Genomic DNA, 54,967 nt, shown 5'->3' on the forward strand with positions numbered 1-54,967 from the left:
AGCTTCTTTTAGTACCCGTCCTACGACCTAGCGCGATCCTGTCCTGACCAACATTCGCTTCCTCCCATATTATCGCGTCCAATGAGACGTTACCTACACGTAACTTCATCATGCCCAATTCCTGCGAATGTGAACAAGGAGCCAGGCTGTACGCTGTGCAACAGAAAGGATCCGCCATGAATCCATCTGCCTGGCATCTGTGGGTTGTAGCAGAGTCATTGTTGTTTCTTAGTACAATCCACGAACTTGCTTTTTTGAACTTATATCAACCCCCAGCTTCGAAAATGGCAATTACATTTTGCTCTTGAGACAAGTTGCACAGTGTCGTGGTGAAAGTTGATCTCCAGCCATGACGACTCTTTCGCTTATCCTTCTTTTCATTTCTTCTGCCAGAGTCTTGCACGCACAGACCTGTCCCCCTGGCTATGCTCTGAACACTGGGCCTCTTTCCCAAAACCAAACCGTTGACTGGGTTCCCTGCCCAACTGATCAACAGCCGACGCTCGAGTGCGGCACCTTCCAAGTCCCTCTCGACTATACCGATCTTGAGAAAGGAATTTTGACACTTTCGCTGGTCCGTCAACCGGCGACCGGCAATGCATCCGATGGCCTATCCATCATCATGAATCCGGGCGGACCGGGAGAGAGCGGGATCCAATCACTTGTTGAATCTGAAACATCTTACCTTGAGTAAGTCCATCGCTCAGCCCTCCAAGCCTCGCATTAATGGTAGTAGTGATTCTGGCGGTGGATATCATATTGTGACTTGGGATCCCCGTGGAGTAGGATTGACTATCCCTTATCAATGCCCTCAGTTGTGCACTGAGCAAAGCACGGGCACGTCGTTAAGCGATCCGGCGTTTCTGAATTCAACCTTTGTGTCCTTGAAAGATCAAGGAGAGTATTGCGCAGAACAACCGGTGCATCGGAGTTTGGGAGAGCTTGTTGGCACCGCGTTTACGGCCCGGGATGTCAACGCAGTATCTGAGGCAATCAATCCTGATGGCCTGATACGATATTGGGGGTTCTCCTATGGCACCCTCCTCGGCTCGACCATAGCTGCTATGTTCCCTGAAAAAGTCGACCGAATGATACTGGATGGCAATATCAACCCCACCGACTACTATCGCGGTCTCAACGCCGAAGCCATTACCGACGTTGATCCAGCTGTGGATCACTTTTTCCAGACATGTGCTACTGCTGGGCAGGAATATTGTTCTCTTGCTAAGGATGGGTTTTTAGGCGAAGATCTGAAGAACGAGTTCTTCACGTTGTTGAACAATCTCAAGAACGGATCTTCTACTCTATCCTCCGATTCGGATGAAAGTCAGGGATATGCGGAGGTAGCTGGGCTCTTGTTCACAAACTTGAAGAGCCCTAGTGAGTGGCCTGTTGTTGCCCAAAATATCTCTGCATTCTATGAAGCGGAAACCCCAGCAGCTCGCAGAGTCAAGCGTGAATTCGATCCACTGGCGACATTCCAGATATCTAACCCGCAGGCTTTGGTCGCTATCACTTGTGGCGACTGGGTTAACATTGCCGGAGATCTTGATGATTTCGAATCCTGGTTGAAGTTGTACGAAGGCATCAGTGAATTCGGCGCAGACCAGCTAATCAGCATCCTCTACTCGTGCGCCACATGGCCAACCAGAGCCAAAGAGATATTCGAAGGATCTTTCGAAGGTGTAAATACCAAACACCCTATCCTCTTTATCAACGGGCCGTTCGATCCTGTGACACCTCTCGTCTCAGCACAGAACTCCAGCTCCGGTTTCGTCGACAGTGTCGTGTTGGAGCATAATGGAGCCGGTCATTGTTCTACCGCAAGTCCATCGAACTGTACCTCAGGTTTCGTGCGAGCTTATTGGCAGGACGGAACGTTACCTGATGCAGGAACCGTTTGTCAACCAGATGCAGCACCATTTTCCAACGAACCCATCATTCCTTCGAAACGTTTGATGCGGAGGTTCGACCCCAACTTCAAACATCCTGCGACGGTCATCGGGCTTACACCAATTCATCTTCTCAACCAACCACGACCACGACAAGAGCCAAATATCTGTGACGCCGTTGCTGCGTTGGAGGATCCCCCAGTCCCGGCAACATGCATCGCAACCACTGCCAGCCCAAGTGCTACCGCCACCGCCACCGGCGGCAGTGGGAATGTAAGTAATGGTGATGGTGAAACCAACGGAGGTAGGCGCCTCGCCATTCTTGGATTAGGCTATGTCATTCTTGGATTGCAAAGTCTTTTCGTCCTTGCTATTCCGAACATGATTTAGAAGAGGTGCTGGTTGTCTCTCATAGTGCAAGCGCCGCATTGCAGGAGTTGATGGGCATCACGTTCTTGCAGTCAGCATAAAATAGTCAGAAAGGATAATGAGTATCCTGATAATCCGCAACTTAACCCTAAACCAAGTACCGTCCATCTTGTCTGGTTGACAAAACGGGGGTCCAGTCAGTCATCCGACGGTAAAGTGTGCGACTTTTCAAGGCGAACGCGAACCAATGAATGTCGCCATAGTCTATATTCTCGTCTCGACTAGCATACGGTGGCATGAGCAGGAGCCAGGTTCGCTAACCAGGAAACTGACTCTACCCTCATCCAGACCTTTGCAACGAGTCGAGAATCATCCCCCCCATAACGAGCTCGGGATTTGTTTGGGTCTGGGATATTTAAATCGGTCCGTGAATGTCCCTTTTCACTTGAAGAATACTTACAGACCGGATAACTTTCTTCAAAGACAGCATCAAGGACTATGTAACCTGCTGTTGTTTGTGCCCACGCCTACTCCGTAGTTGTGATGGTCTACACTCCAAGCCGCCTTCAAATGCCGATATCCGGCAAAGGGGTAAACCTCCAGGTCACGAGTTTCCCGGACTCCTCGATTTGGAAATCCCGCCACGGTCGGAGATACTTGGCGCTCCACCTTCGTATTTAGTCTTGGCATGCGCCCTAAGAAGCAACGTCAGCCCAGTTGCTTCCACCATTCATTCAAGTTTGGCGTTTCTTGGATTTCCACCCCAAAGTAACGTTAGTAAATATTTTGAGCTTGCTACGGATAGATGTTTGCGGCTAGTTACTTCTATTGCCGACAGCTTCCCTTGTCATTGACGGGTAACCCTACTGCCTTCTTGCGGGTTGCCTTAAGAGTTTCGACATTCCGTGTGCCAATCGCCCTGCAGTCTTAGGATCGTGACTCTACGGAGTAGGGGCAAAACCCCAGGCTTAACATACTTTAATGATCGACGCCATGTCGTTTTCTAGAAGCTTTCCCCAGACGAACTGAGAACTCTGATGAAGATCTGTAATGCCAACTAGTCATCCTGTAACCATGGACACTTTCATGGTTGTCGTTATTAGTCTATTCAGAGGCCACTTTATCATGCGACGTGAGTGCGGTGAGCTGGAATACGTCATTGCACGGATTACTTGACTACTCCTAAGGCTTCGCATACCGACGACTCCACGAAGCCCAGATCCACTTTTAGAATCAAGACTTTGCCAGCCCCGCGAGAAATTTCCTTCAGTGAGCCGGGTTACTGTATTGGGTATACACACCGGGAGATCCTCATCTTCTGCTCTGCGAGCCTCATATTGCAACCTCTCCATCTCTACCAACGACGTTCCCCGGGAAATATGCATTTGCGGAGTATCCGATGTAACACGTGAGGAGTTTCCCCCTTTCTCCGCCAGTCCCACAACCATAAAATTTCGTATATATATATACATCTGTTGTTGCTCATTTCCTTCCAAAGTCCCAAACTCAACTCCACCAAATCTCCACCATCTGCCCATCGACTGGGCAAATCTTCAAGATGGTTTCCTTCGAAACAAGGGGAAAGCCCCTGCTGATTATGATTCTTTTGACGTCTGGCATTGACTTCCTGTTGTTTGGCTATGATCAAGGTCTATTCGGAGGAGTTCTCGTCGGCGAGCGGTTTCAGGAGATGCTGGGCAATCCCAACCCTACTATGAGTGGTCTGGTCACCGCCATATACGATATCGGGTGTGCCCTCGGAGCCGTGGCGGCGTTTGTCTTTGGCGAAAAGATCGGTCGCAAGAAGTCCATCATCTATGCCAACATAATCGTGATTGTCGGTGCCGTCATCCAGACAGCGTGTTACGATTACTGGCAGATGTTTGTGGCGCGGATCATCGCTGGTATTGGAGTTGGTCTCAGCACCGTGGCTGTCCCCATCCTGCAATCAGAAACTCTACCGGCACACAACCGAGGCGCTCTTTTGGTGGTTCAATCTGCTCTCATCATTATCGGCGTTGCTATCGCCTCCTGGCTCTGCTTTGCAACCCTCTACGCAGACAGCTCGATGCAATGGCGATTCCCCATTGCGTGCCAAGTTCTCTTTTCCGCGATGGTCCTGGTTTGTTGTCTTTGGGTTCCCGAGACACCGAGATGGCTGGCCCAGCATGGACGCAAAGACGATGCCCGACGCGTCATTGCTCGCCTTCTGAACAAGCCAGACAACGACCCAGAAGTTGAAGGACAACTTTCTGAGATTCTCGACAACATTGCCGCCGAGGGCGTCGACGATGAACCTACCTGGGGCGAAGTATTTAGTAACTCCACCAAGTCACGAAATCTTCAACGCGTGTGTCTGGGTATGGGTCCTTACATGATGAATCAATGGAGTGGAATCAACGTCCTCTCATACTATCTTGCCTATATCCTGCGTGTGTACCTCGAGTACTCACAGTCCATGTCGCTGATTCTGGCCTCGGTCGCTTTCACCCAATATGCCATCTTCTCGTGGCCACCATACTTCTACATTGATCGAATTGGACGTCGCTGGACTATCATGCTGTCTTCCGCAGGTTGCGCAGTCTGTATGGCCATCATTGCCGGGTGCCTCCTTCGAACAAGCTATTCGGCAGCCGCAGCAGCAGTCGCATTCATGTTCCTTTACCTCGATTGCTTCACCCTCGGTATCTTGCCAGTCTCGTGGTCTTACTCGGCCGAAATCCAACCCCTACGAGTTCGCAACAAGTCTACCGCTGTTGGCGTCTTTTCTCACTGGATGAGTAACTTTGTTGTCGTCATGGTCACCCCTGTGGGCATCGACAATATCGGCGGCAACTTCTTCTGGATCTGGGCTATTGTCTGCGCATCCTTCGTTCCCCTTTCATACTTTTTTGGAGTCGAAACTTCTGGTCGCAGTCTCGAACAGGTCGATCAAATGGTAAGTTATAACTCAAATCTTTACTACAAAGCTTTCGCTGATTGAATCGTCCAGTTCTTCGACGAACCTCGCCTGCTCATGGGTCTGAACCCCAATCACCGTCGCGTACTTCGTGGCAGTGCTGCCGATGAAGAGCAAAGACACAGACAATTTAGTATCGATGCCGAAAAGCGAGCTTCCCTGGCAGAAAATGTACCATCTCAGGAGAAGGTTTAAGTTTAAAGATTGTCGATGGGCGTCTTGCAAGCTAAGAGTGGGGAGCAAATAAGAGATGAAGGACACACTTATCATCATTGTCTTGGTAACATAACAAAGATGATATATATTCTCGATGCTATGGTTTTATCCAACTGCTGAGCAAGATGTTGTATCAAATATTGATGTCTAATGGATCTTGAACCTCCACGGATCGTAATTGCAATCTCTATGAGAGTCATCAGCCAAAGAACGAACAACGTTTCGCTAGACAGTGCCATGTTTTCTAAAGTCTAATGTAGTATAATGGCTGTGCACTATTGGTAGGCCTATTGGCAAAGCATAGTTGTATCTTGTATACCTCATAAAGGGCTGGATGTTCTATTTCCTCGTTAGACCCAATCTTTGACACCTGGTACTATGTACACTCGAGGGAAGAATAGACTGGAGAACCTCTCACTGGCTCAAGGTTTTTCATGAGGAAGGGCAAAGCTACCTTGTTCTGTGGACGCTTTCTTATTCCCTTTCCCGCCCTTTGAAGGGTACCCACATCTCCTAGCATCCGGCATCTGCTCATGCTCTGGTCACCATGATATAATGGCCGGGCCCCCATAGTAAGAAGGAGCAGCCCTCTTCCCCCCTTCTCCCCCAACCCAAGTATCTCTTCCACCTAGATTGATCTCACCTGAAACTACGGTCCACTTATTTCTCCCGATACAACCAAAGAGTCTGGCCTTTGTTAGGCCGTTCCTGCCAACACAACTACATCCGCAACAAGCAAGGCAGGTGCCGGCTGGGCTGGCCCGTCCACTCTACAGGCTGAGGTCGTTTCTCTTTGCTCTCTCTTAGATAGCTAGGTAGTTAGACAACACTTCCCTACAGCCTTGCTTCCGCAGAGGGGAAGTCTTCTGGCGGATAGCCCTGGATCTCCCACAGTCAATAGTGAGCTGTACTCTCATGCCAATGTCCGTCACCTTGTGAAAGAAAGAGGGAGACACTATGAAATTATAACCAGCTTAAAGTCCTTGCGGTCCTCATCAGCTTCAATGACTGACTTCCCTAGGCCACGGGTAGAGACGACGTAGTTTCTTCAGCCCTTCTGGTGACACAAAATCGTCCTTTCGCTAAGAGACTTTCATCCATAGGACCTGGGACGGTGAACTGATGCGGCTGAACAGAAGTCCCGGTCTAGAAGCGGATTCTTGCGAGATCTCATCTCCAGAAAAGCAATTGCCAGCCTGCAGCCGACATCTGGGCCGGTCCAAAGCCTTCGGAAACTGCATTTGAACTTGCAAGTGTTTCCAGCATTGGTTTGGGCGAAGACGCCCAAAGACGAAGGCGGCAAGCCCCCAAAGACCCATACCGCTCTGATCCCTGTGGGGACTACTAGGACCTGTTGTTGCGTTTCTTCTTGGCCAAGCCATGGGCAAGTTCTGGGTCAGTCTCCTGTGGCAAAAGTGAGTACCATATCGCAAAGTTTGGCGACGAGATATTTGCTTGCCTGTCAGGAACATGCATGACGCTCTAGTTAGATCCGATCATTGAAACTTTCTAAGGAAGTTATACGACTCTTGCGCTCCAATGAGCTGGAGGTGGACAGAAGCTGATCATGCTCTGAGCTGAACTGCCAACAATGACTGAGGCAGGCGAGATCTTCAGACCTTGGACCTTAGACGAGGATAGAAGATTTGAGGCGTTTGCAGTCAGCACAATAGGATGCGGTCGATGTCCCATCGTGTAGTCCCCGGGCATGTCACCTTGCCTGTCTTGCTGCCGCCGATCGTTCAAAGGTTCAAGCGGCACACGGTACACAGATGGTACAGTAGCGGGGGGCACTCCAAAAGAAGTCCTTTGTAGCGATTGTCATCGTGGCCAATCTGAGACCCGCTTGACCCTTGCTGTAGTACTGAGGATGGCTGACAGGAAGTCTCGAAGACAGTAGCCCATCACAACAATCGCCCCCCAGCACATCAAAAGGAGCGAGCGTATGACAACAATAGCCATGTGCGGCCTGCCCAAGACGGCTGCCGCGTCTGAACGGCAGGCCAGATTTAGCAACAGGCTCTGGAGATGGATGGGGAGAAAATCTCAACCACAAGTGGTGCCGAAGGAGTCTCGTTGCAGCGAAATTCAATACAGAGACCGTCAACACAGGTGAGGCTCATGAACTCAATACAATCCCAGAAAGGTTCGTAGACAATCATGGCCTGTATCTTCGTAGGGCTGGGCAGTGTGAGTGAGACCTACTGGAAAGGGCAAGTATAGATGAGGGGATCCTTGATTCAAACAGGGTACAAAGATGTCACATCAGGCCTGCCAAGGCTTCAACACGAACGAATCCGGGGGTCTTCATCCTTACACGACGGCGAGGGAGGGTTCTTGATTCCTACTTAGTGTGTCAGACCAGGTACTGGGTACTGTACTTGATCGAAAGCGCTCAAAGAGCTACACTTTATGTCCCGCCTTTTGACCCGTCTGCCGTTCCCCGCCCGGTTCCTAGCCCAGAAAGGCCTCTTCTGAGCTCCACATCCGATCGACTTCTCACCTTTCAGCATCACAAAGTCCCCAAACGGCATTGTTGCTGAAAATCGTGGTTCCCCTTTGTTTTTCTTCCATGTATTGTTCTTGTAGCGTGCCAAGGTTGCGACCGTTGATGAAGACGACTTATTACCTTACCGCAAGTCAGATCGAGAAGGGCCACAGATGTCCCAGAGGCAGGTGCGTCTGTAAGCTATATACTGCTTGTACACACACACACTTAAGTAACGTTCATGTCTGTCCTGGGAATTCGCTTTGAAGCGAATTCTATTATAATCCCCTTGGGAACTGGATGAAAGAACCGGCACCAACTTGTCCATTTTGTGGCAACTAGGTTACGAGGTTCTACCCAACTAGCCTCCATGTCCTTCTGTAACGGGCCAAACCCTCGACCAAAACGTCACACGCCTGAAGCTTTTCGGGCATTTGGGCCGCCCCTAGGGAAACAAAGGCTCTTTTATCACCTGTCATAGTGTTGGAGTGCCGGACTGCCAAGTGGTTTTCTCATTCTGCTACGTAAACCGGCAGTTGCGGCTTGCGTCCCAGAACCTGATCACCGTCAGTTTAGAGTTGCGGCCTATGCTAAAGCGACTACAGGCTTGATTTATGATTTACAGTTCTTGTGCCACTTGACCAATCAATGTTCGAATGGGAACAGCATCTCCAACCGTTCGCCTCAGTGTCTATCTTGACCTTTCTGGTGAGTCGCCGTCGACAGGGTCGTGAGATCGACAATATTGTGTTGTCACGATCAGCTGAGTTCTCTGTGCCCCAGGTTTCGTTCAGGCACAAGCGGCGGAATTGGATTGAGGTGCATGGGATCATTGAGCTAAATTTACGCTCTTCTAGGCTCCCCATTTAATATTGGATCGAACCAAGACGGTTTGTCGCCAGTTGGTAACTGGCTGTATTGACAAGCAAGATATGTCCGGAGCAACATGTCCATAATCAGTCTACAGTACAAGGTATCACAGAAGGTGAAGTATTCAACGCTGATCTTTGGTATTTTTCAGCGTAACATCATCGAGTCCTGCCGTCCATTGTCTCAACCAAGAATGATTACACTTTCTCTGCCACCTGAAGTAGAAGTAGAAAGAGACATCTAACTCTATTAACCGACCGAAGTGGATATTACAGGAATGATAATCACTACGATACGAGGAACAAGCCTAAGGAACTTGGTGGAGCTGAGCAAAATAGCGACCACGAACAGGAGCGAAGCGGCTTGACTCAATGATCATGACCTGGTTGGAAGGACCAAACTCTGGTCAAGGATACGAAATGCATGAGACTACATGGGACATGTTCTGGCCGGCCTCCGCTATCGATTCCTTCTGCAGGTTTTGATCGCGCTGAGGTTTCAGACAGCCACAGCATGAAGGCAAAATTCAACGAGAGGGGTCTCTACGAAACAATTACATGACTCGGCATAGCAAAAACCTATAAAGAACGAGGTATGCTCGCTCTCGACAATTTACAGAGACCTGTTCATCGCACTCGCTCAAGACAAACAGAAAGACTAAAGCAGCTCTCTTTGGATCGACAACCATCGTTCACAGATATCACAGTTCAAGATGCAATTGGTCAAGCTCTTTGCTCTCGCCACTCTTCTTGCCTCTGGAGCACTTGCTGTTCCGGTTGCAGAGCCAGAGCCTGGCAAGCCAACCAAGCCTGAGAAGCCAGCACCGCCGTCAATCAACGTCCAGTCAAACCAGTGTGGCAATGGAGCTGCTCCCTACTGTTGCAACACTGACAACAAGGGAAAGTATACAACTTGTAAAGTCCTAGGTGAGCGTTGCACACTTTGATGCTCAATGCGTCGTACTGATGGCAATAGGCTCGGGCAGCCAGTGTGGCGCAACCACTGTCTGCTGCAACGCACAAAATGTAAGTTCTCCCCCATCTCGATACAAGATAGAGGCTAATGATCCTTTCGACAGTCCATCCAAGTCTGCCTTGGCAGCGTGACGCTCGAATTGTAGGGCTCCAATACCTTCCAGCCATGGCATCAGCGGTATGCACTTATTGGCTGTTCATAAGTGTGCTGCTTTATTTACTGACTTGTCCTCTTCAGACCTCCTACTCCGACATAGTGACGTTTGACCAAACAAATGTGGGCTGCGCTATGGTTGCACACCCTGCAGGAGAGCCGGCTGCCACAACTACTTCCAGCGGAGCAGTTGTGAAGAACGCGCCAGCTGAAGAGAAGAAACGCATAGGAGATCTGCTCGCAGTCTTTCTAGTTCTACTTGTTGCATGATTACTCAAAATAGTCGCTCATTTAGCAGTTCTAGTCCAAGGGGTGAAAAGAAATGAAAATTTGGCATTGAGGTCTCATTACTCATTTCTGTTGGCCAATCCTATGCCATTCGTCTAGTATACCACCACCAGCTCAGAGCTCCTATGAATGACTGCCTGCATGAAAACAAAGGGTAATATCGCCTCAGCAGGGAGTACGGCAGAGCCCTGCCCTGCATCTTATCCGGAAGATGATAGGCCAACTCCAAGCACGCACACTTTAGGCTGGGGCAATGCTTGGTTTAAGGCCGAGGGGCTGTGGACGCGTGATGGATGTATGCTAGAAGGCTTAGTGTCCTACTGGGGTTTCGGCATCTTGCCCTGGGGTTCAATTCGCTCGCTTCTCCGCCCCTCGGCCCTCCAACCGTGCATGTCGCTACCGGGCCCAAGAGCATTTTGGCACTGATCATTGTTTGCCCAAGATGGACAGGCGAAATGGAGCCTGACCTTTTCTGGAAGGCGCATTATCGTATAACTAAGCTTGCAAGAATGTACTGCCCTTAAGCGAAGTCATGAAGCGGCTGTCTACTATTTCCTCAAGTCACCAACAAACGGTCCAAATTCTATGATCTGCACGCTTTTCGTTCGATCTCCGGCGGGTTTTATTCTGTACCCAAGCCTTTGACCTTGGTCAGTTTGAGAAGATCTATAACTCGAACAAAGAATCCACACGAGATGTTTCGGAAACACATCTATCTCATGCGCCTTGTCACACCTGGCAGATGATGGCGGAGTTTATGTTTGTTCAAGACCCCTCGACTCAAAGGACCACAAGAGATAAAGAACTCCTCTTGTCTCGCATCAGATCTCACGCTGCTCACACTACTCGTGTCAAGAAAACCAGTAAGACCTTACCACTGGTGATCAGAAAACGCGCTGCACCTCAGAATGGGCACCTCTACGATGATGATCTGATCAATCCAAGGTCGGTTGCGGCATATCGCTCGAAAACACAGCAGCTCGAAGAGCAGTTTCTCATTAGAGAGAAGTCAAGGCTAGAGCGCGTCATCAATGATGTCCCCTCTCCCACATCGTATCTAGGGCAATCCAAGCGCGACCCTTTCGAAACGAATCCTACTCGTCGTCTGCCGCTCTTCATGCACGATGTTTGGGAGTATGGTATGTGCAACGTGCTCTGTCAAGATCTAGGGAAAAGAGTTGCAGCTGATACTTGGTCGCTACAGCGTTTGATGTGCTTCTCCCAAAAAACGAACCCGGGCTTCGTGGAGCTGCGTTGGTAGCCTCCATGTTGGCGAGGAGAAGAGCTGCCTCCCAGAATCTTCTGGATTATCACTGCCAGGTATCGAATATCGCTACATTGGCTTTGCCATTGTTCAAAGACCCGTCCAGCGTGCGGCAGCTGGGCATCGTACAAATGGAGCACCAGAACTTTGCCATCCAGCTCATCAACAAACAGATTCAAGCGACGGGAAAACGAGCTGCCTCTGACGCACTTATCAATGCTATTTTCATGCTTGGGATTCAAGAGGTTGGCCCAGGGAGCTGGGAGGTTGATCGATATGAGCAAGCAACACCCCTGAGCCTGGCTTTCAACTTCCATGCCTATGTAAGAGCTCCTGGGCTAAATAGGCAGTACTATGCATGGATTTCGTTTGTCAAACAAAGGTATCGATCTTGCTTGGTTCTTTGCAGGTGCCCGCAAGTGAGTTGACAAGATCTCGCTGACCATGTTCTAGAGGAGGGTTGGAGATGCTGCAGGATAAAGCGCTTGCTAGACGGCTCCAGCTGTGTTCAATCGTCGTCAGCTCATGCACTGGAGAGCCGCCACCATTCCCGCTTCTTCGCGATAGTGTGTCCCGTGCTGAGAGTCTTATGCCCGGAATAGGACATACGATCACTGAGCCCTCGTACTCGCTCGATGGCGAGGAGATCGGTCTGCCGTCGAACTCGAGTACTTACACCGCGCTTTTGGGGTCGGTGCAGCAGCTGACGGAAGCCCTCCATGCCTTTGTGGAACAAAAGAAAGATGCGATTCAATTGTCCCAGCTAAGTCTACTTGCAGGAGTTTTGCAGCATCGGCTCTGCTCCGTTCGTCCTCCGTCAAAGGACAAACCCGGACATGCGGCGGAGAATGCCATCCGACTTGCCTTGCTAGTATACTCGGACACGCTTTTCTTCCCAATACCATCAGTGCGAAGTGCGCGGGAACGTCTGGCAGCTGAGATCAAGGAGTCCCTGTCAGAATTGATCACCACCAATCCACGCCGATTTCTTTCATCTGGCATACTCGCGTGGGCCTTTGTCCTTGGCGGCATCGCTTCAGAATCGAACCAGCACCGAGATTGGTTCGTCGACTACCTACGAGCCAATTATCAACTGGATAGCTGTCGTTGGGACACTTATAAAGCAGGCATCAGGCTCTTGCCATGGAGTGAGACATTCCTGGATCCGTCAGCAACCCGTCTATGGAACGAAGCGTTTGGGATGGGCGAACCAAATTCTGAGCAGTGTGTCATCACGGAAGATGTCAGGATCTGGCCGACCAAGTTTTCCCCAGTTGAGTCCAGTGCTAGCCCGTACTCCAGCCGTGCGTCCCACTAGAAAACTCACTGGGGCGTGACAAAGCAGCCTAGAGGTGGGGTTTCGCAAGTGGTTGCTTCTTTGTTGCTCGCACTATCGACAAACCTTACCTAATCAAGTGAAGGTGGATTTTTTGGTCCTGGATGACAAAGGCCTGTTCGTATGTGTTCTGCATTGTGGCTGGTGTTTGAATGCCCAGAGGTCCAAAGACCCATTTAGGCTTGCGCAAAAAGGTGCGCGGTCCCTCCCGTCGACTTAAAATGGCTAATGCTCGGCCAGACTTCAACCAGGTCCGACACCGTACAGCGCAGGGGTGTTGCAGACAAATCTCTTAGTCATTCGTGAGATATGGGTCGGATGTATGGACGCCATGGAATTCCGTTGAAGATGCTAAACTTGATGATTGAGCAAGCGCAATGGGATGGCAATAACGAGCAGCAATATACGACACAGGTATTTCTGCAGGTCGATCGACTCTGGGAATCTGGGAATCTGGGAATCGCTAAGGATGCTGTGGATATCGAGCAATTGCTGAACTGCCCAAGGACTTGCCCCGGCCAGGTCTTGCTTAGGTCGTTATGCCATGTGGAGGAGATGATCGATGAACCCTACGCGATATCAATTTTGCTATCTCTGCTCGAACGTCCGACCGGTTCTAGATCTCACAAGCAGCATCATCGATCGTGATGGGACCAACAATCGAAACGCACGTTGGCATTTCTGCCTGTGAGGGTTTGGAGGAACAGAGCCCCCAGTCACAAGATGCTGCACGAAAAAGCCTTATACGCAAGCTCGATTATCAGCTTCTCCCAGTACTCTACATGATCCTGCTTTTCAATTTCCTCGATAAGGTCAGCATCGGCAATGCACGCATCCAGGGGCTGGAGGTCGAGCTGGGCATGGATCCGAGGTCTAACCAGTTCAACATTGTCCTTTCCTTGTACTGGATTCCATATATCCTCTTCGAAGTCCCCAGTAACATCATCATGGCCAAGATCCGTCCGTCGACGTACTTGAGTGCCATCACCATTTTGTTCGGTAGGCGGGCGCTGTGGCTGGACGATCAATGTCGCCGACTGCCATGGACTGACAACATCTTTAGGAACGGCTTGCATGTGCCAGGCGTTTGTCAATGGCTTTGCTTCTCTAGTTGCCTGTCGACTCTTTCTAGGTCTATTTGAATCTGCGGTGTCTCCTGGTCAGCCAACCTCGGAGGCCAGCATGCATGCACTGACCAGCTGGCAGGAGTACTTTATCTAATATCCATGTATTACTCTGTGTGGGAAATCCAACCTCGCTTCGCCTTCATTTGGTCACATGGATTCGTTGCGGGTGCATTCGGCGGAGTAAGTGCCACCTGCATCCGAATCTTGTCCCTCGTTTCAACTACTCACCGACGAAGTTTCTGGCATATGCGTTGGTAAAGCTTGATGGGTACGCTGGGCTGTCCGGCTGGCGCTGGTACGACGCTCGTGGTCTTTGTGCCTGTTCAACGGATGTTGATTTTATGATATAGGATCTTCCTCGTCGAAGGGTTGGCAACGATTGTCGTCGGTATTCTCTCGTGGTTCGTGCTCTGGGACTGGCCATCTGACAACGCTCGACTCACCGATGATGAGAAAATTGCGCTCAATCGAAAAATGGAGGACTTCCGAGGAACTGAAGCGCGGATGAATCGTCTAGATGTACCGGCGCTCAAGCGCATAGCAAAAGACTGCAAAGTGTACATTGGGTCAGTTCTCGTCATGATGCATTCAAAGGCTCAGCTGATGTCAAGTCTAGAGCATTACTTTTCTGTTGTATCTCGACATCCACGGCAGCCTTGAGCTTTTTCATGCCAACAATTCTTCGAGAATTTGGCTACTCGAGATCCAAGTCCCAGTTGATGACTATCCCCGTCTACACGGCATCCGCGCTGGTAACCGTGGTCGTTGCGGTACTGTGTGAGCGTTTCAAACGACGAAGTCTTTTTGTCTTTATTGGATGTCCCATAGCGGTGGTAGGGTATATCATGCTCCTCTGTCAAGCGAATTTGTCCAGCGCCACCAAGTATTTGGCGATATTCGTCACGGGCGCTGGCATGTTTACAGTACAACCCATCATCGTCACTTGGCTCTTGATGAATCTTGCTGGGCACTATAAACAAGGAATCGGTATCGCCTTCCAAACGGGCTGGGGGAGTGTCGGATCTATTGTCGCCAGCAACATATTCCTGTCGAGAGAAGCACCGCGCTTCGTGACAGGTTACTCAGTCGCCATGGCATTTGTGGTTTTGGAAGCCGCCCTGGCCGCAGCGTTGGCCGTCTGGTTGAGGCGACAAAACCGTCTTCGAGATGAATTCGGCCTCGAGCTACTTCAGAAGATCCCGGAGCGCGAGTGGGACAATCTAGGAGACGAGCATCCCAGCTTTCGATACACGTACAAATGACGAGATAAATGGGATGGAAGATGCAACTGGTTGCGCAGGTGGCGGCAAAGAATTAAGGAAGAAGACTTTGGAAGACTGAAGCCGTTTGGCGAGTCATTGGATACACCGACGTCTGCCGGTAAATCTATTATAGTCAAAACGTGGCTGCACAGCTCTCCTATTTTGATATGTTCACCTAAACACATTCCCAGTCTTGTCCTAGTTCCCACTGGTACTTGCAAAAAGCGATCAGGGCTTCTGTCCAATAAAATTGTTTGACAACGTCTTCCAGGGCATTCCACTGGAGTGCTTTAAATGGGTAGTGTGTCTTGATATGATCAAGAAGAAGCTGTCCGGGTTTCTTTATGGAGTTGGATGGTCCATGCCAGGCATAGATGGCGATCATGCATACCCAGATGATACACCGATACTCGGCTAGTGAGAAGACATTGACATCATCTATGGAGCACAGGTGTGTGCTAATTTTGATTTTACTTGACTCGTACAGTGATCGACATGGTCTGGACGGCGTGATGGTGAAACAACAGTATTGAAGTAAAGCAAGTTGAAGGACTTCGTCTAGAGTCAGTGTAGATGGGTAGTTCGGTCGGAGTTGTGGGAAAGCCTCCCAATAATGACTATACTTTCTGTTCTTGGAGCTCAGGTCAATCTTAGCCGATTTCAGTTGCTTCGCATTTGCGGTCAGTCGATGAATACGGCTTATCTTCTCGACAGTCTCTAGATTCTCCGAGCTCATTCTCCCGGCTTCAACAAGGTCAAGGAATCCTGCTGGAATATCTTCCGTGGTAGGCTGCAAGGGTGCCTGATATGGAATATGGCGTAGAGTTTCTTCATGTGTGCCAGTGGGGGGCTCATAGTCAATCACAGAGTAACCTGTCTGTAGCGCCCAGGCCATCTCGAATCTGGGAATGTTAACACAAGATAAGTTGTAGACAGGGCAAGACCAGGGGGACTACTGACTCGCAAACAGTGTGTCTTGTATTGTAATCCAGAGAGTCGAGTCCTCCAGCAGCAGTGACCATGTAGCCAAGAACTCGACGATGAACAGCGTGTGGAGCTGTATCCCCAAAGAAACTCTGTCATCCACGTCAAAACGGGCAAATGTTGAAAGCGACAAGACACACATACCTCCACAGCAGCAAGGAAAGCTACTGCCATGATTGCGAGATTGTCAACTGCATTGTCTTCTCGGGCAAGACTTTTTCGGATGAGAGACAATGCTTTGCCCTTACTCTCGAGTAATTTCGATGACTCGGACGCTGTACGGCTCGAGGCTTGGTCCATGAGTCCTTGAATGAGAGTGGTGATTGGGTGAAAGACCTGCCGATCGGCGAGCACCTGGATGAAATCGGTGCCAAAGACACTGGAGATGTTGAATGGTTCGTAGGCATATGCACCAATTGGAACGACATTGTTCAGATCTAAATCGATAATAGTTAGTCAACATCCCAGGGCCGGAGGGAGGGGTTGTTTTTACAAAAGTCGAAGTATTCATGACCGGCGTATGCCTCGTCAGCTGCATTGGGTGGGAAACAGAGAGGGGGAGTGGGTTCTACGAGGAGGAGTTTTGCCATGCGTCTCGCCTCCAACATGGACCGAATGACACCGATGTTCTGCACCTTTCGACCTGAGCGCTTTGCAAGTGATGGACTGTTTGACACAAACTTGTGAGGGCCATATTTGGATCTGATACCTCTAGCTGGGACTAGAGCTGTGTCGTTCTCTAACAAGGCGCCCTTAGCAGCCATCCGACGTTGGTGGCTGACGCGAGCAGAATGACTGAGAATATGTTGTTTCATCAGCCTATCGCCCTCGAGATCGGCCACAAACAGAATCGAAGCCATGTTGAGGAGTTTGTGAGGAGACGGTAGGGCCGTCAAGGGGATCAGGGAATGCAAGATTCAACAGCAATATGGGATAATATTAACATAATAGATAAAATGCAGATTTTGTGTTCTGCGTTCGTGATGATTTGTCAAAAGCAAATCACTCGAGGCCTTGCCACAGAGAAACGGCGACATCAGAGCGAAATGGGACGAAGTTCTAAACGCTAAGGACGGTACAACGGCATCTGTCGAGAGTCGTGTCACGTGAAAACTGCGACGGGAGAAGCCACCAATGTCTCGCCCATAATTCCTCTCGTTGACCCTCAGACAGAAGAGGAAATAAGTCGATGTGGATGGATAGAGTCTCTGCTGACTAAATTCCGAAGCTTTTTAGGGATAGAGGTGGGCTGACAGGGCCCAGGGGTCCTGCCACGCACCGAGTACTTCGTATTGTTGAAGCTTCTGATGTCTTGGCCATGTTAGATGCATCTTTGGCGCTCGTGGCGCTCCAGTCAAGCGAAGGAGCCTATTGATGAACAGTGACACGCCACACCGCAATTGAGAGGTCAGTAAACGCGGAGTGAGGCGTAAAACCAACAGCCTACAAGGATCTGGGCGGGCTGTTGATGCAGAGACAATTGCAGTGTCTCGAATGCTAAAGAAAGTCCGTCCAGTTTTTAGTGGAACTTGAGGCTGACCTGGTCCAGCACGAGAGCACGGAGTATGTGTGATGACGGGTGGGCAGTTGAATTGATGCAGGTGAAGTGAGGCGTGAAACAAACCGTTGAGCATGTAGACACGCCTGGCAGTCATACAATCATCCAGCTGTGCAAATCATCGCGTATAGAGGTAGAGAAAGGGAACTAAAGAGCATGCCGTCAATTGCTGGAGTACGAGTTGTGGGTGTTGGTGTGGTTGACTCTTGAGTATTGTGGGGTCTTGGCAGAAGCATCACGTGGAATTGCGAGACAGGAAGAATTTGGAAGATTAGAAAGATGGAAGGAGCAATATGGTCACATGAGTCAAGTGTTCAGGTGCCCAGGTGTCAGCGAAGGAGCGACTGCAATGTTGAAAAGATGTTACAATAATAGGACCTGCCTCGTACTGGCAGGCGTCGTAGGAAACCTTCTCGCCCTCCAAATTCCAGGGTTGTCCAATAAGTGAGGGCAAGGTGGTTAGGGTGGTTGTTATCTGCTCGGTTCCAGATCCCGTAGTTCAGCGTCAATTTGAATTCAGACTCACTTAGGGCTGACAGCGTCCACACTCGGATGGAGAGCCGTGTCAGTTGACTCGTATAAGTCGGATACATTGCCCGGAAGGCACAGGTGCCGATGACGATGACAATGACGCTGACGCCTCCAGACTACAAGTCACCAGTAGGCCCTTACAGGTTGGCCGTTCCGAGGACGCTACGGACGCACCTGCTAGCCGGACGCCCTCATAATCCCAATGATGACTGGGTGATAACCAGCGATTGCTTATCGCCCAACCAAGAAATGGACGAGCTCTGACAGGTCGGACATGTCCTGTGGAGTTTGAGGGTCATACTGACGACTCGCTCTCGGTGAGGGATGATCGACCAAGAACCCTTAGAGCCCTTAGAACCCTCGTGCCCCTCCAAAGATCTACGCGGCCTTGGTCAGGGTGACTAACAGATTCGGAGACTCCCCGCCTATGCACGGTGGCTCTTGGGCTCTAAAGGGTGGTCTTGCTACCCCAGTTAGGCAATCCTAAGGACAAATTCCTAAGGAACGAGTGCCCTAAAAGTTTAGTTGTTGTGGAAAGAGATATGGACTGTCACGACTGACTGCCACCTGCACACGTCGGCGGTACTTGCACAGGAGATACCACCCACCCTGCCTCCTTCCTTACCCGTCCATGTTTAGAAGTCAGGAACAAACTCTCCCACGAGGAAGGCTCACACTGGCCCAACGCACCTGCGCTATCGCCGCACTATCTGGCTGCATCTCTGCGTCGCTTAGCACCGAATTCTCCCTCGCCCTCTCCCACCCTCTGGTTATCGTCGACGTTCATGGCTTCCTCCCTCGACCTCTCACATTGAGCGTATCGTTCTCACCATGCTACTCGCATGGCGCCCTTGGGTCCTCTGGGTTTCTCAAATTCTCCCCTCGACAACGACACCCAGCCTACCTCTTCTATGCCACCTCCTCCCCAGCCAGATCCGTCGCGAGAGCCCTCTCTTCCGCTTCTCGCCCCCAGAAACCCTCCTAAGCACGACGAGGATGTCTCAGCCCGTAAACAGTCCAAGAGCCGGAACGGTATAGCCACCCACGCCACCCTGAACCTCCATCATACCTCTTTAAACCCACCCTCTTCTCCTCCAAATTCGCTGACCAGGTCTTCTTCAGGCTGTATCACCTGCAAAAGCAGACGCATGAAATGCGACGAGACCAAGCCATTCTGCCAGCAATGTGCTCGTCGAAAAGTCACCTGTGGGGGCTACCCCAAACTCTTCAGATGGAAGCCCATGGGCCAGGGTAAAAATGGCCCAACAGAAACCCCAGGTAAAGGCCATCAGTATTGACCTTTCGTCTTACCACCCTAACTCACACCCAAACTCAGTAGGATCTCAGCCCACCGACACGCCCATGACCAGTGATTCTCAACCTGGCCAGACCTCAGATTCTCACATCCCCCGGTCCCAGTTTCATACCAGTGACAATGATTTAAATAAGCTGCCTCTCATTACCGAATCCCCCGAGATCCAGGAGCCTCATCATGATAGCATGCCCCCGCCACTCCATCATCCTCCCTTGATGATACCACCCTTTCGTGCAATGAATCCCTCCCACTTACCCCCGGACAGCATTGAGTCTGGCAGTACTGATCTCAGTCCTGGCTCCATCTTTGGTAGCTTTACCAGCACTATATTCGATCTCCAACAGCAAGACCTGCCCGATCTTGACGATCTTTCGTCCGAAAATAATCTCCAACTCGCTCAGCTAGGTCACATTCTGTCCGATGTGATCCCCTATCCGGAGGGTCGGTCGACAGCCGATCTTGCCTATTCTCTCGAGCAATCCCGATTCAATGCCGTCAATGAAACCTTTCGCCAACGCTGGTCCATCGATGCCTCCTCTGAACCCTTCTTCAGACCTCCAGAGGCTTCCCAGCAAAGGCCTGGATCACAATGGTCTGGAGCTGCTCTGAGCCCCAGCATTGAAGCTGTCATTGATGCCCTAGCTCGATCCCCGGCACCAGCCACTCCTTCTGACCAGCAAGGTGTCCGCACTATGGTTGATGTCTCCCTCAGTCAAAACGAGGAGTTCGACACCATGAGGTATCTCTTCGAACATCAAACCTGCACCATTCTCTCCATCAAAGACGACCACACTAAGAGCCCATGGGTAACCTTGATCTGGCCAATGGCAGCAGGCTACCCGGCCCTCTATCATGCACTCGCCGCCATGACGTGCTTCCAGTTATGCAAGACCCAACCCCAATTTCGCGGCTCTGGTTTGCACCATTTTCGATCCAGCATGCAGAACCTCGCACATGGTTTCAAAGACGATGTTGCTGGTCTCGAAGCCATGATCGCCACCCGACTAGCACTGGCTTTTGCCCAAGCTTGGGACCCTCAGAAGACTGCAAACGGGATCGATCATATCAACGATGCCAAATCCCTCATTCAAGAAGCAGCTTCTCAACATCGTCATCGCCGAACCACCCCTGCCAACCTGAGTCGTCTTAGCTTTCTGGCAAATACCTGCATGTACATGGACGTTATCGCTCGCCTGAACTGTTCAGAGCAGAACACAGCCAACAATCTAGCCTTTGTCAATGCCTGCAGCGCCTTGAGCAGCCACGTTCCAGGAGATCAACAGCTCGACCCGCTTATGGGCTGTGCAATCACATTATTCCCATTGATGGGCCGCCTTGCAGAACTCGTTGGCCGCGTGCTGATGAGAGCTGGAAAACAAAATTCACCTCCCATCATCTCCACCGCTGCAGAATTGAGGACGGCTATTGACCTATGGACTCCGTCCATCGAAGCCGAAAGTGCCGTCGACTATCAGGCCAATGTTACAGACGCAATTCAAACTGCCGAGGCCTATCGATGGGCAACCCTGCTCCTGCTTCGCCAAGCAGTGCCTGAACTCCCCTGGTCGCATTCCATCTTGGAATTGGCCCAGAAAGCCTTGATCTTTCTCGCCACCGTTCCGCTTACCTCGCGAACGAGCATCACACACATTTTCCCCCTTCTACAGGCTGGATGTGAGATCACTGACGAGGATGATCGAGATTGGGTGCGCGAACGATGGGATCTCATGTCGGCACGTATGTACACTGGAATCGTCGATCGCTGCCGAGAGGTCACAATGGAAGTGTGGCGTAGGCGAGACGATTACCTGGCTCGTCATCCTGGCATTCTACAAACTACGGCCGCTGCTAAAGTTGGAGTGTTGAGGCGCCATGATATCCCACGCTCTCAAAATGATGACGGCCAGTCGTCGAATATTGATCCAAGAGCTACATCTCCTCCGAATGATTTTCCCGATTCTGCAGCTTTCAAAAAGGGAGTTGACCCTCTGACAAGGGCCGGCTTCATCAATTACACGGTCAAGGGTGATTTGCACTGGCTGACTGTCATGAAGGAATGGCAATGGGAAGGTATGTTCAGCTCCCTGACCCGCACATCCCAATCAATCCCTTGCCTATGCCATTATTAACCACCAGCCCCAGTCATGCTTGCATAAGAGCGTATCAATAGACCAACAACTATGGGTTTCAGTCACATACTCTTTAGACGATATTGAAGACCTTGCTGGCGTTGGAGAACGAGCTTCGGAGCCACGCGTGGAGTTGTGGACAGGCCATCATTCCTTTTTCCTGCTCTAAACGATCAATGACCAAGCATCACTCATACCTCGAAAGTTCAAGTTCACGGAATGCGTGCCAGAGCCCAAAGCTGTTCAATACTGCCAAGAATCCAGTTCGCGACGCTGGCCAAATCCCATCGCTATATGTGTCCACCTTAGACTCCACTCAGTTCTGCCAGCAACCACTACCGCAAAGCGGCGCAAAAGCTGCCGCGTCTCCAGCATGAGATGTCCATTGCGACGACCCCGTACCATGACCATCATCGCGAGTCCAACCACGGTGCCCAACGCGACATCTACCACAGGAACACTTGCATGGGTGAGGCCAATCAATTAACTTAGGACCATGGAATGTACAGAATCGATGTGCAACATATGGTTATCGCCACCATCAAGCATGTACGACTCCCCGCTGCAACAACGCCCTTCGACGCCTGTAACGCCACCGCTGTCTAGCTCTACGCCCTTGCAACAACCCTCGTTTGCTAGGTCGGACACAGAATTCTTTGTCGAGGATGATGCCCAAGCTTTCGACCAACCCTCAAAGTTCCAACAGTAACAATATCACGCGTGTCGGTTGGTGCTTCGAATGTCCGTCCGGCCAATTCCTACATTGCCAGGAGGAAGATCAACCCGTGAAAACAACACATCTCATCTGGATCGGGGTTATACCCTCCTCCACAAATATGGGATTGACAATAACAGTGTTTAGAGCCGTCCATCCTGGAATCAGTGATTAGCCCATGTCCACCGTGTTGGATGTGTTTTAACTTGGTAAGAAATCCCGGAGCCAATACCAGGGTGCTAGTACAAAGCCAAGCAACTACCTACAGCGGAAATCCTATGATCGAGAACACCTTCTCCCTTACTACTTGTGTCATGATCTCTCCTGCTTCGTCTGCACTGCTCTCTTGGGATGTGTCAAGGGCGCAAAGAAGCAACGAGATGTATCTGTTCCGAATGCACTTACAGCAAGCATCATCATACTCAATCCGCTCATTCATCAGTCATCTTGCGACGAGCGGATGGCTGAAGATGCCCTGCATGAATGACATTTAGAGGACATCCAGAATGATCATGTGTTGCTAACTAAATCCTGGACGTTCCCAGATGATGACTGTGGCTGCCGCACTTCCTCCGTCACCCGTCCTCCAATGGTCAATGTTTCTACGGGACAGGAGATTATTTTACTTCTCTGGACCAGTCGATTTGCTTGCCCAGTCCTTGCAAGTCTTCGGCTAATGACTGAGATTTGAGTCGCCAAAAAGGTTCGAAAAGGCTTAGGAGCCATGTCCACATTCTCAATGCTTCTCATCTTAAGATTTAGAGGTAGGGATGTCCTTTCTCTGGCCCTGTGCAGTTTCCGAGCACAGTGCTGCTTTCTAACAAGATGTTGTTAACCTCAAAGCTCTTGACTGCAGTAATGTCAATATTGCTGACTTGTTTTCTGTCACATTGACTTCTGTTTCATGCATTACGAATACCATGTCTACGTTAGGCCTAGGTACGAGTGACGATTGCAGAGATATATCTGTGACCAGAATTCAAGAGTCCCGACACCATCCTCAGAGTGGGGAATCAGGTGAATCCTTACCCAATTCAGGGCAAGACTTGGCCAGGAACTTCTTACCTGTTCTGTTAGAGTTCTTCAAAAGAAAATTCTGACCAGAGACTATTGTATCATGTCTGTGAAAACGGAAATAGCCAGCCGGCATAGTGTCAACCATTCCATGCAAGGTGTGTGCCTAGTGATGGTGGTGGAAGCTACAGCAACGGCATCATTCTGCAGTCTTAGTAAGAGATTCCCGCCTACAACACTGTTCTTTTCGCCAGAGCCACCAGAACAACCGTCGACCAAGTGAGCAGTTTATTTAGCTTTAGACACTGAGACCTAATGTTCTGGGCCTATTCTAGCTCATTTCTGAGTTCACAGATGTTGGTTGTCTGAGCTCCAGCCCTTTAGCTTAATGTGAATTCCCTCGGGTCAAACTGGTTTACTCGAGCTTGCCCTAGACAATTGAGTTTATATTAGCTGCGCGAAGAATAGCCCTATTTTCTTGTAATGGTTCGTGTTTGGATGTCTAGAGATATGGGGATACCGTATGCTTAGATGTCTTATGACGGATGGTATTAAGTGTCTAGATGGTCATTGCTAGGTCGATCCCATCGGTCTATGTCACTGGAACAAGCTGCGAACTCAGTATCTAGGCATGAGGATGCCTATAAATGGCTCAATAAAGTACCTACTTGTACACATGACGCTTTCTATAATCCTAATGTCGACAAGGTGAGGAAAATGGATCAATCAGGCTTTGACGATCCATTTGCCCTTTGTCTTAACTAGACGAGAGGTCCACAACAATGCAGCAGCGACTATCATGACTGTGCCTGAGAAGATTCGGGCGCCGTCATATGTGGTCTTTGCATGTTGAATAATGGCGCCATTAATGGGAGGGCCTGCCAATGAAGTCCCGCTTATTGCAAGGAACATGCATCCCATCCGTCCGCCAAAGGAGCGCAGGTCTTCTGTCATACTCGCAATCGCCACGGGAGGCAAGCATATGACTGCACCGGATGCAAAACCATAGATCACGATCAGGGCTATCAAAGGCCCAGGGCTATCGACCGCCAACCATGACAGGGCCGAAATACCGCAAATGAGGAGTGCTGGCGCCTGAGTGTTCAATGGGCCAAGGTAATCCGAGATAAACGAGGGGATAAGACGTCCCATGATACTGGCCGCATTAAGTATAGGCAGTAGATACACCAAGGGAAGACCAGAGATCTCTAGGCCGATAGAGACGGCCCATTCTTCGACAAAGGTGAAAAAAGTATAAAGGCCGAGCATGGATACCGACAGCCCTGCTAGGTAAATGGCAAATTCGGGCTGGGTAAGGGCCGAGTATTCGATAAAGGTGCCACGACCTCGCGGCGGCAGCCGTGGTTTAGCTAGAGCCATGCTGACGGAGAGTGTCGCAAGGCATATGAATCCCATGATTCGCGTCGCCCATCCAAACCCCACCACGCGGATCAGGTGGCGGACCACAATAGGCAGGATGATACCCGCAACAGAAGCGCCAGACGAGACGATCCCAACTGCAAGTCCTCGTTTACGCTCAAACCACGTACTAGGAAGACCAACTGAGGGGACCAGCAAGCAGCTCGTGCCGAAACCCAGGCAGATTCCTTGCGAGAGCAAGACCTGGTAATATTTAGTCGCGAGAGATGTCATCATCACGCCAAAGACGATGAGACAGGTCCCAGACACCAACAACTGCCGATAGTAGCCCATATCAAAGTATCTGCCCATGAAGGCCGCACCGAACAGGAGCAGGAACGCCTGGATCGATCCAATCCATGCCACTGCAGATGTCGACGATGTGTCTTGAAGGCCTCCCTCTGAGGTATAGTATGTCTGGAAGGTTCCAAAGGAAAAGATCATGCCCCAGGTGTTGAACATGAGGAGGAACCCGGCCACCACTTGGAGCCATGGTCGGATTCCTATGTCCGGTGGGTGTAGAACATGTGAGCTTTCATCTTCCTTTTGAGTCAAGAAATCGACGACACTTGATCGGATTCGCTTCGACTGAGATTGTTGCTGACGGCTTTCGAGATCCACTGGTCGCTTGAATCAGTATAACCTTGGAGAACCCAAAGAAGATCACAGGCGATCTCAAATACGCCGAGGAGGGTGACTCAACAGATCGTCGTACCTTGTTCTTCCTTGACAGGCACCTGCATCCTGACTCCCACGGGCAAGACGAGACGAATATATAGATAACGGGGGATCTCCGCAAAAGTCTCTCGCCGCTCGCTCCAAAGGACTAATCTAAGGGCACCCACGCATGTAGGGCAGGGCACGAAAGCGGCTGGTCGTTGCGACTAGTCACGGTCGCGAATCACGATTTGGGAGTACTCGACCGCATGAGCATTTGCGTGATAAATTGATGAACTGCGATCCTCCTACCTTGATACCAAGCGAAAACAGAAACGTCAAGTGGGAGAAGAGGCAGAAGTCTACGTCAAGTCATCTCTGGGCATTGGTGATGTCCGGAGTCATCACCGACTACTACCTCGTCAGAATTTGGAGAAGAGGTTCCGCCAATGTTCAACTCCGAGACGGATCAGACGGCAAGTTCTCATCAAGAAAGCGTCAGAGTCGTGTGCGGGGGGAGGGGGGACGTCGGGGGTTGAATGGATCGAATGCGGGACCGTCCGTGAATAAGAAGAGACCCTTGAGAGATAACCGTACGCATTTGCTTGGGACTTGAGAGAGGGTTTCGATTGTTGTGCTTGCTGATCCAAGCGTAAAGAATGGCATCTTGGAGCAAGATTCATGATGCATGAGGGAAGAGGGACTCATGCCTGTCCTGGAGGCATGGAACTTTTCCCCAATGAATGCGACGAGTTCCCCAAACCGCCCGACCGGCTACTAAGCTGTCCTTTGGGCTTACCTTTCCCTTTGGTGAGGGAAGAGAGCGGTGATCACCGCTGGGGTACGTTGGCCAAGAAGATCGACCTTGGGTGCTATTGACGAGAATTTCTTTGGTATCGAGTCGCACAGAAACATCATGTTCTGAAGGGGTGATCAGATAGCTGAACACGAGGCTGAGAATAAGATATAGAATGAGGGTTTGAATATAGATATAGTATCATGTTTATATATATGCCATGGCCCCTGGCGAGTCAGGGAATTGCGTGCTCGATGGCGTGCTCAATCATCAAGGGCAAATAACGTGTCAATCATTACACCAATCAACGCAGCCCAATTATCCATGCCCTCAAAACGATCATTACCGATACGGGTCTGCTTGGGTCACATACGCCAGTCTGCGAATACCGGTCTTCGACCTTATAGTTTTGAAAAAGATGGAAACTACCTAGTAATAGGGAGAATTGGGAGAAGAATATATATGATGATTTTATTTTTTGGATATTATTGAATGCAGTCTGACACGTTGGTCAGCCTCGAGATCTATTGACAATGCATATGCTTGCTAGATGCGACTATCTTCCTCCGACATGACACCTCAACTCGTCCCAGCGTCAGTTCGCCGCAGTCTATACGGCTAGTTCCCAAACCGCTTGGTTAGACTACAGCTCCTCATCCACGTAGCAAGTGAACTTTGTTGGTTTGCCAATGCGGCCTGTGACCGTGCTTGAGAACGACACAGGGCTAGAAGACGATGACGAGGCAGGAGGCGTGGGTGGGGTGCTGCTGGACTGAGACGGGGTAGGAGTCGGAGATGGAGTTGGTGATGGTGTTGGCGTCGAGGTTGCCTGCGAGCTGGAAGCCGGTGGAGGGTTGTCAGAGCCTCCTCCGCTCATAAGAGCAGGGCCTGGGATGATATATGACGAGAAAGTCCTGTAGAGGTTGAACAAAATGCCAGGATCCTGGGCATTGTATAGCTGAGTGCCAAGGGTGCCGGTGGCGAGGGTATTGGTGCCAGAGCCAGTGACCTCGAGATTGAAGCAAGATGGGTAGTTCTGGGCGCCGTTCAGACTGCCAGCTGAGTGCAAGGCAATGATCTCGTGACGAAGGACATATTTTCCTGGCGCGATACTCGCTGGGATAGTCACTGTCCATGAGTTGTTCCGCGTAATCAGTTCATCTGATGCCCATCGACCTGGATTACTTCCCGAAATCAATCCACCTTCATTGATCTTGTTGAACAACAGCGTTGTCTTATCGACTGTCTGGCAGTCACCTCTGCAGGAAGCAAGGTAATCCAAGACAGGGCCGTGGTGAGACTCGGGCCAAGGGGTCCATTGAAGTTCGACGGTGCTGCCAGCTGCCACCGTGACATAAGAACCGCCTGCAGTTGCAACTTTATGGCAGATCATATCTGGAGATGCATAGTTGTCGACAAAGCCGTTGTCCAAGGTATTGGCGGTCCAGGCTGGGACCACTGGGATGGGGTTTCGCCATTGGAAATTGGCATTGTAACCTGAATACCAGTTTCCTCCTGCAACAACGCCAGAGACGGTGCCGTGTGCACGAACACCAGATGCAAGTACAAGTACTGCTGCGAGGATCGCTTGGTGGGTGGTGGACGTCATTCTGCGTCTGTCCTGTCTTTGCGATAGTAAAGAATGATATAAATGAATGGATGCTAGCAAGGGCTGCTGTAAAAGAGCGTGTTTGAATGAGTGAACCGTCTAAGCAGACGTAGATGAAGAATGAGCGACTTGAAAGAGCGTTGAATAGACACCTTCCAACGGCTGGCAACCTTCGCGAACTTATACCATCTTACCAGGTCTGTGCAATATCTTGGTCGACGGTTCTGGAGCTTACTTAGGTGCCGGGCAAGAAAATCCCTCGATTTGCACAGCATACTAGTCAATGCAAGGAGGTAGGTGACAGCAAGGCGACGCATCGACTAGCTCGAAGGCTGGTAGAGAGCGCCACGATGGCTCTGAGTCGAGGCCTTGCAAAGCACAGGCGCACAGACCTTGGTGGACAACAGCAGGATGAGAATCATGTGAGCTCACCGTCGGTCGCGTGAGAACAATGGCAACACCTGGCCCAGTCACGACACGTGGGCATCGCCATGTTCTTCCTCACATGGACAAACGGCGCGTGTGAAGAATTGACACGTCGAGAAGGTTGGGAGCCAAGTAAACTGCATGGTGCACGAGCTGTCTGGTTTAGGGGTCACGAACAATCCATCTTCTTATTCATCGTCAACAAGGGGTACTTAAGGGGCCTCGGGCTGGGCAAGCCCATAGTTGGGACCCCTCGACCGCCTTTGGGCGCGGTGTTAGGTACCTGGACCCCCCCAGCCCCCCTGATCTGTGCCCCTTCGACCCACAAACTCCTTATAAGAGATTAGCGCATTAAGTATTGTCAGGAGGCCAAGCCTTGTCATATGCATCAGCTTAGCGAGACACATTCTACAGTATAGTGTTGGTGAGAGAAACATGCAAAGCTCCGAGATCGCGCCAGATAGAGAATCAATCATTGTTAATGACTAGTAAAGTATCATCGTCAATGCTCGCTCTCGCTCGGCTCACAACACCGACTTGCCTCCCAACAGTTCAACCGCGGCGTTACTGATGCACGATTTTCTGGTCTCCTTAACCAACGCCCGGTATATCACTTTTCCATTCTCCCTCCACATCTCAGTTCTGATCGTTTGACCTGGCAATACCGTGCCACTGAATCTAACCTTGATCTTCTTGAACGCACCGAATTCTTGAAAGACGTGTTTTCCGCTGATGCCGAATGTTGCCAACCCATGAAGGATCGGCACCTTAAATCCACCTGCAGCTGAGAATTCAGGGTCGATATGCAGAGGATTACGGTCACCCATGAGGCGGTATAGCGCTGCGATATCCTCTGAGGTCTTCTCCTCGACAACCTTGTCGGGGGCTCGATTTGGTGGGTTATTGGGCGCTGTTGCTGCACCTCTGTCGCTAGGTTTACTTTGCCCTCCAAACCCACCAGATCCACGAATGAAGGAGACGTTTTCGTTGTAGAAAACTGGTTTGCCTGCCGAGTCCACAGTGGTAATGCCTCGTCGGACCAACGCCGCGTTACCTTTGTCGACCACTTCGATCAAATTTGTTGTTGTCGTGAGAGTTCCAGACGTCGGAATTGGGAATTGTTTGATTTCTAGGTATTGCTCGCCGTGGAGAAGCATACGCTGGTCATAGTTCGGAACGATGTCTTTGGTCTCGTAAGGGGACTTGGCGAAGTAAGTGGGCACGATGCCAAAGGTAGGCAAAACCTCGAATCCTTTGGAGTTCTCATACACCAGATTCAACTGGGTACGGCGTGCACCTAGGGACAAATTGTACAAGATCACGTCGCGATCGTCATACTTGTACGTCGATTTAATCGGTGTGAGTGCCATTGCAGCCGATATCTTGGAAATGTACTTGCGGTTGGCGCGGTCTTCTTGTGCCAACTTGCCAGCCTGAGTAGACGTAATGGTCAGTATGATCCCGGTCATTGGGAGGAGGCATCAAACGTACGATCTTGGGGTTCTTCAACACATTTCCCATGGTATACTTGCTGCCTTCTTGTGGTGTGTCGGGGTTATCAGCCTTGCCATTATCAAAGTTGCAAATTTCAGGGAAAACCTGAGCCCATGTCAGCAAACCTCAACTGATAATCAACTCCAGGAAACTTACTTTGGACACCTGCTCGACTGTTGGTACGCCCTGGTCGTGTTCAAAGTCGAATCCTCGGGCTCGTTGCCATCTTGTGGCGGCAAACCACCCTCCAGCGGCTTCGTACAATTGACCAGATTGAGGAGGTTTCTCGCTGCACAGGGCACCCAGAAGTGGTGCCACATACTCCGGCTTCATCGCTTGCACATCACTCTCAGACCACACAGTTCTTGTCATGTTGGTGCCAGCTGAGGGTGCAACGGCATTCACAATGATATTGTACTTGGCACCTTCGCGTGCAGTTGTTTTGGTAAAGCCAATGATGCCACATTTCTGATGACAGGTCAGTCAGAGAGCCCAAAAGGTATCGTACAATCAAACTCACAGCTGCTGCATAATTAGCCTGTCCAAAGTTTCCATAGATGCCGCTGGTACTGGTTATGTTGACAATTCTTCCAAACCGCTGTTTTCTCATATAAGGCCAGGCGGCTTTCGTGACCTTGTATGTGGAGCGAAGGTGCACGCTCATCACCGAATACCATTGCTCGTCAGTCATGTTGACGAAGGCTTTGTCTCCCAGAATTCCAGCATTGTTGACAACCACATCAATCCGCCCGTACTTGTCAACAACCTTGCGGACCACGACATCCCCTTGTTCAGACGACATTGAGATTGCAAATGCTTCTCCTCCGGCCGAAACGATCTCGTTTGCCACCTTTTCTGCATTCTTGACATCATTCACGGCAACTTTAGCACCTAGGCTGGCAAAATGCAGACTATAGGACCTGCCTAGTCCAGCTCCACCTCCAGTCACGAGAACAACTTTGCCTTTGAAGTGCACCGGGCTCGGAGGGGTGACGATTTCCCTGGGGAGCTTACTAGCCTGTTGGAGCAGTCCAGTCAAATCTGCTGGTTGTGTAGGGAACTCTGAGTTGCGCCAATCTATGATCCTGTTAAAATTCTGCAGGATCAAGTCAGGACTGAGACTGTCTGGGTTGGCCAAAAAGCCGGCACTCCTTTCCCAGCGGATCTTGCTGTAGTGGCCAGCAGCGGCTTCAAAGATGCTTCCAGTTTCGTTACAGCTCTGGCTTACGAGGACGCCCACCAGAGGTACAACCCAGTCAGGTTTCATGACGTCCATCATATCCGAGGTCCATACCGTTTGGGTCAGCCTGCTCGCAGCTCCTGGAGCCAGAACATTGCAGGTGATATTGTATTTAGCTCCTTCTTTGGCCAAGGTCTCACTGAAGCCCACCAACGCCATCTTTGCTGCGGCATAGTTGCTTTGACCAAAGTTACCAAATAGGCCTGACGAGGAAGAGGTGTTGATGATTCGGCCGAATTTTTGTTTGCGCATGTGTGCCCATGCTGCGCGGGCTGTTTTCATTGCTCCATGCACATGCACGTCCATGATGACATCCCAATCCTCGTCCTTCATATTCAACAGTGAGACATCGCGAAGGATGCCGGCGTTGTTGATGAGAATGTCGACTCGCCCAAAGTGCTGGATGGCGGTTTGGACAATTCTCTCTCCATTCTGCACTGGGTCGAAATTGGGAACCGCAATGCCCCCAGCGTCGGTGATTTCTTTGACCACGGCATCGGCCACCCGTGCGTTCCCACCTCTTCCATCCTTGCCATCAAAAGAGCCTCCAAGATCGTTTACCACCACCTTTGCACCACGGGATGCTAGGAACTTGGCATATTGCTTTCCCAGCCCATTGCCTGCCCCGGTGACAATGGCAACTTGGTTATCATAACGAATCGACTCCATGGTATTCTGAAATGCTTCTGAGCACCAGACATCAAGTGGACGCAAGGATGAATTTCGAGAAATCCTCTTTGATATCCAACCTTGGCCGAGGCACACATCGGCCTATTCGGGTATTCATAGTCTTGGTTGCGGGTGACTTCCAAGCTTCCCCGCAATTTCCGGGGTTGAGGGCGGCCGAGGTTCTCCATATTCGTAGATCCCACTAGGTCTATACCGATACAAGGATAGGTTCTTAGTATACCGTAATAACGTTTCTCTCCATTTTGCTCATGGGAATGATGAATCACATCCTAACAACCTCCTCCTGAAGCCCCGCCATGTTGGTGCTCCAGACAGTGGGGTGCCATTCTCATAGAGACAATCTGGGAGAGCATCTCTGCTTTTAAACTTCGGGAGGATTTTGGCCCCAGTCACTTGGCAAGATGCTTACGATGCTTGCTGTACTACTGTGCTATATGTCATCTTCTTTGAAAATCCTTCATGCACACAACCTATTGCGGAGGATTCAATATGAAATCTCAGAATAGGCCTACCTTGTTGTCAACAGTGAAGGCCGCGCCGCAGGAGCCGGACCCGTATAGTTGAACTCAGTACACTCGGCTGACTCGCACAAGCCGAGGGATATGATATGCTTTGAAGAAGGCCTCCATATCTCAGTCCGCCGATCGGAGTGACGGAGTCTCACTGTTCAACCACTACTTCTTCACAGGGAGGCATGTAACCGTGATCGATCGTACCTCTTTCACATCAGATTTCTCTTCTACATCTATTCAATGAAATGGCATGGATCCTTGTCATCAATGAGGGTAGATACTAGTTTGGTAGATCCTAAGGCCACCCAGCGGTCTTATGGTCAGGCTACGCTTGGCTGACATAGCCTGGCCTTGATAGAGGGCCGTGATGGTATACATAGATAAGAATAGGTTGCCAACATCGACACCTCAAAGTCTTGAGGTACCCTCAGGTAATATTTCTAGAGGCCTAAACGCGTCCTACCTGTTGAAAGCTTGCAATTAATACACCACTTGGAAGAGTAAATCAATTCCTTCTCACAAGTTCAACCGACGCTGACTACCACGGACCTAAAAAAGCCCTCTACCATGGCTGACATCGCTGCGTCTCTGGCCGACTGGCCACACATCTGGGCGTTGTTCTACGCAGCTATGCTCCTCGTCGTCTCAGTGGGCATGTTTACGCCGGCAGCTTATTGCATCTGCGATCAAGCTGGCTACCCACAACGGCGCGATCAACCTCTCAATATTTACGTCTAATTATGTGCCGGCTGTCAGTTCATGCTTGGCTCGTCAGTGGCTATACTCGTGGCCGCTGGCGAATGTAAGGCTGTCAGTGTGATCATAGCAACCTCGACTCCCATGGGCATCTTGGGTACGACACTGCCGGCAACCAAAGGGCGCATGGGATTCGGGAAAGAATTTTGGTCCCATTTCCGGCTTACAACCATTGGAACATCGGCAGGTTGGAAACTTGTACAGGAAAATTGGTGAACGAAGGCGGCACATGCGCATCATATTGGTCTGAGGAGTTAGGGATCGAAGATTTCTGGCGGTCGTTGTCCTTAACAAAGGGTAATGGCATGACAAGTAAAATCATGAGATACCACTGCTATATTTCCTATAGTGGAAATGCTCCAGATAATTGTGAAAAAGTGATACAATCCAACAGGAGTAGATTTCAAGTGGAAAAGGAGATGAGTGTCTTGATAATCACGTGAACACTGAGGTTTCGCCAAGCCGCCCCATTGAAGAAAAGCACGTGCCAGGGGGGGCCACGTTTTTGGAGCGCGGAGGAGCACAGGAGACACAGAGGCCAAAGTTGACTGCGGAGATGTGTGGATTGGGACACTTTTTCTAGACATCGACACCATCCATCCCACGGCAACAATCTTTTGTAAAAGGAGAGATCCTTTCTGCGAGACAAATCACCGCATTCCGATTCCCTCTCCCCACCCTCCTCTGTTTCCCTCTCTCTCTCCGTCTCCCACCTGCAACCATGCGGTTCCTCACCGCGGCAACCATCACTGCGTTTGCGGGCTGGATAGGGGCCGGACTGGCACACAACATTCAACTCAGGGCTCACACAAGAGAATGTTTCCATGAGGAACTACACAAAGAAGACAAGATGACGGTGACATTTCAAGTGGGCGACCGCGAGTCTGGGGGTGCTGGCAACCTCGACATTGATTTCTACGTATGTTCCCGATGGTGAACCCGATGCAGGGTTTCAGTTGGATTCGCTTTTGACCCCCACTTGAGGATCATGACAAGCTAACACCTATTTCTTATGCGGACTTGCAGATCACCGACCCTACAGGCTCCTACGAGACACAGATGAGATCGGTTTCGTCGGGCGACTATTCCTTCGAAGCCCGCCACAATGGACGCTACATCTACTGCTTTAGCAACGAGCACTGGTCTGCCAATAGCAAAGAAGTTTCATTCAACGTACATGGTGTTGTCTATGTGTCTGAGTCAGAGGCTCCACAGGACCCCTTGGATACAGAGGGTATGTCGAACCTGGCACAAAATCCGACCTGACTAACCACTCGCACCTCATAGTCCGCCGTCTATCTGAATTGCTCGCCCAAGTCAAGGACGAACAAGCCTACATTGTCGTGCGAGAGCGAACACATCGAAACACCGCCGAGAGCACCAATGCAAGAGTCAAGTGGTGGTCGATATTCCAGCTGGGTGTTTTGATCGGAGAAGGTGTCTTTCAGGTCTGGTGGTTGAAGCGATTTTTTGAGGTGAACAGCCGACCCTTGCCTTGATCAAGTTGTCCTGTTTTTGGTCTCTTTCAGATGCTTCCAGTCCAAAGATTGGAAGATCATCAATCATATCCGTCATAGACGTTCTGTGGCTGACTGGATCTTTTGTTGGAAACAGGTCAAGCGAGTTGTATGATAGATGACGATGGACTGCGATCCACAGATACGATCAAAAGTTGATTGCCGATTGAGCATCCTTTAGCACGACGGATACCATCAGCGAACAGATTCCACCAGTCTGGTCACAAGTGAGGATTGTCTGGACACGACAAGAAAACATAATCAACCAAACAAGGAGCAAAAACCTCTTCAGTTTCGACTGAGAATTTCCATACTAGAGAAGAAAGGATGAAGAAGGAAGTTGCGACCTCGTCACTAGCCTAGTTGCATAAAGTCGACGAGGAAGGTGCGAAACATCTATAGTCACGTGATACCACTCCTGCCTTCCCAACAAATCATCCTTTATTTTTCCTCGAGCACTGCGACACCTTAGAACCTGTCTACACGTCTGCATTCACCACCTTAATGCCTGTACCTTCATTCTGATCCCAGTCAGTATCTGAAGGTCAAGTCATAACCAATACACAGAAGGGCCTAGATCCTCACGTTAAGCAGCTCTCGGATTCTGGTAAGGTCCGTACCTGAGGGTTATCCAGCCACCAGTCTCCCTCTACATATTTGCAACTCGGTTAACTCATTATACAGTACGAGTACTAGCAGATGAATGCTCTTTGCTGACGGAAAACCGCGTGGCATTCCGCGTTTGCGCAATGCCAGGGCTCTCGGCCCCATTTCAGTCCGCCCTCGGATTCGCCAAACGCAGGCAATCAGCTGCAGCGCCAACCCATATCAGGCACAGTTAACGACAGGATACGAGCACAATGTGACCGCTTCATTCACTCGGTTCACGACTCAATTGGCCCCCTCAAGCTTCCTATCCAAGCTCGCTTCGCTTGTTCTCAAGCTTTCTTTCCCCCAAACTCGTTATGCCCATACTTGCAAAGGCTACTGGTCGCTCCGCACCGTAGCTTCAACCCGGCCATGGTTACTAGAACTGTCGTCAGTTCCGTGCTGGATCGGTCACATTACATTCCTCGGTAGGCCAGTCATAACTAATGTCACTAGGTAGGACAGGCATCCTCGGCCTCGGGGAATTTTTCCAACCCCTCTACACAATTACCCTCCTTCTAGTGTTGACTTGCTCATGCAGTCTCATCGGATGTCGACAGCTCCGGCTTTCCATCTAATGTTGGATTGGGCTGAAAACCTTCGAGGATAAAGACTCCCAAGCGCCACTTGAGGCCGTTGACTGGTTATAGGTTGGTGTCAACCTACTGGCCAGTGGCGTGCTTGTGGTGTGCTATAGCCGCCTTTTGTTGCACATTATTTCGACTGCCAACGTATTTTATTGATTTTGTTACTTCTTGTCCTATCTCACCCACACTCTATCTAGTACGCGACGCGAAGATCTGATTAAGGTTACTCTGCGATTTGACGACGCTAGTATCACTGCTAGAAGAAGCCCCTCCTCGACCATACGGTCAATTCAAGAGAAAGGTCTCTTCACCAATTCATCAAGATGAAGTTTCCATGGTCGAAACAACCAGATCCAAGCGGAAGTGAATCTCCATCTAGTGTGAACGCCACACCTGACTCTCGGGAATCGCTTCAAGAATCCCCTGCCACTAGACAAGGCTCTGATCCAGAAAAACTGCAGACTTCAGAATCGCCATTGACAAAACCATCACATGAGCCAAATACGCCCACAAACATGACTGATCCTCCATCGACAGAAAAGGAACCAATAACTGATGGCCCGGAAAAACTAGAGCCTTTAGCCCAGACCACATCAACAACTACAGCTCCTTCCGAGGCCGATGCGGGCCCTGGCGAAGACGACGAAACGAAATATATCCGTGGATTGCCTTTACATCTACTGACTCTTGGCCTCACCATGTCAACCTTCGTCATTGCTCTCGACAATACCATCATTGCCACTGCCATCCCTCGCATCACCACTGTCTTCAACTCTCTCGATGACGTCGGCTGGTACGGGTCCTCATATCTATTGACCACTACTTCCCTACAACCTTCTTTCGGCAAAGTCTATACCTATTTCAACATCAAGTGGACCTTTATGCTGGCCCTCCTGATCTTCGAGGTGGGTTCTGTTCTGTGTGGCGCAGCCGTCAACTCAGAGATGTTGATTGTCGGACGTGCGGTTGCGGGTGTCGGTGCTGCGGCTTTATTCTCTGGCAGTATGATTATCATTGGCTATTCCGTGCCTTTGAGGAAACGGCCCATCTACGTAGGTCTCTTGAGTTCTATGTTCGGAGTGGCTTCTGTTGTCGGACCTATCCTCGGGGGCGCCTTTACTGATCGTAAGTCCCCTCAATAATGTATGTTTGCTGCGAGCCCATTGACTGACCTACGCCATTGCTTCAGGCATCTCCTGGCGCTGGTGCTTCTACATTAATCTTCCTATTGGTGCCATCGCTATCACCGTTGTCTTCTTTTTCTTCCACAATCCAAAGAGAAAGCATTCCAACCTCACGCTCAAGGAGAAAATCGCCCATCTCGACCTTCTGGGTGCCTTTTTCTTGATTACCTCCATTGTCTGCCTGCTTCTTGCCTTGCAATGGGGTGGCACTACCCACCCATGGTCCAATTCTAGGGTATGGGGCTGTATCCTCGGATTTGCCCTACTCATGGCCACATTTACCGCCATTCAATTATGGAAAGGCGATCTCGCGACGCTGCCTCCAAGGATTCTCTTACGACAACGTACGGTCTTTGTCTGCGCATTCTTTTCGGCGTTTCTGGCCATGGCTTTGTATGCACACATCTTCTACTTGCCATTTTATTTCCAGGCCGTGAAAGGAACCACTGCCGAACAATCAGGAATTCGAACAATACCGTATTTGGTCAGCATTACTCTGGCGTCCATCGTCGTCGGCGGTAGCATCACTGCTTTGGGGCCCTATGTTCCATTCACCTGGGTCGGTTCCGCTATATTCACCGTCGGCGCAGGACTGCTATACTCTCTGAAGCCAGATTCTTCCACTGCAACATGGATTGGGTATCAACTCGTCGCGGGAGTCGGTGCCGGGTCCTGCATTCAAATTCCTTTCATTGCCGTACAGGTTGTATTGAGCAAGAAGGATATGCCCGTGGGCAACGCTGTGGCCATCTTCTTCAATTCCCTCGGTGGAGCGGTGTCCATTTCCATTGCACAAAATATCTTTTCCAATACTTTGATCAAGGAAATCCCACGACACACAACCGGAGTGGATCCTTGGACTATAATCATGGCTGGGGCGACGAACATTAAGGCAGTTACGCCGCCGAGTGAGCTTGCTGGTGTCCTATTGTCATATAACATTGCTGTCACCACAGCGTTCATCTTGTCCATAGCGTGTGGTGGAATCGCCTTTGTGTTGTCACTCGGATTCGAATGGAAAACGGTCAAGGGAAAGAAATTAGAGATGGGCGGTGGTGCATAAAGGATAGGTTTGGTCTTGGTGCTCCCTCATGCATATATAGAGGATCTCGATGAGAGACATGATATGCCCTGAGTTTGCAGCATTGTTATCAGCCTGGCTTGTCTGGTGCCAAGTCTTCACCCGGCACTCTCTTGATACCACGACGACATAAATTCGAATGGTTGAACTCCCTGGAACAATTTCTCCTTCAAGACATTGTCAGCTCTGGCATCAAGTCGTCAACGCAAAAGGAGGAAACTCACAATATGATGTGAAACTACAGCATCAGTCTTCCAATGCGATGTAAGCGACTTGAAAGTAACGAACCCCCCACACGTTACATCATGAAAAGGAAATCTCTGAAACGTAAGCACATACGCACCCGACTCAGGATCAAGAATCAAATCCTCGAGAACAACACGACTCCGCTGCGGCACATCAGAACAAACCACCGGTACCAACAAACCCTTCTCTTCTAGTCGCACCACCCTCGTCGCAATAGTCGCCAACAAAACCCCATCATGACCACACTTCCTCAACCCCTCCACCGCTTGTCGTCTCACACTCACATTACGATACTTCGTCGCCACAGACCAGAACATGGGGATGAGTTTTCTAGTCGCAGAGACCATGCCATCATGCATCTCAATCATGTCGTTAATCATATTGGCTTGTAAAATCGTACAGGAGACAACAATGGTTTCAAATTCACTGCCGTACCAATCATACGCCATTTCTTGGTGGAAGGGAGAACAGCGTGAGATGATGTACAGACTTAAATGGTACATGCGAAGGATGTAGAAGTCGATCATTTTGGCGCGGCAGGGGCCTTGGGATGGAGAGATTTGGGAGTTAAAGGTGACGAAGAGTCGTAGCCAATTGTTGAGTCTGGTGGTCAGGGGGCCCGCGGTGTGGAATTTGCTGCGTGGTGGGTGATTGAGATAGTGGTGCTTGTCCTTGTCGTCCATCACCGACGTGAAACAATCTCTGGCCAATACTTGCAACTCCTCAGCCGCGTGGTCTAGACTGGTAAAGAAGAGATCCGTTTGTCCATGCAGCATATACTGTACATTAACCCATTCTTCATTTTCAATCGGTAGTGGAAACCGGAAATGTAATGGTGTGACCTGCTGTTCAAACTCCCAGGTTTGAAGTTCGAGATCGGAGAAGATGGATCCGATATCGAGTATGACACTGTCGTTGTAGTACCCCAAAAAAGGGATGGCTGTTCAGCTGAAAGAAGCTATGCAAGGGCTTCATGAAGTCGCGTTACGTACTTGCAAGTGATGCAGCCAGTACTCCGTTTCGTCCGTCGTGTTCGTGTTCGTATCATCGTCATCTACGATGTAGCCTGATTGAGAGTCACAAAGGGCCATTCATTCCTCCCTATGTTGATCAGGCTGCCGAATTCTTCTACAACCAATCAAGCATCGACCGACCGAGAGCGTGGTCAGAAAAATCGAGCTTTCTGACCATAGAATGCATATATGGAGCGCGACGGACGAACATTTGTCCATGACGCCAAATTGAAGTTGAAGTTTTGTAGCGACTGGGGATAACCATTCCCAGCCCCGTTTAACGCCGGAGGTTGTTGATTGGTGATTTCGGAATCTAGCCGGTAGCTGCAGGCGAGGGAGATCTCGCATACTAGACTCCGTATGCGAGTTTCATCAATCGAACGTTGTGGGTCTTTTCAATGGCCAAGTTTTGAAGAATGATCTGAGTGGTGCGGCGCACAGTCCATTTATAACTGGTATGGACTTCGCCCTTTGTTACAAAACGAGCGCCGTTTTTGATAGGTTTAGCAAAGCGGCATTGGCCAGACAGAAGGCCCACATTGCCAATTTCACGCACCTCAGTCGACCTCGAACTTGATGAACCCAATGCGCTAGGAACTCTTGACTCGATAAGTCGGGCAATTGTTCATCCTTTTGATATGTCATCAAGGGGAAAGGATGGGGATGTTCACGGGGGCTCGAGAAGGGAAGACATGGTAACTCCGATGATGGTGCCTGCACAGACTGTATAAACGAAGTATATATATATATATTATGGAGTGGTTCGCCAGCAATGGTGGTCAATGTCGTTGCAACCAAGTCCTCCAGAGCACGAAGGTATTTTGCAATAACAAGACGAAAAGTCAGCGATATAAACTAGAAAGATCCACGTCGAGGACCATCAAATGGCGTCAACAGAGCAGAGAATCGTCCTCATCACAGGAGCAAACCAGGGTCTTGGATATGAAGCGGTCAAGAAGTTGGCGGCGGAGCATCCCAACAACACCATCCTCCTTGGTTCAAGAAATATCAGTAACGGCATCAAGGCGGCTGAAAGCATCACCAAGATCCAACCCGGCACGGTGATCAAACCGATCCAGATTACCGTTGATTCGGACTCTTCGATCGCAGCTGCAGTCGAAACCGTGACGGCAGAGTATGGACGTCTGGATGTCCTGTTCAACAATGCAGGAATCGGCAATGTGACTGGTAGTCCTCGAGAGGAATTCCTCAAAGTTCTCGACGTCAACACAGTCAGCGCAGCCCTTGTGACAGATGCGTTTTTGCCACTATTGAGGAAGGCCAAGGTGCCACGGATCTTGTTCATGAGTTCAGGTCTGGGGTCCATCAGCTTGAACATCGACCCGAGTTTTCCCTACTATGGCATCATCGATAACAAGGCATATATGGCATCCAAGGCCGCTATGAACATGATTGCTGTTTTCTATGCGGTTCAACTCGGCAAGGAGGGCTTCAAGGTCAATGCCATCAACCCTGGTTACTGCCAGACCAATCTCACCGGCTATGCCGCAGCCGCTATGCCTGCTGATCAAGGTATCATTGAATCTGTCCAGTTGATAGTGGATGACGATCCAAATGGCCAGACGGGTAAATTCCAATCCACAGGAGGCCAGTATTTGCCTTGGTAAAGGGCTTTGAAAGAGTTAGGTCGAGTGGTCTATCACTGATATTAGAAATGACAACGAAGATAAAACAAAGGCTGAGAGAACGGGAAGATAAATTAGAATACATGAACCTGGTTGGCCTTGAATGCTTCATCACGTGAATCAGAATTGCCACGTGACGAATCTGTTACCGAAAAAGGTACATAGGTACATAGTATGTACAATTGGTCTTGCCAGGCATCATAATATTATGATCAAATTTACAGTATGGACTGCGTACGTTGGTTGCCTGTCGAAAATGGCATTTTTGTGATTAAAGTAACCCTCACATCCATGATAATTCATAACCCAATAATTCATAGCAACCAATTCAGGATCAGGATCATGCTTTGATTGTGAGGCCATTAACTAGGTGGACTGGGGTTGTATTTGAGTATTATTCAAGTATATGGGTGAAAAGGGGGTATCGGTCAGTTCAGGAAACAGGAGAACCAGCTACCATGCTTCGAAAATAATCCAACCATGACTTTTTAATCGAAGCTGATCGGGTGTCCCTGTCGGATCATGCGGGTATACCAAAATTAAGCCGAAGACGCCGCGGGTTCAATCTTCTCTTTGGGATCTTCGTCAGAGCTGGGGCTTTCGCGAGCAGGTGTGCCGCTAGCAGCCTCGAGTTCCAATCCATTGGTGACATCACGCGTCAACTCGACGTAATCATAAGCATACTAAGAAAATGTCAGTACATGTTGGCAGGTTGATGTTGGAGTAGAGTAAAAGCTTACCTCGCCGTGTTCAATGTCATCCATACCCAAGATTTCCTCTTGCTCGGATGCTCGAAGATGTAGGCCAGGAATCCAGTTGATGACGAAAAGAATGATGCAGCTGAGGACGAAAGAATAAGCCATACCGCTGGTGCCATCTGCGAGCTGATATGCGAGCTGGATCCAGTGCCTGTTGATCCAACCGCCATCAATCTCAGTAGCGCCATCAAGGGCAGCTATGTAATCAGCGGCGAACAAGCCGGTCAGGAGATCGCCCACTAATCCGCCAACTCCGTGGATGGCATAAATGTCGAGCGCATCGTCAATGTGAAGCAAAAACTTGAGCTTGGTGGCATAATTGCAGGCGATGCCTCCGACCACTCCAAAGATGACAGCCGCCCACGCTGGGACGAAGCCGGAACCAGGAGTGATGGCAACCAAACCGGAAATGACACCACTGCAGAAACCAACAGTGGACCATTTGCGCTCGAGCCTGTAGTCGAGAATACACCAGGTCATGCCACCGACGCTAGCAGCAATGTTGGTCACAACAGCAGCCATGACCGCTCGGAGATTGGCCGAAAGGGCGCTGCCAGCATTGAAGCCAAACCATCTAGTAGACGAGTCAGTACAAAGATGAGCAAGAGCATGGGTTCGACTACTTACCCAACCCACAGAAAGACCGTTCCAAGGACGATATGGGTGACATTGTGAGGACGGTAGTTCAACTCGTGTGTACCGTGGCCACGACGTTTTCCAAGCATCAGAGAATATGCCAAAGCTGCCGTGCCGGAGGCGATATGGACTGGGGTGCCACCGGCAAAATCGAGACCACCCATGTTGAAAGCCCAGCCAGAGCTGTTCCATGTCCAGCATGCAATAGGATCGTAGACAATCGTGGACCAGACGAAGGAGAAGACCATGGCGGGCAAAACGCGGCCACGCTCAGCGGCAGCACCGATGGCGAGGGCAACGGTGATGGCGGCGAACATGCCCTGGTAAACGGCAAACATGAGATCTGGGATCTTGGAAGATCCGACCGAGGGAGCACCGAGAACATTGCGGAAGCCAATGTTGCTCAGGTTGCCGATGAATTTGCCGGCCGTCTTAGAGAATGCCAGGGAGTAGCCCCAGAAAAACCATTGGAAGGAAATGAGGCCGGTAGCGGCAATGGAGAGCCAAATGAGTGACAGGGCGGACTTGCGTCTTGCGAGGCCTGAGTAGAAGAAACTGCGCAAGGGGGTTAGGACTGCGGTCTTGCGACATTTGTGATATAGACAGTGAAAGCATACCCAACACCGGGAATCATCAACAGCACCAGGGCTGTTGCAGTGATCATCCAGGCAATGTCACCAGCATTGTAGTAGAGGTTGAGATCCACAACACGAGAGTCTCCACCAGTCGCCTCGGTACCTGACTACGATCAGCTTGGCGTCTTGGTCTTGGTCCGTGGTAGCGGAACAGGAGTTTGACACGTACCTTCATATGGCAGCAGTGGCACATAAGGAAGGGAATCCGTAGAGTCGGACATGTTGACTTAGTGACTCGCGGTGCGAGTGGCTGCAAGAAGGATCGTAAAGGGTGAGGGTGGTGCAGAGGACGAAGTGGACTGGAGGCGAGCAGTACAGCGTCGATGCTGAACGCGGTCGGACTACCCAGAGGAGGATCAGAGACTCTTTAAGGGAGGCAACAAGCCAAGAGAGTGAAAGGAGTCGAGTGGGATGGAGATGGTCGAGCAAAAGAAAATAAGAAGACTCGAGTCATCACAACGACCCGAGGGTGGCCATGGTTATGTAGACCCACCATCAACATGTGTGGACTCATCTAATGGAGCCGTGAGCATGGGCTTTGTCAGATGCAAAGGAAATGAAAAAAGACTGCGAGGTTCCAAAGGCCCCTGGTGCCCTGACAGGGTATGTCGAGAGGGGACTAGTTAGTGTGGGTGAAGTTTCACGAAAGGTGGCTGCAGGCTGCGGGCTGCGGGCTGCAACTAGGGTGGTGATGGGTAGTGAGAGTAAGCTTTACAGGCACGGGCAGGCTTCGAAAACCCACTTAGCCACGGAACATTTTAATGGACATTCCTCCGATCCTTGAAGATGGCGTGAGCGTCAAGGCGTCAAGGCTTTTGTTTGGGCTGTGTGATCGTCGCGCGGGACCCCGAAGTCAGAAAGTTACTGAGATCCAAGGCGCAGGGACCCAGAGTGAGAAGAAGTACGGAGTACAGTACGACTAAAAAAGTGTCCACCCGGATCAATAAAGGCATGACTTTGATGGATTTTCATGCCATTGATGGCTTCCGGGCTTCTCACCCAGTACACTACTACCTACCAAACTCTTGGTGTTTCTGGGTTGCACTGTCGCACAGTTCGTCAGCCCTAAACTACAGCACAGTAAGTAGAACAACCATAAACAATCACACAACTTTCCCCCACCTGTAGTTCGTCCCTCAGTCACTCACCCGGGGCTGGGCGGAGACCCGAACTGGCACGCCTGGGAATCCATCACTTGGCTGTCATTATTATGGTTACTGCATCCCATTCCCTTTGTTCAATTATCAGGCGCCCTTGGTAATCCTAAATGCCCCGTTTGTACTCTTACCCCAGGCCGAGGGGCCCCCTCGACCTCCCGGCGAACGCCTAGCCAGTTACACAGAGCGTCTAGAAAAAGGCCAAGATCGATTCTCGCTTGTTCATGATGCTAGATGACATTCTCTCCTCTAAATACTCGCCTGGCTCTCATCCTTCACGACCTCTGACAGGCCATGATGCACTTTCAGTGACCCGTCACTGCCCGTCCGTACGATCGAGATCCAACTGCTTTCCCGTTACCCAGAATCATGCCGCCTGGCCCTGGCTCTGGCCAGGGCTCGACGCGAGATGCGAGCGCACAGATTGACCCTGCCCCCAAAAAGTTGCAAGTGATCACATCAGTTCGCAGCCGTCAGGCCATGGATTGAAGAGTGTTGGGTGTGTGGTTGGTGGTAGAATGACTGATTTGAATTGGAGGTCGTTGACACCTCTGAGGATCAAGATAAGCCTGCATGCGATGATTGGTTAGATGGAGCGTGCCAAGGCCGGGGCGCCTTTTAGGGGTTGTGGGCGCACTTGCTGCTGCCAGACATTCCGGCATTTCCCAACTTCTAGTGAGGGTCTCCACTGATAACCAACGACGCCAACCTTTTGCCAAGCAAGTCCCGCCTGCCTGGCGTGGAGCTAGCGTCCTTTGTTCAATAGCTTTTGCTCATCAAGCGAGCCTCGTGGCCTTTTTGATATCTCCTGCTCGCATCAATCTATTGCGTTATTGGTTTTCTAAACTTGTCCAAGATATCATCCCCATCACCGTGCGCTGGTCTGGAAGCAGTAAAGGGATCATCCGTCAATCCATGGTGCTTGATCTTTCCCCAGAATGCTTAGGAGCGTATCATCGTTGCTTGACTCTTTCCTTGTGTCCATGCAGCTCCTGCACCAATTTCCTCTCATGGCGCCCTGCCAAGTTTTGAGGGGAATTCATCTTCCAATCCTTGTCGACGACATTGATGCAGTGGCAGAGAGGTCATATGGCCATGATCCAGGATCAACAACGGCTGAACAGTACGAGTATGCGTTGGATGTCGGATGTGTAGGGTCCGAGTGCTCGATTCGTTGTATTGTGTGTCAAGTCCGTGCCACCAAATCCATCAGTCCGCCACTTCCCACATCAGACAACCCCAATCCGATGCAGGCGTCCTGCAATCGTGCTTTGCCAACTTGACAACCAGGTGCCGTACTGCCGAACATCTCATGCCAGACACCTTCCAATTCCACGTGGTGTATTGATACTTGCAGAATTGCCACTTTCAGTGTCCACCAGCCGCTTTGATCCGAAGGCGACAAGAAACCCCCCGTCACGAAACCCACTTGCTCCAAATTCAGGCTCCACCTGACAATTTCGAATCTTCAAAAGTGTTGGTAGTTTGGTATTCCACGTTTATCAGCCGACAGTAGTAGAGCACAAGTTCTCCTACTGTCGACTCGTTAGCGGTCAGGCCATGCAGCCTCCACGCACTTGGCGAAATGCTTGACCATATGGCCCAGGGGCATCGTCAAGTCTCTCGTCCTTTGATAACAACAACAGCATGCTTCTGGCAGGTGCCCTACATGTTTCCTCCTTCTACGATCTTTGCAATGCGTTGCCTGAGTTCCATGGGTAAGTGGAACCAATATAAGCCGACCAACTCCCACTTACGGAAAGAAGGTTCAAGTCTGAAGCCAAGTTGAAGACGATGTCACTTCACTTCCCAAACAAAGGATCTCAGTGAGTCAGTCTAATAATAAAAACCCACTCTCCGTCTGACATTCCTGACTGTCGGCCTAATAACATTACATGTCAAACACACGTGATCATCGCACGTGACAATCTGGTCCTGCCTTTGCAACCTCATCAGTCTAACTGAATCTGTTTGTTCTCTCACCTACGGAGTATTCCTTCTCAGAACTCCTTCGGCCGGGCGCAGAGACCCAAAGCCGCAAAGCCGCAATTACTTGGCATTTTGCATCACAAACAGCCGACCTTTTGTCCGAGGTTGAACTCTCGGGTAACTGGACGGAGTTTGCCATATAGGGCATTTTCAGGCTCCAATGGCGAGTGACATATGGTGTTTGGCGCCGATCCTGGATGAACAATTCAAGTTTCTACGATGCTAGGATCGCTGCCTCGATGCCTCGAATCTCAAAGATCGAATATGACATCCAGCAGATTCGAGCTGAGGCAGTCTTATGTCATGGACTTCTGGACTCTTCAAAACACTCGTATGAGTTTTGCAACGCACAATTGCATGTATGACGTTTATTGAGCCACATTGAAGGTGTAATAGCTCTCCAATTTTGTTGGGTGGGGATCTGACAGCAATATACGGGGACTGACACCCATTCACCTACGGAGTATTATTGTAAAGGGCGAAAGAACTAAACTTCCTTCCCCATCTAAACCCCGTCTTGGCGGTTCGTGATGTCCTTCTCTTACTCATCCTATCCCATAATTGTGCCAAAAACGCCGGTCATCTCATAACACGCCAGCTTTGTTGGACATGCTGTTGTTCACCTAGGACGAGAAATCAGGCCATGAACCTGGTAGCGCAGCATCGAGGTAGAGCATTCCAGATGTGAAAGACTCCTCGGCATCTATATCCATGTGACGCCTTTCAATTGCCCCAAGGCCCCCTTTATATTGCCTCTGATTTCCCATGTCCTCCTTTCGAGAGTCGCAATCATGAGCACAAATCGTGGGAAGTCTGCTCGGCATCTCCCACGAGCTAAAAAGGCATGCCAGAATTGCCATGCACGTCGAGTTCGATGCAATGTGATGGAAACTAAGCCCTGTCACAATTGTCGCATCGTAGGTGTGCCTTGCGAACTGGCCAAATCCAAAAGAGAAGCGAATCGAGAACGGTGGGGATCACCCCTAAAATCATGTTGTGTTCCATATAAGGCTGACGTGCTTCTTAGCAAAATGGCCTTGTTGGCCCAAGATCTTTCCGCAGTTCATAGTAACGACAATATCCAAGAGAAACATTGGAATCAATGGGCATATGATGATCAACAACTGGCCTCATTGCAGCAGAATGAGCCATCCACCACTACCTCCAACCCCAGCTGTGACCCTTCTCAGCAACTGGATCTCCAAGACGCTGCTCTCGATGATCACTCCACCATAGTCCCTTCAGCAAAGTCTTCTCCTCGCTGTTCGCCGACATCGCCGAGCAACGACGAAACAGTGTACATCGGAGAATCAAACCTCCTTACCCTTGTTGCCAGGAGGGATGGGAACACCGTACCACCTGCGAGCCATTCAAGCCTTGAATCTACCAACTTGGCATACAATCTTCCCAACTCAGATGGCACACTGCCTGACCCCAGTCGTTCGAGTCAATGTACAAATGGAACCCTCGACTACTTGACTCGAGAGGGTGCATTTGTTTTTCCCGACGACGAAGTCATCAAGAAAATCTTGCAGGCATACTTCAAGTGGTTTCATCCTTGCTTTCCTATCCTTGACATACCAAAAGTCAGCCAAGAATACAAATCGAAAAAGCTCACCCCTATGCTTCTACATGCTATGCTCTTCATTGGCACGAGCTACCTTGCCGACGACTTCTTTCCCTCAGCAGGTTTTGCTTCGAGGCAAGACGCAAGATTTCATTTCTATCACAGAGCCAAGATTCTTTACGACGCTGATTGGGAGGTGAACAAGACTGCGATTGTGCAGACCTTATTTCTCATCAGCTTCTGGCGATCTAATGCTAGTAATGACAAAGATACCAGACATTGGTTAGGGTCCGCCATCAGCTTTGCCCAGACCAGGGGTTACCACAGATCGTTTCGTCGTCACAGATGTCCTTCGACCCAGAATTCAAACGCATTGAGCTTACGAAAAAGAATTTGGTGGTCTTTATACGTGAGACCAGAACAACTGAATAAACTTACCATCGCTGACGATTCTAGATCCGCGACCGTCAATGTGCAGCCTCCCTAGGACTTCCAAGTCGCATTCGAGACGAAGATTGCGATGTCGAAAGACTGCGCCCTGAGGATTTTGCAATCCATAGGCACGTGGAGTTTCCCGAAATTTTCGAAACAAGTTCTCCAGATCACGTTCATTATTGCATACAAATGGCAGAGCTCGCTCTTTTGCGTAAGTCCTTGTGTCTATGGCTACGACTACGGCTAACAGCAGCCCAAGTCGGCAAAGTTGTTGTGAAAAAATTCACTCCACAAGACGAGAACCTTTCGACATGCAAAAGTTCGAGTCTCAAAAGCCAACTTACAATGTGGGAGGAGAAATTGCCAGAGAAGATGCAGGCTCGAACTGGTTTTGGCTCAATCTGGAGTAATATGTTACATCTGCAATACAAGTTAGCTCTGGACACCCACTTCCTTTGTGCCGTACTAATCTGTGGCGACAGTCATCTACTAATCCTGCTTTACGGTTCGGTCAAAATGGGAATTGAAGACTCCAGTCAGGACAGTGATCATTCTCTCGGTTTGGAAGCAGCATATCGAAATACCAGGATCATCGAGGACATGTTGGCAAAGGATTCAATCCAATTCGGACAGATTCACCTGTATGATGGCCTTCAATCATGTTCTCATCTACGCACACTGACTCGTATTGATAGAATCACTTGCATATTCTCCACATTATGCGTGCATGTGCTACAGATGCGGCACTCACCAAGGGCCACAGCCCGTCAGCTTGCCGAATATCGCGCTCGCATATGCCTCGTGGGCCTGAAAGAATTACGCTTCTCATGGGATGTAAACAACTGGATCTTGCAACTTTTCTATCAATTCCTCGACGACGAAACAGCTAGGATCCTGAACATCACGGACGTCAAAGCTGGGCGACCACCAGGCAGCGAGATCGCTATCGCAAACAGATCCTCACTGGCCCGAGACCCTTCCCAAGATACAGAAGAGGGGATGCATTCTACCACCAGCACCACAGGAGGGCCCCTAGCCACGAAAGATTGCAGTAGTATTTCAATGCCACCACCAGAGGGCCCAGAAGATCCAGCGAACCCAGATAATGAGATGGGCGTAGACTTTATGTCTCAGCTCTTGAACTTGAGAGACGCAGATGACGCGTTCTTCGACGGGACTATGGACTCCGACTTTACTAACGCTGAAATGAACTTGGATGGGATTTTCGACCATGCTTCGCCTTTTGGTGTTAACTTCTTCAGACCGTGAAATGTTGAAGGAGTAGTTGTTATTTCTACAAAAGTTATTTCTAAGCTGCACTGAGCAATCACCAGATATGAGCCATGTAATGAAGAAACTACGCGACATGATTTGCCAATGTGAACATCTCAAGGCCTAAAGCCAGATCTAGCCCCTTCCAACGTCTAGTTGTGACCGAGATGCCATGATTCAGTAGGCTGGAAACTTGTCCGCGTATTGTTACTCGGGGGACTTGAGTGAAATTGCCTTCAACCTACATAGTCAGTTAGGTCACTTGCTAGCCAATTGTTTCCTTCGGTAATATCCCGGCTCATCTGAATGGAAATCGCCTGCCGTGCGATGAACCGGAGGGCCGCCTCGGGCGTTTTTGACAGGAAAATCTCATTGACCTCCTTTTACGTCGGCTGATTCAATGGCTGTGCTAATGCCCAAATGAATATTCACCCAGGCCGAGCTTGCGGCCCTTGCAAAAACGTGACACATGTAGATGGTATCCTAGTCATTCCATCCATTCTTCAATGGCCTCCAAGAGAGTCGAGGAGGGTCACAAGATTCATGTATCAGCCCCTGACTCGTTTAGGCAAACTCCATATCACTGCGTCGGAGTCTGAAATACGCGACTCATTTCCTCGTTCTTACCATTGGAACTTGAAACCCTTCGAACCAAGCCATGGATTGTCCAGCATGGGTGAGCGAACTGCGGCCCACAGAACCGCAAGGCACAGCATTACTTGCGGCGGAGCGACGAAAATCAACTTTGGACAGTTCTCGACTCACCAAGTACGTCTACAGCACGGAAGAACTGGAACGACAAGAGAGACTACTACGCATAATTGAGAATGATGAGGCTTTTGACAAGAGTCAAAACTACTTTGAGGACCGCGTGAAGAGATATCAACGCTCATTGCAACGTGCAAAGCGCCTGGCTCAATTAAGCCAAGCACACAATTGGAATGAGGCCGATTTGATTGCCGCCATCGAGCTTGTGGGAGAACCGACGTCCTTTACACTTCATTGGACTATGTTCATTGTAAGTCAGCCACAGTCGACAAGGTCATTACTATCACTAAAACAATAGCTAGCCAACCATCCGCCAGCAAGGGACCGCCGAACAACATAATTTATTTCTCAAGAAGGCTGAGAATCTGGAGATCATCGGCTGTTACGCACAAACTGAACTAGGACATGGCTCCAATGTTCGCGGGTTAGAAACAACTGCCACTTGGTCTCCTCGCGACAGAACCTTTGTTCTTAACTCACCAGCACTCACCGCATCGAAATGGTGGATTGGCACTTTGGGTCGAACAGCGAATTATGCGATAATCATGGCGCAGCTTATCGTAGAAGGGAAGAACCATGGACCGCATCCTTTCGTCTGTCAAATTCGAGATCTCGTGACTCATATGCCGTTGGAAGGGATCTATGTCGGGGATGTAGGTCCTAAGCTAGGCTATAAGTGAGTTCATCGACACGGTCAATTGTCCAATACTGACAAGATCTGGCAGTACTATGGATAATGGGTTCTTGCTTCTAGAAAAGGTCAAGATTCCACATATTAACATGCTTGCAAGGTAAGCACAACATCCAAAGGGCTTCATTATTTCTAATGTGTGCGACAGGTTTGCCAGAGTTGATCCAGAAACGAGTCGATACATCAAACCAGCATCCCCTGCCCTAGTCTATGGTACATTGACGATGCTACGGTCTTCAATCGTCCTTGATTCCGGTCGAGCTCTAGCCCGAGGCGCTACGATTGCAACGAGGTATTGCGCCGTCCGAAGGCAATTCCCAGACAGAGATGGGCCGAAAGAGGCAAAAGAGATTCAAGTTCTCGACTATCCAATGGTTCAAAATCGACTTCTACCTTTGATTGCGACGTCCTTTGCGATGCATATCACAGGAACAGCGATGATGAAGTTATACCAGGAGGCAAGCAGCGCCCTCCCAAGTGAAGGCGAACCATCAGAAAGCAGCCAAAGACACTCTAGACAGCTATTCGCCGAGCTTCATGCCACATCATGTGGTTTGAAAGCGTTAGCCACCACCGCAGCTGCCGAGGGCCTCGAAACTGCACGACGGGCCTGTGGTGGGCATGGATACTCCAGTTTCAGTGGAATCGGTGCATGGTATGCGGATTATGTGCCCACAACAACGTGGGAGGGTGACAACTTCATGTTGACTCAACAAGTGGCCAAATATGTACGTTCTCCATCACGGATACGATGTACCTCCGTTCGAGACTAATCTCATATACAGTTACTTGATATGGCTCGCAGTACACTTGAGGGAAAGCCCCCACACAACGCAACTGGTGTCAACTTGAGCAATTTTCATTCCTGTGGTGGAAAGACTAGCCGACGAGACCTTTCCAACAACGATGACATTGTCAGCTGCTTCGCTTGGAGATCGGCATACATGACTTTCAAAACCCTACGACTGAAAGACGAAACCGGAGCTACATGGAATGACATGCAAGTCGACTTTTGGCGCATAAGCACCGCTCATTCTCAATATCTGGCCATCAAGGCATTCTACGATGATTTGAAAAGTCAAAGAACGGCAAAAGCGTTGGACGCGCAGGCAAGAGAAATACTGTGGGCACTATTCAGGCTCTACAGCATCTGTACCATCGAAACGGCAGCGCATGACTTTTATGCCTCGTCGGTATTGGATGTACAGCAGGTTGAGGATGCGATACGTACCATGAAGCCTGCACTTTTGAAGCAGCTTCGTCCACATGCAGTGCCTTTGGTCGATGCGTGGAATCTTCCTGACTGGCTTCTCGATAGCTCTTTAGGTAGATACGACGGTCGAGTCTACGAGGACTTGTTCCACAGGGCAAGTCAGTTGAATCCTTTGAATAGGATTGTTCCTGACGTGGGGTTTGAAAGAATCGCGCAGCCGGCCAGAGTAGGGTCGTTGAGCGATGTTCGGAGTAGATTGTAGAGCTACTAGGTACTTGGCTAGTTCAATATCATGTTTGTCGACAGTAAAGATAGAGCCTCAACTATTTTCAGCTATCATTTCATTTCCCCTCACTGCACTGGATGTTCTCGAAATCCCATGACGATCACGACGATATGTGATGAAACAAACTTTGAGGTGAAGTGGTGTGTCACCGCAGTGGGTCAAAGTCTGGCCGTTGACCAACCGGTTGAAAATCATTGAACCGACTACCGAACCGACACCCCAAGGAAGCCTCAATTACCTCTGATCGGCAGGAAAAAAAGGTCCGTAGATCCCACTATTCGTAATCCCAGGCCAGCTGTAGCAGCATTAAGATTGTAGCCAAGTGCTCATATCAAAAAAAAAAAAAAGAAGATGCCATGGACACAACATCTTTGATATGTTGAAGCCGCTTCATTCTGTATACGCAACAAGGCGCCCGACATGGTTTTCGAACCTCCAACATGGGTGCCAGAACTCCCATTCGAACCGCCGGCAAACCTCTCTGTCGCAGATTTCATGTTAGATGACAAGAATGGACGGTGTCCGTTAGCAGATTCAAGATCGCCGTTCACTTGTGGACTCTCGGATAAGTCTTATTCAGCTATCGAGGTGCGGAATAGAGTCGACTTGTTGGCTCGAGGTATCTCCAAGGTGTTGGGATGGCGACCTGAGAATGGGACTGAATGGGACAAGATTGGTGCGATTTTCTCGGTGAACACGGTCAGTCCAGACTCCTGAGGTCTTAGACCTTGTCTCAAATTGACGGTGAACTGATCGTTACCTCAATGATGTAGATCGACAACCTTCCGTTGATGTGGGCCATTCACCGACTCCTGGGTGTAGTCTGCACTGTCAATGCCATGAGCTCGGTCTCCGAATTGAGATATCTCATCAAATCATCAGGAAGTGGAGCCATCTTCACCTGCCGATCGTTACTGGCAACAACGCGCAAAGCAGCAATCGCATGCGGGATTGCTGATTCCCAAATATTCATCATCGAAGAGGGTGGTTTGACTGGGAGTTCTCCTGGATCCAAGGAATCTGCATTCTCGACATTGGACGATCTGATAGACTTGGGACGAACAACACCACCACTGAAAAAAGTTCAGTGGGACAACAGGGAAGGCGAAAGACGGACAGCATTTTTATCATGGAGTAGTGGTACTTCAGGAGTTCCAGTGAGTCCCTGTTGTCCAACCCGATGTTGGGAGAAAAGCAGTGCTGAGGCGCTTCTAGAAAGCTGTCATGCTTTCCCACAGGAATGTCATTTCACAGATATTACAGGTCAGCACATTCGAAAGCCAGAGTCGGGGCGGATCACAACACCAAGTTTCACTCGGATTGCTGCCTCAAAGTCATATCTACGGTCTTACAGTCATCTGTCACTCAAGTGCTTATCGAGGCGATGAAGTCATTGTGCTACCGAAATTCACTCTCAAATCATGTCTTTCAGCTGTGCAGAGACACCGCATCACTTCTATGTTTTTGGTACGTCCAAAGACTATCCCGAGGGAGGATCTGACGAGCTCACACCCTTGAAATAGGTACCACCTATCATTATCGCTATGTTGAGAAACGACCAAGTCATGCGGGAATACGATCTCAGTAGCGTCCAATCCATCTACAGTGGCGCTGCGTCCCTAGCCCCCGGATTGACTGATACCTTATCCCAAATCTTGCCAAAGGTGGCCATAAGACAAGGATATGGTAAGCCTCAACATGATCCTTGTACAATGCAAAGGCGGACTCTAAATCGTGTTTTGAATAGGTTTGACTGAAAGCTGTGGAAATTTCAGCCATACCGTACCACAGGATGTTTGGCTCGGCTCCTCTGGATCTCTCCTTCCAGCATGCAAAGCCAAACTTGTCTCTCCGACAGGACAAGAAATAACTACCTATGGAAAAGTCGGGGAGCTACTCCTAAAGTCTCCCAGCATGTGTCTAGGCTATTACAACAGCCCTACTGAAAGTAGGGAGCTCTTCCGTGATGGTTGGATGACAACAGGCGACCAGGCACTCGTGAGAATGAGCCCAAGCGGAAATGAGCACTTGTTCATCGTGGAACGCATCAAGGAATTGATAAAAGTCAAGGTTGGTGGTTTAACGTCTTCCACGGAGAAGTGATAACTAACACGACTTCTCATTTCTTAGGGCTATCAAGTCGCCCCGGCCGAGCTCGAGGCACATTTATTGACACATCCAGCTGTTGCAGATGCAGCTGTGGTCGGTGTTCCTCACGAAATCGACGGTGAAGTGCCAAAGGCGTTTGTAGTAAGGACTGCTGCGTACAGTCAGGTGGAGCTGGCAGCATTGGCGAGACAAATAACGAGATATGTTGCGAAACACAAATCCAAGTCTAAGAGACTGAAGGGCGGCGTGGAGTTTGTGAATGCCATTCCAAAGAACGCCAGCGGGAAGATCTTACGTCGACTTCTGAGGGACAGAGAGCGGCGGCATCGGACTCTTTGACATCTTTGAGTGTGGGACTATATGCATCTGGCATTGAAATATTCATGTACCATTCTGAATGAATGAAGGTCGCTACTAGAATTGAAACCTCTTCCTACTAAAAGTGTTCAAACCCTTTCCTCCCTAGAACCCTTCCAAAGCCCACA

The 54,967-nt window shown here is 49.9% G+C and overlaps 10 protein-coding genes across 15 annotated transcripts; 6 read left to right on the forward strand and 4 right to left on the reverse strand.

Moving 5' to 3' along the window:
* Positions 1–349: 349 nt before the first annotated feature.
* On the forward strand, positions 350–2,645 carry PV10_08371 (uncharacterized protein; the record flags this gene model as incomplete). Its single annotated transcript, XM_016373376.1, has 3 exons — positions 350–690; positions 737–2,165; positions 2,610–2,645. 3 exons carry the CDS (start codon positions 350–352, stop codon positions 2,643–2,645), a joined length of 1,806 nt encoding a protein of 601 aa, XP_016220287.1.
* A 6,861-nt stretch (positions 2,646–9,506) lies between these two features.
* On the forward strand, positions 9,507–10,192 carry PV10_08372 (uncharacterized protein; the record flags this gene model as incomplete). The annotated part of the gene is made up of 3 exons (XM_016373377.1): positions 9,507–9,720; positions 9,770–9,819; positions 10,007–10,192. 3 exons carry the CDS (start codon positions 9,507–9,509, stop codon positions 10,190–10,192), a joined length of 450 nt encoding a protein of 149 aa, XP_016220288.1.
* A 760-nt stretch (positions 10,193–10,952) lies between these two features.
* PV10_08373 (uncharacterized protein) lies at positions 10,953–12,792 on the forward strand (the record flags this gene model as incomplete). Its single annotated transcript, XM_016373378.1, has 3 exons — positions 10,953–11,349; positions 11,415–11,856; positions 11,928–12,792. The coding sequence occupies 3 exons, from the start codon at positions 10,953–10,955 to the stop codon at positions 12,790–12,792; spliced, it is 1,704 nt and encodes a 567-aa protein (XP_016220289.1).
* Positions 12,793–13,457: 665 nt separating this feature from the next.
* On the forward strand, positions 13,458–15,199 carry PV10_08374 (uncharacterized protein; the record flags this gene model as incomplete). Its single annotated transcript, XM_016373379.1, has 6 exons — positions 13,458–13,809; positions 13,874–13,969; positions 14,017–14,117; positions 14,174–14,232; positions 14,288–14,503; positions 14,554–15,199. 6 exons carry the CDS (start codon positions 13,458–13,460, stop codon positions 15,197–15,199), a joined length of 1,470 nt encoding a protein of 489 aa, XP_016220290.1.
* Positions 15,200–15,274: 75 nt separating this feature from the next.
* Positions 15,275–17,861, reverse strand: PV10_08375. Of its 2 annotated transcripts, XM_016373380.1 has the most exons (4): positions 16,677–17,861; positions 16,328–16,620; positions 16,160–16,275; positions 15,275–16,101 (listed from the first exon to the last, which is right to left on the reverse strand). In XM_016373380.1, the coding sequence occupies exons 1-4, from the start codon at positions 17,041–17,043 to the stop codon at positions 15,375–15,377; spliced, it is 1,503 nt and encodes a 500-aa protein (XP_016220291.1). In that variant the 5' UTR covers positions 17,044–17,861; the 3' UTR covers positions 15,275–15,374. The 2 variants fall into 2 exon arrangements, with proteins under 2 accessions (XP_016220291.1, XP_016220292.1); XM_016373381.1 differs by having other exon boundaries at positions 15,275–16,275.
* A 578-nt stretch (positions 17,862–18,439) lies between these two features.
* On the forward strand, positions 18,440–23,706 carry PV10_08376. 4 transcript variants are annotated; one of them, XM_016373383.1, is made up of 4 exons: positions 18,440–19,304; positions 19,395–19,550; positions 19,609–21,657; positions 21,730–23,706. In XM_016373383.1, exons 1-4 carry the CDS (start codon positions 19,115–19,117, stop codon positions 21,741–21,743), a joined length of 2,409 nt encoding a protein of 802 aa, XP_016220294.1. In that variant the 5' UTR covers positions 18,440–19,114; the 3' UTR covers positions 21,744–23,706. The 4 variants fall into 4 exon arrangements, with proteins under 4 accessions (XP_016220294.1, XP_016220293.1, XP_016220296.1 ...); XM_016373382.1 differs by having other exon boundaries at positions 18,440–19,550; XM_016373385.1 differs by having other exon boundaries at positions 19,395–21,657.
* Positions 23,707–24,095: 389 nt separating this feature from the next.
* On the reverse strand, positions 24,096–25,827 carry PV10_08377 (uncharacterized protein). The gene is made up of 2 exons (XM_016373386.1): positions 25,580–25,827; positions 24,096–25,484 (listed from the first exon to the last, which is right to left on the reverse strand). The coding sequence occupies exons 1-2, from the start codon at positions 25,605–25,607 to the stop codon at positions 24,172–24,174; spliced, it is 1,341 nt and encodes a 446-aa protein (XP_016220297.1). The 5' UTR covers positions 25,608–25,827; the 3' UTR covers positions 24,096–24,171.
* On the forward strand, positions 24,137–26,557 carry PV10_08378 (uncharacterized protein). Its single transcript, XM_016373387.1, has 2 exons — positions 24,137–24,781; positions 24,847–26,557. The coding sequence occupies exon 2, from the start codon at positions 25,814–25,816 to the stop codon at positions 26,135–26,137; it is 324 nt and encodes a 107-aa protein (XP_016220298.1). The 5' UTR covers positions 24,137–24,781; positions 24,847–25,813; the 3' UTR covers positions 26,138–26,557.
* Positions 26,558–26,764: 207 nt separating this feature from the next.
* On the reverse strand, positions 26,765–28,319 carry PV10_08379 (uncharacterized protein). Its single transcript, XM_016373388.1, has one exon. It carries the CDS (start codon positions 27,924–27,926, stop codon positions 26,961–26,963), a length of 966 nt encoding a protein of 321 aa, XP_016220299.1. The 5' UTR covers positions 27,927–28,319; the 3' UTR covers positions 26,765–26,960.
* Positions 28,320–41,020: 12,701 nt separating this feature from the next.
* Positions 41,021–43,505, reverse strand: PV10_08380. Of its 2 annotated transcripts, XM_016373389.1 has the most exons (5): positions 43,165–43,505; positions 42,978–43,098; positions 42,352–42,915; positions 41,707–42,298; positions 41,021–41,649 (listed from the first exon to the last, which is right to left on the reverse strand). In XM_016373389.1, exons 1-5 carry the CDS (start codon positions 43,214–43,216, stop codon positions 41,506–41,508), a joined length of 1,473 nt encoding a protein of 490 aa, XP_016220300.1. In that variant the 5' UTR covers positions 43,217–43,505; the 3' UTR covers positions 41,021–41,505. The 2 variants fall into 2 exon arrangements, with proteins under 2 accessions (XP_016220300.1, XP_016220301.1); XM_016373390.1 differs by having other exon boundaries at positions 42,978–43,505.
* Positions 43,506–54,967: the final 11,462 nt, after the last annotated feature.

The sequence above is a fragment of the Exophiala mesophila genome (genome assembly GCF_000836275.1).
Source record: "Exophiala mesophila strain CBS 40295 unplaced genomic scaffold supercont1.6, whole genome shotgun sequence".
Taxonomy (NCBI): Eukaryota; Fungi; Ascomycota; class Eurotiomycetes; order Chaetothyriales; family Herpotrichiellaceae; genus Exophiala; species Exophiala mesophila.

What these genes read in the sequence shown, in the direction of transcription:
- PV10_08375 (XM_016373380.1), bottom strand. Translation starts at nt 17,043, where the DNA reads ATGGCTTCGATTCTGTTTGTGGCCGATCTCGAGGGCGATAGGCTGATG. An exon ending in TCATGAATACTTCGACTTTT is followed by an intron (nt 16,621 to 16,676) that starts GTAAAAACAACC and finishes TTATCGATTTAG; the next exon opens with ATCTGAACAATGTCGTTCCA. An exon ending in ACAAGACACACTGTTTGCGA is followed by an intron (nt 16,102 to 16,159) that starts GTCAGTAGTCCC and finishes TAACATTCCCAG; the next exon opens with ATTCGAGATGGCCTGGGCGC.
- PV10_08376 (XM_016373382.1), top strand. Translation starts at nt 19,115, where the DNA reads ATGGCGCCCTTGGGTCCTCTGGGTTTCTCAAATTCTCCCCTCGACAAC. An exon ending in TGGCCCAACAGAAACCCCAG is followed by an intron (nt 19,551 to 19,608) that starts GTAAAGGCCATC and finishes ACCCAAACTCAG; the next exon opens with TAGGATCTCAGCCCACCGAC.
- PV10_08377 (XM_016373386.1), bottom strand. Translation starts at nt 25,607, where the DNA reads ATGCAGGTGCCTGTCAAGGAAGAACAAG. An exon ending in GCCTGTCAAGGAAGAACAAG is followed by an intron (nt 25,485 to 25,579) that starts GTACGACGATCT and finishes TCAAGCGACCAG; the next exon opens with TGGATCTCGAAAGCCGTCAG.
- PV10_08378 (XM_016373387.1), top strand. Translation starts at nt 25,814, where the DNA reads ATGAACTGCGATCCTCCTACCTTGATACCAAGCGAAAACAGAAACGTC.
- PV10_08379 (XM_016373388.1), bottom strand. Translation starts at nt 27,926, where the DNA reads ATGACGTCCACCACCCACCAAGCGATCCTCGCAGCAGTACTTGTACTT.
- PV10_08380 (XM_016373389.1), bottom strand. Translation starts at nt 43,216, where the DNA reads ATGTCCGACTCTACGGATTCCCTTCCTTATGTGCCACTGCTGCCATAT. An exon ending in GCCACTGCTGCCATATGAAG is followed by an intron (nt 43,099 to 43,164) that starts GTACGTGTCAAA and finishes GATCGTAGTCAG; the next exon opens with GTACCGAGGCGACTGGTGGA. An exon ending in ACGGTCTTTCTGTGGGTTGG is followed by an intron (nt 42,299 to 42,351) that starts GTAAGTAGTCGA and finishes CTCGTCTACTAG; the next exon opens with ATGGTTTGGCTTCAATGCTG.